We start from the raw sequence: 72,089 nt of genomic DNA, 5'->3' as shown, positions 1-72,089 counted from the left end.
GTTTCGGCCTGGATGATTCTGTTTTCCAAAGGGAGAGAATAAATTCACACAGTTTTTGACCTTATGTGTATGGTGGGAGGGGAGAGTGAGCCTGTTGCTGGCTGGCTCCCAGCATCTAAATAGAAAGAAAAATTACAAAACCCCCAGCTCTACCAAGAGAAAAGAACATGGATCCCATTGTTCTTCTCAGCATGTTTTTACAGCAGGTAGAACACAGTAATGCCTCATGATTTAAATCTGTGGCACAGAATGACTGCTTATTTTGTTGTTTGTATTTAGCTAACTCTAATGGAAACCCAAGGTTTTGCACCAAAGTGTAATGTTTCTTTTCTTTTTTTTTTTAATAGAACTGTTTTTTCAGAATAATAATATACTTTTTTTGGTTTTCATTTCATTTTCTGAGTAGTGATTTGGACACATTTTTCATGTACCAATGAAATCACTGACGTCTTTACTGAGATCAGCCAAACAATAGAAAAATTTCATAATTCATAAATTTTAGCAAGGAGGCTGACTAGACAGTGGCAGGACATTATTGAAGACTAATTTGCCCAGAGCTGTCTGCAGATGTTTATTTAGCTAACTACTCCATCACTAAGATGTCTTGCTTACTTTATGATGCCAGTGTTGACTTCAAGGCAAATATAGTGAACAACAAAGCTTTTTGTCATCATTACTTCTTCTGCAGGACCATCCAAGCATTCATATTCTAGTGTTTCTTCTGCCAAAGCCTTTTTGTACTATCTCCTTTTTCTGTGGCTGAGGCCTTTGTGGAAAACCTTAAATTAAATGTTCCATTCACATTCTCAGTGCCAGCAAGTGCTCATGTTTTCTGCATCTCAATAGGTTTCCTCAGTGTGTGCTCTGTTCACTGCCATGTTGTTTCTCTGTTAAACCAACTGTTTGGACATCTGTAACAGAAGGAATATGGGTGAACTCGTGTGCTAATTTGGTCAGTAATTTAACCTAAATGGATAGAGACTTCCACTCAGAGGCATAATTGTAATGGCTTAATAAGGAGAATGTAAATGGATAACTGTTTAACATTAGCAGATGTAGTGGCTCATTAGTTCATTGATCCCAGAATTTCTAAAAATAGAATTTATGTCAGTTGGGCTTTTGCTTTCTAAGACTGGCTCTTAAACATAAGGTTTTTACTTTTATCCGTGTGAGTTTCTCTGTAGCTAGATAAACACAGTCATAAGTCGCTGTCAGGAAGTAGCTTTTGAGGCAAACAGGTTCAACTTTGTAAAATTGTCCATGTGGCTGAGAGCTTGCTATTTTAGAAAACCACTTTTGTGTTGCATCCAACCCCCAAAGCACTTCTGGATTCTGATATAACTCCTCAGAATGAAACTGCATATTAATATATTATACATTATAATGCAATATTACTATGCATTTCCATTCTAATCAAAATTGACACTATGCAAGTAACATTTTAGACATTATTTCAAAAGGCTGTGAGAGCACCATAAAACAGATGGCACAGGCTAAATAAAATGAAAAGCAATCAAAATTGTATTAAGTACTTTGCAAATAGGACAATAGTTTGATTAACATCAGCAAGAATAACAGAGATAATAGGAAAGTCTACAGAGCTCTGAAATAGTTTTTGGTACTCCAGTCTGAAATAATCTATTATGACAGAAACAGATCTCACACCATTTAGTCAGATCAGCTTCTATGCTGACTTCTGCTACTGTGTTTTCCTCTATAGAGAGTGCAGGTCATAGTAAAAAAACAGAACATGGAAATTCAAAGCTTATTGAAAATTACTTCTTGCTATTTCCTCTTTATTGGTTATGGGAGTGGTAGGTAATGACAACAGAGCGATACAGGAGACTTGTACTTGCTTAGCAACCAGTAAGTATCTTTGAGAAGAGATAGAAGGATTTTGCAGGCTATTGCAAAGAAAACTAAAGGTTGAAACAGGGCTAATTTGGTGACAATGCTCTAAACATTACCAAGTATATAAATGCTGCTGCAGTATATAAATTTCATTTCACAAAATGGAGTTTTCCTCATACAGTCCTGCATCTGTCTATTAAAACTAATCAAATTCAATTTTTAATGGACCTTTTAAAGTTCCTCCAGCATCAGAACAGCCTTTATATACCAGCATGGATCTCAGCTGTGCCTGGGTATGAAGTGGAACAATTACATACTGGGAACATACTGTGCAGGTAGATTCACTAATTCAGTCATCAAAACTATGAGCAAAATATTTACAGTTAAATGAAGGTCAGAAGCGTGAAACAAATGAACTCCTGCTGAATTAATTTTCAAAAGTACAGAACAGGATTGACAGCATTTGAATTCTCAGGGTAAAAATATGAGTCTTATATCTGAAATGCTATGCCTTTCTCTTGTTTTCTTCATGATAAAAACTGAATTATAACATCTCCCTTTTACACTTTTTCCTCCTTACCTTTACACAAGGGCAATGGGAATTAAACCCCAACAAAGCTATATAAATAGCATAGGGTAAACTTTATCCTTTAGCTATAGAATTCATTAGGTCCATGAGAGTAGTGAGATCTGAACAGATCAGAACAAACACTTTGTCTCAGGGGATTTAATTGAAGGGGCTACCAAAGTCTAATATAGCTCTCAGAAAAAAAATCATTGTGAACCTTTCCAACGATTCCAGAGAAAACTGTTTAAGAGTTAACAGCCAGAGAATTCTGAGTTAAAGCTGAAATTTATCCTATTTAGTCACAGTTGTTTATTATAAATACAAGCAAGTTCCTAGAAATGTATCTGTGGTTTAAGACTGGTTTTAATATGCAAATAATTTTATTGACAATTATTATTGCAAATCAAACCCAAAATCGTTAAAAGCATTGCTGAAACGTTTCCTAACATTTATGGATGGTGATTTTAGTGGAACTAGTTGGAAATCAGTGTTTTCTAAAAACAAACACTGTAAGCAGCCTTTAGTTCCCTAATTTCAGTTACTTCAAATGAAGAAAGCTGATAGTGTATAAAAGCTATACCAATAAACTTCACAAACATTGCAGCGAATGTATTGGTTCTATAGTGTGGGTACGCAATTCCTCTCTCTCAATGCTATGGATGTTTTCATCCATATTTTCTGTTCTAACAGTACATACAGCTCATCCTTCAAAGATCTTTTAAAAGAAATATTAGCACTGGCAGCCAGTACATTGTAGATGGACCTTGGCAGAACAGAACTATCTAGCTTCAAAGGTACCTACCCTGGAGAACTTCATAAGAATGTCAAACTCTAAAGTAGGTTGGCATTGAGAGCAGCCTTCTTATGACAAGAGCAATGTAAAGAATGGGTTAAGTTTCTTTCTGTGGTTATCACTCCCATGTTTGCTCTATGTCTCTTGGACTGTTTTTGTAATTTCTTTCTATTATTTAGTACCAAAAGCTTTTACTCATAGTCACTGAAAAGTTAAAAAGAACTAAGGACTGGCAAATATGTCCATTCTGGCCACAAGACAGAGGTGATTCAGGAGGGTAATTCTCTGGATCACAGCTAGCAAAGTTAATCTTTGTTGAAAAAGCCATGTCACTTGCATTCATAGAAGAACTTCACTCCAAACCTCAGTATTTCTTACAGATTTTTTTTCCCCTTTGCAGTAACTGGTATTTAGCTTAAAAATCCCTAGAGAAACATCAGTGCTTTAAGAGGCTCAGCACACTCTCTGGTGGCAGAAGTGGCTGTTGGGCAGCTGGGAGCCTTGCAAATGGCTGAGCCCAGGGCAAGAAGCAAAATGTTGGGATCACAAAAGGGCCAGAGGTGACATGTTTCCTTCCCTTTCCCTCCACAGCTCATCCTGGAAAATGGAATATGTCTATTTTCTTGGGACAAGTCACTAGAGAATAATTACAATTGTTCTGATCTTATTAGAACACATATGGCAGTCTCAGGCAGATGTTTAAGCAGGACTCAGATGCCACGTTGCAGTGGCAAGGGCAAGCAACTTTGCTGAATGGAAATGAAAAGCAACAAAATTAGAAAGAGGAAGAATGCTTTGTTTTAAGGAAGACAGTAAGAAAATTTTTATTCAGGTAGCAAGGTCGTTTTTTAAAGTGGTTACATCCCAAATAAACAGTGTATTCTTCAAAAGGGCTCTTATGATCCAGTGTACTGCATTACAAGACATATTGGGTGATATTTATTTGTGGCTTTTTGTATCTATAAAAATTATATTTATTAAAAATTGATATATAGGACAACTAATACAAAGAAGATTCCTGCCATCTAGTCAAGTATAGTTGTACTAAAAACACTTTAGAGAGAAAAACATTACTTTGCTTTGATTACAGCTGATTTCAACAAATGTCAACTGAATTAATTTAAGAATGTAAAGGAATGTCTAAATGTAACCAACTTTTGATTTGCCATTGCTCTGCACTCTTTGATATCAGGACACCCTAAGGGATGATGAAATTGAGAGCAGCCCTGCAGAACACAACTTGGAAGTACTGGTGGACAAGAAGCTAGATATACATCAACAATGTGCACTTGCAGCCCAGAAAGCAAATCACATCCTGGGCTGCATGAAAAGCATGGCCAGCAGGGTTGAGAAAGGTGATTGTTCCAACTGTATTCTGCTCTGGTGAGGCCTTATCTAGACTACTGTATTCATCTCTGGAAGAGCAGGTCCAGAGAAGGGCCAAAAAGATGATCAGAGGCCTGGAGCACCTCTCCTGTGATGACAGGCTGAAAGAATTGAGGCTTTTCAAGCCTGGAGAAAAGTAGGCTCTGGCAGATCTTATAGCTGTTTCAGTATCTGAAGGGGACCTACAGGAAGGGTGGGAAAGGACCGTTTAGAAGGGCTTGTAGTATTGCTACAACAAAGGGCAACGTTTTGAAACTGGAACAGAGTAGATTTAGGTTAGACATAAAAAGGAAATTCTTTACAACAAAAGTAGCAAAATACTAGAACAGGTTGCCCAGGGATATGATTGAGGCTCTACCTCTGGAGACATTCAAGATCAGACTCAATGTGGCCCTGGCCAGCCTGATCTAGTTGGATGTGTCCCTGCTCACTGCAGGGGAGTTGGACAAGATGACCTTTGAGCATCCCTTCCAACCCAATGCAGTCTGTAAATCTGTGCAATTCTGCTGTCCTGAGTGTATGTTCATTTGCTATCAACGACTGATATTGTCTATGAAAGAGAATACACCATCACAGCACACCTATTAATAACATCAACAACAAAAATTAACTGCCAATAAGCTTGGAAGTAAACACAGTTTGTATTTAATGAGCAACCTCCAATTACTCCCATTACTAACCTCCTTAGTTTAATTATGTCACTGGAATGCATGCTTAACTACCTATAATAGTTAATGAGCTGATTCTTCCAAAGTCACCTGCTCTTATTAACCACTAATCTAATCAGGCTAACCCCTACATTTCAGGGAATAAGCAAGAAAGGCAGCAGCAGGTAGTTGTGAACTTTGCAGCCCTACTTCAGAATTCACTAATACTAGAATTGTGAATTAGCAGACCACATACCAGTACAAATTTAATCTAGGTGTAAATGCATAATCACATGTCTGTGTTTTGCTACCTTTTTGTTGGCCATGCAGGGATAAATAGTACTAATCAGGCATAAGGTCAGATAGAATGAAATTAAGCTTTTACTTTGTGTGTGTAATTATTTTAATTCACACTTAAACCCAGGAGAATGAACTTATTCCTGTGGCCATGCCACTTTTGTCTTTAAAGTTTTGTCTTTAACTGCTGCCCCAGGAGGTAAGAGATTAAATTGCCCAGGTTTAGTTAATAAGGAAAGAGAAACAACTGGGAGGTATATTTTGTGCTTCACTCAATTTGTGCTGCTGCATGTGACAAAAAAAAAAAAAAAAAAATCAGATGTCAAAATAATTTAAGTGGAAACCCAAAACCAGTGCAAATCCTTCACAGCAAGCCTAGCCAATACATTTCTCCAACATGTGGGTGGTAGCAAGGCAACAAAATGGTGTGTATAACAGCTCAGTCTGTGTGATTTTAATTTCTGTGATTGTTAATTGCCACTGCACCAGTTACAAATGAAGGACTCCATCAGTAAATAGAAATCATGGTCAGGAAAGGACACCCAAAATATGGTGTGGAGAAGTTGGCTGCCCTCTCATGTATTACAGAAACATCAAAGACCTCTAAGATCCAGTCCAACTGTTAACCTAACACCACCATGTCCCACGTCCCAAAGTACCTTGTCTACAATAGCTTTTGAACAGGTATTCTTCAACCCAAAAGAGTATCACTTGAAGGATGTCTTATTTCCATGGGGACTCCACTGTTTTAAAGGTAGGCAGGACATACAATTTCATATTGAAAAACTGCAGACGTATTTCAGTGGTGGATTGCAGATTTCCACTTAACAGGCAGAGAACATCCAAAAACCTGCAAGCTGTGTTTTGCCAGAATTTCTTATAAGTCACTGGAAGCAGAGGCAAAGTTTACGAGACAAAAGCAGTCAAAGCTGATCCTAGAAAAACCCAGTGGTTCCTCATTTTTGCTTTCTTTGTGCAGTTTCCTAGAAAGTTGTTTGTAAATGGAGGTACGATGTGGTTCAAATATCCACTCAACTTTCAGAAGGCACTTCTCTGAGGCTCTTTACATTAGCTATTGTTCAAATTATAGTTTAGTCCTGACAACATAGTGCAGTTGGCACTGGTTTGCTCCCCGATGTGACATTCTTGTGACTCAACGATTGTCCAGGAGAAGCAAAATATACTGAAGCAGAAACAGATTTGAAATGAAGCTGAGTGCCAAAGAAAAGCACAGATAAGGAGAGTAATTTTCAATGGAATCTTCCACCAAGCTGTGTAATTTTCAGAGATTTTGGGGGGTTATTTTTAAATGTGAGGAGCATGGAAGAGTCTCCATTTAAAATAAAAGGAACACCATGTTTTCTTTATTGTAAGGTTGCTTTAATACCAAAAGAAAGATCTCATTACTATTACAAGACCTGCCACCACCTATTTTCTCTTTGTATAAGTGGAGATACACGGATTTAGATCATCTGCTAATAGAACACAAGGCTTGTGACCCTGTGCTTTAGATAAATCTAATCTCAAAAGTATTTGAGCATGTGAAGCAGAGCTGGTGTCTCAAGACACCATAAAAAGGAATAAGAAATAATCTAAAAAGTCAAATAATTGGAGTTTACCTCATTAAAAAGGATATATTACAGAGACTGCAAGAACAGGTACAAAAATGGGCTTATAGATAAAAATCTGACCAATCTTGTAATTTGATGTCTCAGATTCTGAACAAGAACTTCCTTAGCATTTCAGAGTTAGAGAGAGAATTAGCTTCTCTACCTATGCAGCTAAGGTAAATTCTGGAGATGGCAATGACATGCTATGATGTGTTATAAGTAGTATAATCATGACAAAATATTCATAATGAATTTCTAGTTTTCAAAACCACTGATTAAACTGGAAATATGTTCTATGTGCTACCTATCTGTGCTGGTTAAATAACCAATCCCTTCCCTGACCACATAATTACTGATTGAGAAAAATGCAGGGTCAGAAGCCTATGCTTATCTCATGTTAGGGACAATTGATCATCAAACTGCTGCCTGCCTCATTAAATTGTTTGTTCACTCCCATGCTCCCTTTGCATTGTGTTAATTAGTTCTCCTCAAGATATATTTACTAGAGAAGGGGCTAGTCTGAAGAAGTTAAACATCATTTCTTGGTGTTCTTGGGAGCAAGAAGTTGGCCCCTGTCCTCAAGATCTTGAACATGGCTGTACTCCTGAGATGCCAGGTCAAATAGACTTAAATTATCTGAGACAGGTAATTATCTTGGCTTTCATTTAAAGCTTCTTTTTCTGGGATTCCAGTTCAGGACTTCAAAATTCTCATATTTAATAATTCAGAATATAGAACAAAAAACCCAAATATCTGCTGGAAAGGAGATTGCATTCATTTCTTCCTCAGCCAACGTCCAGATATCATTAGCATTTAAAAAAAACCAACATTATCTGGTTAATTCAGAGGCTCACTACATAGTAGTCATGCAAGGTCCATCACAAGGAGTGTAAGCACCATGTAAAGAAAGAGAGAAGTAGGGAATTAGGTAATTAAAAACTGCAATCATCTTACTATATGCCTGTAAAGTAAATTAAGTAGGGGACACACACAGTCCTAGGCACTCGATTTTGCATATTCTTCTTGGCATGTTTCAGCCTGTCTAGATCAAAGTCTCTCAGAGTACTTCTGATGATAGTTCAGGGATTAACACAAGCCAAGAGCATTCCTAGTTGTCAGTTGGTATGGAGCTACCTTGCTTGTTGGCTAAGAGTATGGCTGTAGATATTTGATGCTAGCACTAAAGAACAATCAAATGTTACTTTACAGATGTACCTATGTCATACCAAGAAGTAGATTCAAACTTCTCCAAAGTCCTGTTTAGATAAGGGGAGGACACACCGTCCAACTGGTTAAATTCACATCAAAGAACCACTGATCCTCCAAAGTTTGTGTACATATGTAGAGTGCAAATACGAACAGAGAGACATACACAGACAAAGTACAAATACAACTTGTTTAATGCAAAACATTTGGGGTGTGTTTTTTGGAGATCATACTGTGTGTATCTGGCAATATTTTTCACTAAGAATGACTTTTGCTCAGCAAAATTGCTGTAAACTTGGCTAGGAAAGGAAACTTTGACAGCATCTGGACCAATATAGCAACAGACAATCCTTCATGATTTTGATATTAGGTAGGAAAGAACAAGGACACTGAAACCCCTAGTAAATTTGACAGATTTGTATTCCGTTGTGGGTTTTTTTAGCACAGACCCACACTAAATATTGAGGGAAAGTGCAAGCAAAAGCACCATGATCAAGTTCAGTTCTAAAATAATTAGAACTATAAAAAAATATCTGTAAATTATACATTTACTATCTGAAGACAAAGTCCTCAGCTTGTCAAAAATGTCACTGTTCTCAGATAGGGAATTCTCTCTGACATAAGGTTGCAGGTTAAGGAGGTTATGTCCCTGTGGTCCCATTATTCCTATTAAAGAAGACTATTATTTGTAAGAGGAATTACAGAGAGAGAACACCTAAGTCTCCATTTTGAGATTTGAAGTGCACTTAAACCGCAGAGCATCAAATAACCTTTTCCTCACATACAATAAAACCTGTCATAGACTATTCTGCATGTGCTTGGGTAAACAGAGGACTCTGGCAGATAGATTTGAAGGGAAATGCAGCTGACCTCTGTTGGAAGAAGTATATGCAAGATGTCAAAAGAATGAAGACCTCTGAAATAGTAAGATACCAACTATTTCAGTGTTTCATCAATCAGATCAGGAAATCTCAGGTTCCCATTACAAACCATGACAGACTGGGAATAAGATAAGGTGATGGATTTGTGATTACTTTCATAGACAGAATACCTGTAAATTGAAGATTATGACTATCAAAACATAAGCACAAGGTCAAAATACTGGAATCTGGTGATGGGTTATAAATCCATTCTCAGACTCAAAACAGTGAAAATTAAACAATGAAACAACTAAACAGATTCACAGATTGCATTGGGCTGAAAAGGACACTCGAAGGTCATCTTGCCCAACTCCCCAGCAGTGAGCAGGAACACCTCCAACTAGATCAGGCTGCCCAGGGCCACATAGAGCCTGTTCTTGAATGACTCCAGGGATGGAGCCCCAGCCACACCCCTGGGCAATCTGTTGCAGTATTTTACCACTCTCATTGTAAAGAACTTCTTTCTTATGTTCAAATACAAAGAACACAATGGTTCTTCAACTGTGCCTTTTTGAAACCTGACAGAAGAGATTTTAAAAGATATGCTCTGGCCTGGCTTAAACAAGAATTAGCTTGAGGAATCCCTGTGCCTACAAGGTCAGACAGAAGAACATAAAAGTTATTTTGATTCTAATAGTACTTGAATCCATAGGGGTTGGACTAGATAACCTTTGTTACCTCCCTTCCAACACAAACCATTCTATGAGTCTACTTAATTCATCTCATCTAACTTAATCATCTACAAAAGAAGCATCTAGTCCTAACTGGACATTGAGAATACTTCTATCATCTCTGGAAAGACAGGAGTCCATAGAACTTTGGGAGAATGCTATCTTTTGTGCTGGTATTTTTTTGAAGTAAATGTTAGGAATCAACATTTTCATCCAGAAATAGACAATTTGTTCCACTTGAAAAACAAAAGGCTCTTTGATGCAGCAGACATATTATAAGCAAACTCATTACGGAGTTTGTAAACCTTCTTCCAAAAGTCAGCCTTTCAAGTTTCACAGTTCCTTAACTTTCTTTTTACAGGCAACTACTTGCTATATTCTGTTAGTAAAAATTATTTAGAAAAGCACCAAATCTCTGAGATGGCAACATTTGCAGCACTTTCTATGTCAGAATGTTCCAGAAGAATTTGCAACACATGAATTTCTCATTCAAAAGCTTATCAACATTATTTCAATAGGCTTCTTAAGTATCTGAGTGACTACACACTGTTTCAAACCATGGGAGTATGGTTAAAGGATGATTTCTATCAGAATAGTAGGAGGGCAGATTTCGGCTAGATAGTAGGAAGAAATTCTTTACAGTGGGGGTGGTGAGATACTGCAACAGGTTATCCAGGAAGGTCACCTCCCTGGAGGTGTTCAAGGCCAGGTTGGATGAGGCCTTGAGCAACCTGGTCCAGCGGAAGGTGTCCCAGCCAATGGCAGGGTGGTTGGAACTAGATGATCCTTAAGGTCCCTTCCAACCTAAACCATTCTATGAATGATATTTTTTGCTGTATTTTAAACCTTCACCAGTTTGCCATCATCATAACCATCAGAAGTATTTTTGAGCATCATTGGTGCCCTAGGGTTCTGTGCACTGTGTATAACTCTAGTGAACATTCACTTAGAGTTACAGGCATCAACTTCATGGCTAGTAGGCAAGGAGACAGGAATCCTCTATACACAGAAACTCACTGAGCACCGAGACAGCCAGGAGGCCACAAAAACTTGATCTCAAACAATCTGAGGAAAACAGTAGCTGGAAACAGAGGATTAGGCTTACTGAATTAAAGGATAGCATTTCTAGTGAGATACAATTCCAACTTCACATTGATTAGATGTTATTGCTGTTTCAAAACAGACTACATTCAGAATTTAATTAAAGTATATGTGGCTCCACATTGCTTTAAGAGTCAGCCCTTATTGATCTGATTGCAGGATCAGTTGTATAGTTTTGCATGAGTCTCTGAAATTCAAGCAAAATTTACAGTAAGTTATTGAATCAGGAAAGAGTCTGTGTCAAACAAAAACCTGCAAGGACTAGACAAAGTTTTCTAAGCAGCTGGAATGTTTGAACAATTCCTTATCTGCACTTTCTCTTTGTTCCAACTTGCCTAATGTAAGCTTTGATGTAGAACAGTACTGAAAGAACTGATCTTTTTAGATTTTACAACCTAAGAGGTTTGTTTTGGGCCTGTAGGTATCTTACTTCAGTTATGACTGGGGAGTATCCGTAATTCCCCTTGAATCTAAAGTAGAAAGGGAAGTCAAGTCTGAGGAATTTCTAATAAAACATCCTTAAAAAGCATTTACCACAATATACTTCAGAGTATCTGAAATCTTCAGACAAAAAATAACCGATATTCCATGAGATTCTCATGAATAGTCCCACAGATCAAACTCAAAATCACCATGATCACAGGGAAATCTTACAATTGCACTTGCAGGGAAACAATGCAATGGCAGAAAGTTTGTTTCCTTGCATATTTTCTACATTTTAGCAGTAAAACTAACAGAAAATACATCAGAAGGTGTAAAACACAGGTGGCTGCTATTCAGAATGGAAAATTATGCATAGTAATTTGATGACTTGTGTTTCCTACAAGTGAAGAGCTACTGAACTCTACTAAAATCACCTCAAATAGGAAATTCATAGGTGGGCTAAATCCTAAGTATTCACAAGGGGAAGGCTTTAAAATTAAAAGCATTTTCAAGGTCTTTAAAATTAGGTGCCAATATACTCTGACAATATAATAACTATTCTGAAAGGAGGTTGGAAAAGTTAAATGTAATGTGTCTACCAAAAGGAGAAGAAAGACCTACTAGGCTGCAATAATAAGTGAACGGTTGTGTTAATCTGTCAAAAAGTTCTCAGTAAATGCAATAGCAGAACTAGCATCTACTTTGTTTTAATCTTATGCTAATCTGTAATGAGTTATTAAAATCTAAGACATGATGTAATTAATAGCAACAATAACAGTAAGTGCTTATTTGCAATGTGGTAATATTTCCAGAACAGATTTCATGGTATATAATTGAAGTAACCATCACAGTATACAGGTTCAGTAGGACTAATCTTACAGTAAAATCTTATTCTGATATAGATTACTGTCAAATTAAATCATGGCCAGCAATCCTTAGAAAACTTTCTACTGAGTTTTAATTCTTCAAATGTGTGAGACAAGTCCAACCCTGAACCCAGCACTGTAGGTTCAACACTAAACCATGTCCCTAAGTGCCAGGTGCACATATTGCTTGAACGCCTCCAGGCACAGTGACTCCACCACTACCCTGAGCGGACCATTCCAATGTTTGAGAATCCTTTCAGTGAAGGAGTATTTTCTAATATCCAGCCTGAACTTCCCCTGCTGCAGCTTGCAACAATTTTCTTTAGTCCTGTCATTTGACACCAAGAAGAAGAGGCTTCCCCTTCCTCCCCGCAGGGACTTGTAGAGATTGATGAGGTCTCCCTTCAGCCTCCTCTTCTCTGAACTGAACAACCTCAGCTCCCTCAGACACTCCCCACAGGCCACATGCTCCAGGCCCTTCAGCCTCCTCTTCTCCGAACTGAACAACCTCAGCTCCCTCAGACACTCCCCACAGGCCACATGCTCCAGGCCCTTCAGCCTCCTCTTCTCCAGACTGAACAACCTCAGCTCCCTCAGACACTCCCCACAGGCCACATGCTCCAGGCCCTTCAGCCTCCTCTTCTCCAAACTGAACAACCTCAGCTCCCTCAGACACTCCCCACAGGCCACATGCTCCAGGCCCTTCAGCCTCCTCTTCTCCAAACTGAACCACCTCAGCTCCCTCAGACACTCCCCACAGGCCACATGCTCCAGGTCCTTCAGCCTCGTCTTCTCCAGACTGAACAACCTCAGCTCCCTCAGACACTCCCCACAGGCCACATGCTCCAGGCCCTTCACAAGCCTCATTACCCTTGTCTGAATATGCTCCAGCACCTCAATGTCCCTCTTGTAGCAAGGGGCCCAGGACTGAACATAGTACTCGAGATGTGGCCTCACCAGTGCTGAGTACAGGGGGATGATCACCTTCCTGTTCCTGCTGGCCACTGTTTCTAATTCCAACCAGGATGCCACTGACCCTCTTGGCCACCTGAGCACACTGCTGACTCTCATTTGGTCGACTCTCAACCAATACCCCCAGGTCCCTCTCCAAGTCACACTTCCCAACCACATGTCCCCAAGCCTGCAGCTTACCTTGGAGTTGTCATGACCCAGGTGGAGGACCAGGCACTTGGCTGTGTTGAACTTCATACAGTTAGTCTTGGCCCATAGAACTAACCTGTGCAGATCCTGTTGCAAAGCTTCCCTATCCTCCAGCAGATCAACACAGCCACCCAGCTTGATGTCATCAGCAAACTTACTGAGGGTGTGCTCAATCCCCTCATCCATTGATAAAGACATAAAAGAGGACAGGCCCCAGTGCTGAACCCTGGGGGACACCACTAGTGACTGGGAGCCAGCCAGATTTAACTCCATTCACCACCAGTCTTTGGGCCCAGATGTCCAGTCAGATTTTAATCCAATGCAGAGTGCACTTATGCCTTATGCCATGAATTTCTGAAGGAAAATGCTGTGGGAAACAGTGTTAAAGGCTTTACTGAAGTCAAGGCCGACAATGTCCATGGCACTTCCCTCAACCACTAGGTGGGTCACATTATTACAGAAGAAGATCAGATTACTCAGGCAGGATCTGTTTCATAAATCCATGCTGACTGGGTCTGATCACCTGGTTGCCTTGTAATTGCCATGTGATGGTGTACTCAAGATGACCTGTTTCATAACTTTTCCTGGCACCAAAGTTAGACTGACAGGTCTGTGGCTCCCTGGACCATCCTTCTGGCCCTTCTTGCCACCTTTGCTAGCCTCCAGTCAACTGGGACCTCCCTGGTTAGCCAAGGCTGCTGACAAATTCAATTTTTTCTTTTCCATGGATGCTCAGTTAGATCATATTCACGTGTGAACAATTTGGGAGCAGCTAACACTAGCAGAAGGTCCTACATATGTAATAGTAACCATGAGGACTGGCTATAATTACTCAGAGTACACAGAGGGGTTTATGTCTGGGAGGTTCTCAAACAAGTGCGTCAAATATGGGCTCTGAAGAAGTTAGCCAGTACATAAACCACAACATGGATTTTCAGCATGTTTGCTCTTGTATGAATGCTTTTACAATAGCTAAACCAAACCAGACCACACAGCACCTGTTCTCTACATAACTCAGAGACCAGCCTTGGAGACCTGCCATGCAATCAGACATCAGCCTAGAGGGAGCAGCACTCATGGGCCTGCAGCATTATTTGCTTGAGTCTGCTTGAACACCATGTGATGAAATACTAAAAAGCTGATCTAAGGGACATTGGAATTTACTGTATCCAAATACAAAAACCTGGGCACAAAGACAACAGCATGTGCTGCATTGTAAATTTGGGATTTTGTCCTTCTCTTAAGCCAACTAAAATGTAGTTCTCTACCTGCTGCATGAATTTGAGTAATTATCTTCAGATTTCACACTCTACTCAAAACTCTCAACACTTAAGGTTGTGCCACCCTCATACATTCATAGGAATGTTTTTGCACATGGATCACCTTCCTGCAGTAGAAATACATAGTACTGTCAATAAGGATACCAGTGGGCACAAATCAGTTGCCCAAAGATAGTCCTTTCATTAAAGATCCCTAGGGTCTCTCATATGGTCTTCAGCTGTTGTTCTAGAAAGGCATGTGCCCTCTGAAGACCTTATGTGACAATTATTGCTGCTGATATCTCAAATGCTGTAGCTAAAAAAAATCCATTATTGACCATCTGTTAATGTGAGACACCACTAATCAATATGTAGGTAATGTAGGTAAACAGCCTTTCATAAGTTACCTAAGAGCAAAGGATTTTATGAATAGCTTGTTTTCCTGTGAGGATTTTGCTGAACCTTGCTTTGCAGTCTTAACCTTCTGAGGCTTCTCAATTTTTTCTGCATTTGCCTAAAATAAACCTTGCTGTCTACTGCTTATTGCTAAAGACAGTTAACAGCAGTGCAAAGGTTCTGCATAGCTGCATTTCACTCCAAAACAAGTGACATATGTTGTGTGTATTACACCATGAGCCAGAAAATGGGATTTCTAGCTTGACCAAAAAAAAAAAACCACCATCAAACAAGTGGCCCCCCTGCCCCCCACCCCCCCCCCCCCAAAAGCCAACACACAAAAAACCCCACAGTAATACTTGCCTGTGGAGATTTTTCTTTCTTTTTTTTTGGGGGGGGGCTGACGTGGGGGGGGGTGTGTGGAAATAATATTTAAAGGCAACGAACAGTCTATCATTTCCATGTCATTGACTGAAACTTTCCAGAAATAAAAGAGGTATGGCACTTAAATACTACAGCAATCATATAGAGAAATGACAATTTAATAAAGAAATCAGTTTCCCAAAACAGTCAAAACCAAAGCATTCAGAAGGGATTTTAATTCCATCACATTTTCATAGCCACATTAAATCAATATATTTCTAATATAGAATCATAGAATTCACGGAAACAGAAGGGACCTCATCTAGTCCAAACCCCCTGTAGTCAGCAGGAATACCACCAACTAGACCAGATTTATCAGAGCCCCATCAAGCCTCACTTTGAATATTTCCAGGGATGGGGCTTTCACCATCTTCCTGAGCAACCTGTCCTGGTGTTCTACCACCCTCATGGCAAAGAACTTCTTCCTAATGCTCACTCTAGATCTACCCTTCTCTAGTTTAATACAGATCCTTATCTTCCTAGGAAGTCCCCAATTCTTGTTTTAACAGCAATTTTTTAGTAGTTAAATAAAATCTTAAGTATTTCACTGCCTGAAGTAGGCAGTAACATATGAATGCTGGAATGTAGGCTTTATCATCATTTACACTAATTTGTATCAGTTTCATTTACAAATGATCACATAGGAAAAGCCAATTTTACACTAAGAATGCATGCAACACATGATTTAGATGGGATGACAGGAACACTCAAAGAATATCCCAATAGCACCTAGAGTAGTACCTTTGTAATGAAAATGTGTACTGTCCTATCATGCACTTCTGCACTGGTAATTGCCACTGCAGCACTTTGTGTTCTCATTGAGCCCCATGGACTACCCAGTGCTTTGGGAGAGTGCGTTTGGTTACGGAGCAGGCAACCTCCTTAACATCCAGCCCAACACAACAGTGTTTATTTGCCTTACTGAACCTTGCTTTGCACTATCTCCTGCAATCATCAGTCCAGGGGCTGTGGAAAGCTCAGTTCTCTGTTAATCCATTTGTGCCATTTACAGTTTAAATCAATGAGCCAGCACTGAATTTCTTTCTGTGTTTTCCCATCCAATTGGTACACTCCTGGCTCAGTCCCTCCCCATGAGCAGCTCCAGGGTTTTGCTCTCAGAAACAAGTGACCACCACAGCTGACAGCAACATTCTTACTCAGCTTTTCTGTTTCTAGGCATTTGAGATCAGCACATTTCTAATCCAGCCTCTGAGCTCTCAGGAGACATGTCAGGCCTCACTGCCTATCCATGGCTTTCAGCTCTTTCTTCTGGATCTTCAAATGCTTTTCATGGGAGAGCACTCTTGGCATCTGTCAGCTCTATTCTTCTCACAGCCTGCTCTTGCATGATTTAGGACTATAATCCCATTCCATTAAATTAAAATTGACATTATTTACTGTTGCCACAATTGCAGCAGCTGCAGAGCAGAACAGTTCCTGATAGGAGTCACCAAGAACCTCACAGCTAAACATGACTACTTCTTTACCTACAGTACACTTGCTTTCTTGCCAGGAGTCTGAATCTACAAAAATGGGAGAATAAGAAAAGATTTCAGACAAGAATCCATAGTGATGCTATGAGCAGCAAATTGACAACTCTTCGACATGTTTTTCTCCATATTTTGTTTCATTGCAAGGCTATTTATTTGTGACAAAGAAGGATTTCCTATATGAGCTTGTAAAGAGTCATTCGCTGACACAACAATGTACTAGCCATTCAGTAAACAAAGTATTCTGAATAATAAGGAAAACAGAATCAAACCAAAAAATCACTTTTCTCTATATTACAGGGAGCTTGATTGTAATCACATCTTCGTGCTTGTGTTGGTGCCTGACCTGTCTAGGAAGGAGAAGAGTCTCCAGGAACAAAAGAGGCTGAAAAACTCTGCTGCAAACAAATCAATCTATCTATAGCTAGTACATCACTGCTTCCCTCAGAACTAGTCCAGACACACTTCTGAAGAACTGAAGACTCAATCTCTTTTCCCCATGATTTCTGCACTTCTTTCTCTGCTGTTCACAGCTATTTGAAGCTGTTTTCTCATTTAGAGTCCTCAATTTGGAGTGTTTGATCTCTACTGCTTTCAGATAAAGGCTTGAACTTTTCACTATGGAGAATGTCCTAGTTTGTTTAAGATCAGGAAATTTAACATGAAGGCATTCATTATCAGAAGCTGTTTGAAAAATTCAAAACGTACTTTCCATTTAATAACCAGGTTTAAATCAAGCTCCAGTCAGTAGGAGGAGAACAATAGTCCATCAATAAATGCAGCGCAGCGGGGTTTCCTGTTCTCCACTTTTTGCCTAATTTTCTCCTCTGAATTAAAGTTTTACTTAAATCTTGTAAAGTAAAAACCACTTGAAGGCTCTGAATTCCTGTTCTACTAAGCAGAAAAATCTCTGATGACTCATTCCAAAGCTTTCCCAAACTTATCTGAACGTGTTTGATGTGGGATTTGGGTTGGGGATGCACAGACACAAGCACACTCAGAGTGTATCCTGGAGTTTCTGCCTCTAGTCTAATTGGAAGGATCTTAAAGCAGCTCTCCTTGAGATTGCCTAGGGCTCCATCAGGCAGAAACAAGCACATAGAGTTGCAAGTATTAAAAAAAAAAAAAAAAAAAAAAAAAAGAAGCCAAGTCACTTCAAACACTCAGTGTTTTGGGGTTTGGCTCATTTATAGCTCTACTTAAGACCTATAATATTATCAGAGCATACAGCTTCCAGCTCACTTGCAAAACTTGCCCATGACACAGTGAGAAAGTCACTGGAGAACTTTGGCACTGTTTGTCTTCACCTTCACTGCTCTCCTCAGGAACAGTGATGCTTCAGAGCCTGCCTCATGGTTGTCACCTCCACAGACAGGGGTCCCTTCCAGCAAGATACAATACCACTGCTGCCTTGTGTTTGCCCTGTGACACTGAACTATCTTATTCTTTATAATATGAACACAGAGCTCTGGAAGTGAGTTTGTGATCAGAGAATTCTTAGATCTGTTGAATGGCTATGGCCATAGCCAATGCTGCAGCTCATTGCAATGTACCCAGTGCCCAGGAATGATGTTACAAAGCTGCCCCAGGGAAATCTGCTTCGAGACAGTGAGCAGGATAAGTATGAGCACATGTCCTCACCCTTCCCTTCTCTTGAGATACAGCACCCTCCCTTAGCCTGTCAGCAGGCACTCAGGATTGATCCTTCTGCTAAGGATAGGCCTCTGTAAGGGCTATAAGAAGAGGAAGAGGCACAGCCAGCCACCTCTTGCACTAAAATGTAGGATACCACCTTGTGCAATCATACTGAAGTGTTGCAACAAAGCCACGGTGCTAACAACATATGGAAACAGGCAGCCACAACAACCACCCCTCACTTACTCAAAATCATAGAGACCTACTTTCATTTAGAATCTGCTCACAAACCCTGTTAATCACCCATGCTTAGCTGAAACTGAAACAGCACAAGCACCTCACAGAGATGCTGCTAGCTTGGAATGGCCTAGGGTAGAAGATCTCTACCTTGAGGCACTCTGCTGGGAACGGTGAGAGGGACGCATGAGTGAAGCTTAAGCTTTGTGGGGAAACATGTTGAAATCAAGTCAAGGATCTGCCTCTGACCTCTAAAACTTTCCTTTCCCAAATTGGAACTGAATTAAGACTTCAGAGCATTTCAAACTGCATGAATTTTTGTCCTGTTTAGCTTCTAGTTCTATACAGAGCTAGGACAGGGCAACTCAAACTACCCAGACTCAGTACAAATCCAGGAAATATTGAACATTTTAGGAAAAAAACCCAAAAGGGTCAGACAATGTTACTTAGACTAAGGGGCATTTGCTAAAGAGGAACCAGAAAGGTGGTAGATGCCCCACCCCAGAAAGAAGCATCCTAAATTTTGAAACCTTTGTCTGTGGTGTCATTATGTGTGTATATGTATAAGATTATATACATTATGTGTATTACAACCTTATGTTTTAAAATGAACATTAAAAACTATCAGTCTTTGCCAGGGCCTGTTGGAAAGATGAGTTTGGTAATAGCTGCTGCCACCAGCATTTTTAGGGATTCAGTTGCTGCTCAGGTAGCAAATACAAAGTCTTGATTTAATTTCTTGTATTTTATCAAGGTTATAATTAGCTTCAGACTTGTGATTAAGATCTGCAAAGCTGAGGTAAGCAAGTTGTTTGTAGCTGGGACCACAGTTTTACTAGATATCCCAAATCCTCCCATGAACCTTGCTATACAGTGACTGTAATTTTCCCTGTAATAAAAATAAATTACAAAGATCCAGTCACTAAAACAACTCAGTTTTCCTTTCCTACTTGACACTTAGGAGTCATTCTAATATCCAGTGCAGAGCCAGATTGATTTTAAGCCTGAAGATGTTACAAACTGTCCTTCATCTCCTTTCCTAATCACCAGCATTTGTAACATGCCCCTCAGCCCCCAGGCTCCACACATACACTGGGTTTTGAAGCCTTTAATTTCTGTACAACTGATTTCCTGCAAGCTCAGTCAGATTCTAGGGCCTGAAACTTGCTTAAAGCTGAAGTGGATACGTTTCATGTCAATATGTTTGCACATCAAACAAAACTGAAATCCTACCTTACTTTGGAAAATATATTCCAACTCAATTTACCAGGCAAATGTCATAGGTGAATATCAAAGCACAACTTCTGCACAAATGTACTTTTCTCCTTCACTGACATGTGTGAGACTGAGCGTTCTTTTTGGAAATGGTATTTCTGGATATGCTTGGCAACTAGAAATTATGCTTCTTGTCAAATGGCAAATATTTGTGCTCTTCCTCTCTTAATTTCTCTTACATTAGGAGGCACAACAACAGAAGGATCTCTGTGGTACCATCACAAAAAAAAAAACAACCCAAATCAAACCCCAAACATTTGCAGAGTTTACCATGACTATTAAAAACCAGGTTAAGTATAACAACACATTACGTAATAATAGCAGCAACACAAAAAAAATTCAAAGAAATTAACAAGACACAACTTTTTTTTCTACTTTCTTTCTGGGTTTAGTACCATTTTGCTATTTAGTTACTTGCCATCAATTTCAAAGGCCACCTCCGCCAGAGATCTTTCTCTGGTTAATACTAAAGAACTCATTCTATTGCCCTAATCACAATAATCTGTATTCCTGTATGTGTCCTGAAAGACTGTGCTAGGATTATTCATGGAGTTCCAGACTGAAAAATAGGAATAAGAATATTGAAACTTCTGACTTGTCTTTGTGTTAACCCTGATGCTCTCAACTCTGAGCAAAGAATCTGGTTTTATATCCTGTCTCAGCACTATGAAAGTGAGGAGGCTGTGAAGAACATGATCTTGGGACTTACTTGCTTCTGCCAGTTTGTGTGTCACAACATTGCATTTATTTTAATGAGGGGGTGTTACATTTCATGTCTGCCTATGATAACTGGATTAAAACAAATGGAAAGAGACATGAAAGCCAGTAAATTCTAAAGCATTAGACATTTCTATTGCTAATGAGCACACTCTATTGAATTAGAAGAGATAATACATTATATTAGAAAAGGTAAACACAGTTCCTTTATTAAAAAAAAAAAAATCTTCTTTGAGCAAAGCATGTTGCTTAAAGGCAGACAGAAGTGGTTTTTCCTCCTCAGATTTTTCCTGAAGAATTTCCTCCAAAGTTTCTGGTGCTGGTTGCTGTCAGAGAAGCCACAAACTCAAACAGGCCAGTAAGGTGCTCTAGCCTAGTAGCTTCCATGTTGTTACCATTCCTTGTGTGAATGGCTTGAAGAAGTTTCAATACTTTAGCTGTATTGTTAAGGGAAAAGACACTTGATCTGCTGAACAATGAAGCCCTGCAGTTTACCCTCTCATCACAGCAGTGTGTATAGCTCTCCTCTGAACAAAGTACTGCGTGATGTCATGCAGTACATGTTGTATTCTTCTTGAGCCCCACAGCTCTAGCAATTCTTGACTAACAGTGTCTCCTCCTACCCTCCTGTATCAGAGACCAAGGGAGAAAGAGATGCATGCTACTAGCTTTTGACCCAAACTAAAAGGGGTTACACAGTAACCTTTACTTCCCTCTCACAAAAGTGGAAAAGGCATCTGTTTGCTTAGGACTGCACTTACCCCTGGGTAAGAGCTATCAAAGAAAAGCCCTAATTTTCTTCTTTTTAAAAAGCTTTGTTGTTAGACTACATAACAGAAAGACAGAATAATAGCACGAGAAACAGGATGTTGCTCCAGGTGAGCCTTTGTACTGAATTTAGAGGATAAAAGAATTAGCCCACAATTTTCCGTGGGAGAAACAAATGCTAAATAACATTTTAAAATTAAATACCACTCAGGCCATCATTCTAATGGGTTGATGTGACATCTTACAAACTACAGCTGGTTCAACCACTGGAAAAAAAAATACTGCTTTGAATAAAGGGTGCAGAAAAATAATTTCCACTAAATGCTCTTTCAGCTTTTGCTTTACTCTACATTTCATAATTTATTTCTCCATCAGTAATATTTTTCTTCCTAAGCAAGGAAATTTGCTGTTTACCTCAGCAAATAGTCACATGCATATGCATTTACTTGAGATGTTTATATTACTAAATGAAAAACATAGTTACCATACTTTATTAAAATTTATTTTTATATATTTGCTTTATAAATCTGCCATCTGTACACCAAACTGTGAGAGATGCTAACATAAACATGTGACTCTAATCTTTAATTTTCATATTCTTCTCTCTGATAATTTTCAAAGATGTTAATCTTTGTTCCTCACAAACTCAAATACCAGCTAATTCTCTTTCCATCTGATGACATTGTTCATTCTTTTTTAAAAAGTGTATTTACATTATGTGATGCCTTTTAATCTATCAAATTATTCTTCTGCTCTACTGCTAACTTCTAAAAACTGCCAGCTGTATTTCTAGAAGAGTAGGAACCATCATGTGAATGGTATCTTTTTCGTATCTGCCTGAAGAGAACTAAATACAGAGGTATATAATGGGTACAGCTATACATGCTACCCAGCTCTATTAACCTAGCTTCATTAAGATTGTTAGCACTGTTGCCTAAATTTGTCCTCTGGTTAATCTCCCCAAATCTCCTTCCTATTCTCAAACCAGACCCAAAGACTTTAGATTAAGGTGTGAAAAAAAAAAACAACCAAAAACCAATCTTTCCTTACAGGCACAGAATTTCCTCAACTCTGCCCACACGGTCTGAGCATAAGGTCTGGAATAGATACAATTCACTCACTGTGAAAAATTTCCTGCATGAGAAAAGGCAAGGCTATAGACTGAGATTTTCTATTCCTGGAAATATAGAAAGAAGGCAATGGCCTGAAGTTCACTCCAGTTAATTTAAACTCATTTTCACAGCAAGTCTTGCATCATGATTTCATGAATTCTTCTATTTCCTAACAAAAGGCAGCAAGGTTCTTGGCACAAATAGTCATGGTATAGCTGAAGGAGACAGGGAGGATATCCTGCTCTTAGCCACTTGTTCAGAAATAAAACTGAGCAGTATGAGGAGACCATAGTTCACATGGCCACAGCGCACACTCTGCTCTTCACTGACTACCAAGACCCTTGTTTTCTCTAGAAGTAAAACTGGGGACAGAGTCAACATTTGTTTCAGTGGGAAAAAGCTATCAAGCACTCACACCCAAGTACTGCACTGAGTGGAATTTTTACCTGCATGCTGCTCTGCAGTACAGCAGGGTCAACAGCTCACCCTCCTTCAACATATTTCATTGATTTTGGCTGCACACACTCCATTTTGGTAGGTGCACCACAGCTTGAGAGACAGATCTCCATAGCACTGGATGCTGCAAGACATGAAACAGAGGCTGGTGCTGTCAAGAAAAGAACACTTCATTTTTCTTTTGGAATAGCTAATGCACTCTCTCAAGGAAAATTCCAGCTGCTCCACTCATGCTGGTTTACCCTTAGGAAGGATTCAGCTGCAGCCTGAACTTTAAAACGGCACAGACCCATTTAAGTTTAACTCATTGACAGTTTTCATTGATATCTACATTTGAGTTTCCAGTAACTGAAATTTATGTTCCACTCTGTCAAGATACACATTTTGGTTAAAAAACCCAAGCTAGTAAGTGTGTCATGTTCCATACTTGCTATATGACCTCTATGGCTCTCACAGGCACATTAGTTTATCTTGAAAAAAAAAAAGAAAAGAAAAGAAAAATAGATCCAGTCTCTCATAAAACTTCCTAGGCATGCATCAGTGCTGGGGCCTCCTTCAAAGTCTAGTCAGGATGACATGTAAGATCCACAGTGTATGTCACTTCAGTCCACAGAGACACAGAAATAACAGCTTTGGCAGGAAGCCAAAACACTATACACCAGGCAAAACCTGCCAATTTTGTCATCTCGTTATTTTCTTTCTCACTTATACTCAAGCCCCACCTTTCACTGTCTTGTGATTCCCAAACCTATTCACTGCTTAAATTTTATATCACTACTTTACTACATTTGTCCAATGGATTCCTCTGCAAAAAAAGAAAAAGAAAAAAAGGCATTTGGAGTGGCTTAGTCTTTTCTAACAACGAAGATGTGGTGGTTTGACCCTGGTTGGGGGCCAGACACCCACCAAAGTCACTCTGTTGCTTCCTTTCTCAGAAGGACAGGGGAGAGGGAAGAATGTAACCAAAGGCCTGTGAGTCAAGACAGAAGCAATTTAGCAGGATGAAAAGCAAAAGCAAAGGCCACATGCAGAAGCAAGAGCAAAGAAAGATGATTATTCTCTACTTCCCATCAGCAGAAAATGTTCAGTCACCCCCTAGGAAGGGGAGTTCCAATATGCATAGTGGATGCTCTGGAAGACAGACACCATCAACAAATGTCCCCAACACTTCCTTCTTTTACTTAGCTTTTCTATGTCAGCTGACACCATCTGGCATGGAATACCCCTTTGGTCAGTTTGGGTCCAGCTGTGTTCTCTCCCAAGATCTTTCCCTCCCTTCAACAAACTCTTGATAGACAGGGGCAATGCTGGAAAAGCAGTCTTGGTGCTTGGCTCAGCAGTAGCCGAAACACCGGTGTGTTATCAACACCCAGCTACAGCACTGAAAAACAGCACTAGAAAGATGCTCTGGGGAGAATTCTGTTATCAACACCCAGCTACAGCACTGGAAAACAGCACTAGAAAGATGCTCTGGGGAGAATTGACTCCAGTTCAGCCAAACCCAATACAGAAGCACAGGAACAAGATGTGCAATAATTTCTTTTCCTACAGTTTATAATCTTTTCACTGTTTTGTTTCATCACATGACAATCACTCAGCACAAGTCTGAAGTTAGGCTCTTTAAATAAAACAACTAATCCAATACAGGATAAATTTTACAACATCTATGTTGCAAATATCTGCACCAGCCTCTGCAGTTTCCTTCTGCTTCTTATCCTCATTTTCATATATTTGCTTTGCTTAGGTTTTCAGGGCCTCAGTCCCGAACTGAAAAACACATAGTCTGAGTCAAATGAGGGAGATCTCCTTAGCGTTAATTATGCATACAGATATCAGTGGATTTTGTACATTAAAGACCAGATTGTGCTCACTTGTGCATTTAATCTTTCAAACAGGTAAGAAAATGTGGCCACAGCAGCAGATAGAGATGAGTATCTCCTAGTTACTCAGGTGACTTCTCACATCATAAACAGATAACACTATTTGTCACAGATTAACCTACACTGCATTTTATTTAATAGTTGAATTGTGAATCAGCAAAACACATTTCTAGGAAGTGTTTGAGCCTTTAAGTATTTGCCAGTTAATTAGAACCTGCATGTACCATATTGTGCTCTGAATTCAAACATCTGCTCTGTTCTTAGGATGTTCTGGAAATCGTGTATTTTTAGTTTGCATTTTCACTCACTTAAGCAAAACTAGTGCCATGGAAGGACACATATGCTTCCCAGACTTGGGCATTCAGCTTTATCAGGACAAACATACCTCCACCCTCAATATCTGTGTATGGGAGTTGAACCTTTCACTGGACACATGCTTTTCTTTAACGAGGCTGTGTACCAGCTGACTTGACAAAGCTAACTGTTAAGTTGCCTCTCCAACAATAAAATTTTGCGTTTTGCCTTAGCTACATTATTGTCCAGTGACAAGATGTGAGCAGTTGTTATAACAAGCCATTATTTCTGCAGAGACTATTTGAAGTTTATCTTGTGCAGAGGATGTGAAGAGAGGGCTGCATGTGCTTTGTTTTACTGAAGCTTTTAAAAGTTGCTCAGTCAACTGTGTTCTTTAAAGAAGCTTAACTTTGATAGCCTTATGTCCTATTAGATTTGGATCAAGACCAGTGCTAAGCAAGGATCCTGTTAGTGTTCAAATATCTGTGTTAATGAGTTATATGCAATACGAGATTGACATGGCTATGTCCCAACATTTTTTCCTTCTCTTCTTCAAAGCTCAGTCTTCTTGACTTCTCCTGAAGCCCATCTGCAACTCTAAAGCCTATGGTTAGAGAATTGAATTGTGAAAGGATTCCACAATGTCATGATTCCTCAGGTTCACACCCACATCATTAGAGGACTCAGTTTCTAGCCAACACTGATACAAGTTTGTACTTGAATTCACAAAAATTCATGTTGGAATTCTGCAATCTGACTTCCTTAAATGCAACTAGACTTTCAATGAGCTACATTTGCTAGAAAGCATCAGGATGAGATGGATTGTGGACCTTCCTTGGTGTCTGACACAGCTTGTAATGGCCTTTCAATATAAAAAAAGCTATAAAGGTTGGAAATCAGTACCATAAAATGTGAGTGGCAGATGTGTGTCTACAAAGGAGGGAGAAGGATGCATATTTGAAATGCAGGGTTAAGAACAAAACTGAAAAGAATTATGAAGACCACTAAAAAAATAAGGCAGCACAAAAAAATGTAACATTCTTTTTGGTCTTATGCAAGTCATTTAGGGCATAGAAAGCAACTTGCAAAGATTGTAACACATCACAGCAAGCTCTGACAAGCAGCTGCAGTTTTGTCAAATAGAGATGATGAAAACCTGCTGCTCTGATTCATTAAAGGGGATGGACCCATCTACATAATACAGTTACTGTCAAAAGTACAGTCCTTTAATGGAGTTCTGGTACTGCAGGGTCCAGGCCTGACTTTCCACTGTTCCAAATTGCTAAAGGGAACAGGAAACCAGATGTTGGGATATGGATTCTCTAGTGTTCAACAAAAGGGAAATTGGCACATTTAGCAAAAATTAAGGAGCTTTGTCATTTCAGAAGATAACTGCATTTTTAGCTCTGAGTTTGGTGATCTCCACTATCAGCGAAGACTTCCAAGAGATCCTCTCAAAGCAGCCTGTTCTCAAAGAGCAAAACAATACTGAAAGAACATTTTCAAAATACTGAGCCCAGATGATTCTTTCTAGAAAAATCCAGTAGTCATTTCAACAGTCATACCCTTGCTGTCCAGTTCAGCTGCAAATTCCCATCAGAGAATTGTTTCAGTTGGAAAAGACCTCTAAGATCAATATGCCATAGAGTTACAGTACGTTAAGTTATCCGTTAACCTACGCCTTTCTTGCTCTATCACTCTTTTCACCAAATTGAGTTTACTTTGGATACATTTACTAAACAAAATGATCTCAGGTGCAAGCATTCCAGCCTTAGTGAGCAATGACACACCAGTGCTAGCCAGGGAAGAGGAAAAGGTTTAGATGTGATAAAGAGGGGAAAGTTAGTCAGAACAAGGGTCTGGACTGAAACAAGCCCAAAGACAAATGACAAGTTCAGCAGAATAAAAATAACCAGTTCAGGTACTGTAAGCCCAGGTCACCTTCTAATTTTTCTGTCACTTGGCTACGATGTGTAACTTTCTCTCTAATGCAATATTAATCTGGCCGAGGTGTAATTAACAAAACGTTCCCACTTAAACAGCAAACATTGAAGATGAGTCTCAAAAAGGCCTGCATTTGGTCTTCTAATTACCACAATGAACTTGCACAGCTCTCCTTAATGGCAGCTATAACTATTATTCAACAGAATATTAAATTAAACATTAGCAGGCAAAATGTGCATGCCATCAAATGTGTGAACTCTTGCAGGTACAGCCTGAAGGTCACTCAAACCATCAGGTGTGTGAGTTTTTTAATCCATATTTCAAAGGGATGGTAATTTGTTAGCTGCCCTAGCAGCAGAGCTAGCTGGGGGTGTGCTTTGTTCCCACATTCTCCAATGTGCCTCAAGGTGAAAGCAGGCAACGTTGCCCAGCCAAACCTGGTGAGTGCTGGAAGTGAAATACATACTTAAATCACTTTTCAAATTGAAACAGTCCAGCACAGTCTCATTTTCCTAGTGAGACAATACCAAATGCTGTCTTAATGATGAGATTATGGCTTAAAATAATTATGCACTAGCCACTGGTGTTTAATACATACTATTTAATAGTATCTTGCTCCTTGCCTTCTGGCCACGGTATGTCCACAGGGATCCCTTCATGGCAGAATGGCATAGACTGTAATTTTAACAGCTTGACCCTTATACATTACATCACTTACATTATTCTAAGCACTGTCCAATGAAATTAACTGCCTAGGTAATTGCAATATAGCATAGAGTTTGATTTAACCATTTCAACCAATACATAATTTCACTAGAAGAGGAAAATTAGTTCTAAGACCTGAAGTCTGACAAAATTGTCAACCACTGGCATATATGTCAGCCAGTAAAAATTGTTACTTCAAACACAAATGCTGGTTAATAACTTCATAAGATTAAAATCCAAATTGCCTACTGTGCTTCAGATAGATTCCTACAGACGCTCTTCAGTACTGCAGTCTACAAGGTACTTGACAGCATCTTACCATACTTTCTGTACTTGGATACCAGAGAGATATAAGCAACAGTGAAAATCTAATTCATGTCCAGAGATCAAATCCCACTGATTTTTTTGTTACTTGTATTAAAAATTCAGCAGAAATCATAGCTCACTGCCAGGTTTCTGCTGCTTAAAAATAAAAGTCAATGGCAACAATTATTGAGAGGAAGAGAGAGAGGAAGGACTGTACAATGGATTAGAATAGAGAATTTCTGTGTCTAGTCTTCCTGTTGGCAAGTAACTGCAGATGACTAGAAACCTTTCCACAAAAGAGAATTCAGTTTAAAATGTCCCCACATCAAGCATGAGAGACTTTGCTCAAATATATATATCAGCACATAGGATGGATTTCACTAATAGAAAAAAAGGAGCTAAACTCTTTCTGGCACATAGATCTTTTAATCACGTTTGAATCCACCACCTCAAATCATTGCTCATGGCACACAACCAATGTGTGCAGTGAAGGAGGCTCAGTTCTTGTTCCAAAGTCCATGGCTTAGGCCTATGCATGCTGAGGATGTAGGACAGAGGTATGAGCAAAAGAATAAACAAAATTCCCATAAAATAAAAGTTTATTATGTACCCTGTTTTGGCTACAGTGAACTTTGGTAAAGAGCGACAGTACAAGCCTGGTCCCTGAACAACGCTAGACATTTATGCTTATATTGACAGTTTTCCCTCCTCTCTGGAAATGCTCTGGTAAATACAAGGAAAGATGTTCAGCAATTAAGAGTAATGAGTTACTCTTATCTGATGTGAAGAATTAACCCACGATACTTTCTCAGGTATGAAGAATGAAAAGCTAAAAAGTAGGTGATGGTAAATACAAGATATTCATGCAGTGCTATAAATCACTTTCCAGAGAGATAATGCTACTGTAGTTTTGCAGTGAGATCAGAAGGGGCTGGGTAGACAGCAGCACAATGCAGCTTGGTCCTAGCACTGATGAGAGGAACTTCCTCTGTAAAACATTAGTACTTCTCACAAAGTGCAAAAGGCTGTTGAAACAGTCTCCAGTTTGCTTCCTGTAGCCCTCAAAGTCTCTGGTAGCAACAGGAAGAACTATAGCTAGAGACATATCGTTTTACTTAAGTCAAAATCCCACAAGACCTGAGATCCATACCAAGTTTTCTCAAAACTGAATTTAATCTAGACTTTTTACTAGGTTTAAGCAGGGAATGCTGGTGACATCTGACTCTAAGTAGGTAAAATACAGAGAAATTAACTCAGACAACTTACAGGCACAAGTCATTATTTCTGTTATAAATATGGCTGGGTCTAAGGAAGCAAAAGATCGGCTACTTAATCAACATGATGTCACAGTTTTACAGTTTTAACTGAAATTGTGTGGAAGTACCATGTCTCAAGAAATTTTTTTTCTTAAAACTGTAAATAACTTGTGGTAACACAACAGGCACCCTCAAAAAGTAGTGTTAATAGAGAACAGCATGCTAAGAATAATGTTCTCATTGTCATTAGCAGCTCTGTTATTCTGTTACAGGAGAAGAGATTGTTACCACATTAGCAAAGCATGATTTGAAGGGTGATATCTTTAAGCCATTAAGAAAATAAAAAGCAAACAAATAAAAAAATATAAAAAACCCACAAAACTCCCACAAACAACAAACTAACAGAAACACTTCAGGCAAAACTGTGTCTTTCAGTTTAGCACAGATTGTGAAAAAAAAATGTGCTGAATTTAACTGGGTTATGGTAATGAGCTAGACAAACTGAAAAAGATGGGGATGTGTGTAAAGACCAGGGGAATTTAAGAGGAAATCAAAGAGGAGAAAGAAAAATAATGATCTTCAGTGGAACCTTGAAGTGCTTGTGGGCAGGCAAGGGATGGGGAGGCTAAGATGTAACAGGATGGCATAGCTCTACTTAGTGACATTCACTCCTACCAAAACAATTACTTTTCCTTCCTAGATTCATCTATGGAATGTGCTTACTATTGCTTTTTTTTTTTTTTTGTCACAGTATTTATAAAACTTCAGTTATTTCAACTTTTTCTACTGTACAAAAGCCTGGTCAAATAAAATTTCACCAATAAACACTATTTGTTAAAATATACTGAACTAAGTCAAATACCAAAGGCAACTTGAAACTGGGTGATACTGGGAACTCAAGTATCAATGCAAGCAATCTACTGTGTTAAAAATGGAAAGTAATTACACAATCTCTCACTGATGTGATATCTTAGTATAGATGATATTGGGCAAATATTAGCACAGAATTCATGATAAAGTACCCAACATTGCTGGTTAAAGAATAGCCTTGGCATAACAGTGCCAGGCTTAAGTCACCACTGTTATCTTACTCTTACACTTCAGTAAAATCCTTGAAATATTGCTCTGTTAGGTGTTTCGGTGAAGGATTTTCTTTCCCCCTCTCAAAGCACTACAGAACATGATTTCCAAAAGTAGCTTGTGAGAGACAGTCCTCTGTGACCCTAAGACAAAAGGATATGAGCCATATTTAGCTGCTGGTTCTTGAGTCACAGGGAAGTCACAGCAGAATTGTTACAGTGATAACAATTTATCTGTGTGGGGAAGGATGGAGTGGTACCTCTCCCAACAGTCTTGCATGTTCCATTCAGGAAATCCCCACTCTCCAAGATGAGACACTACCACTCACTGAACTACAAAATTAGTTCCCACTAGTGCCGGATATCCTTTAAGAAGATATCCTGTGGAAGCAGGATGAGCTTGGAAGAAATGGAGTGAACATTCAGTCTGTTTGACTTCACCTTGGAGTCACCCTTTACCAAGCACTGTAGTTCAAAGAATGTTCCTAATTTTTGTCACAGTATTTATAAAACTTCCTAATCCCACTACATGGGAACAACCAGTACTCAACAGCACAGCATTTAGAGAACAGAGACTATTTCTTCCAGAACAACAGTGAGGATCTAGAAACCAATGCTACTTACAATTAACTTCACAAGGTTCATATCTTTAACAAGCACTTAAACCTGCACTCATATACAAAATAGAACACATATAGATACAAGCTACTCACTTCCAACAATTGATTTAATCTGAAAAAATTGTATTCCTGACTTGGCAGAAGTTAAAACTGACATTTAACTCCTCCCCAGGAGATTGTTAAAGAGTGAAAACCTCCACACTGGTAATTTGAATCAGGAGCAAAACACACCTTTTTTTCCTCTGACAAAATGCATCACATTAAATGATTTTCAAACAGGTAATAGCATGTCACTATTGCTCTTTACATTGCATAAATACTTGCTCTGCTATTCCATATTTTAAAGTGAATTTCCAGTTGAGAGCATTGGTAGCAAGCAAACCTCAGCAGGTTTCCTGTACGGAATCACTGTTGTACTCAGAAGAAAACTGGTGAGGATTAAATAAATGCAAATTTGCTGAAGGAAAGCAGATGAATTAGATTTGTGTTCTGAGGGATGTTTTTGGCTTTCGCTTTTCTAAATATCTCATGAGGAAAAAAACCCTAACCTCCTGGGAACAAGCTTTTGTCTTCTCTCATGACCTCAGTCTCTTACAATGGTACTTAGGACAATTACTTCAAAAGTAAAGTACAGAACAATTATTTTCCTTTTAAACCCTGTCTGTCAAGTATTTTCACTGATTACACGAGCACTTGTTTTCTATAAGCAACATGTTTCTCTTAGACCAGTTTCTGCATGGAGAAGAGGTCAAGTAAAGTGGCTGAAAAGTGCCATCTACTGCCTCCGGGAGAAATAGGTGAAGCTGAGCAGTCATACCATGACTGGAAGAGCAAAAGTTCTGACACGGTCCTTCTCAGGCCACTACAGTAAAGATTAGAAACACGGGAGAGGATAATTACACTTTCTCCCTTCGTTTTTGTGCTATAACAAACAGGGGTTTGTTCGTAGCAGCACTACAATAAGGTGTTTTGCATTTGAAGAAATGCACTTCAGCAGCACTGACCTTTTCCACAGAGCTCATCATCTGGTACATTATGACTGACTTGGAAAACCAATAATACAAGTAGTTAGCTCTGTTTTGTAAGTACATACCTACTTATGTGTATATCATCCATTATGTTGCTTTTTTCACCTTCGCATACTGGAATTAGTTTCATATGCACTTCCTTAGCAGCAAAGCTGGATTTAAGTCATTGTCAGACATTAAAATTACAGACATAAAGCTGGTTGCTACACCCATTCCATTATTCTTTTTGCTCTAAAACTCACTTATTAATTACTCTCAGACCCCATTTCTATGCAGCGGACAAAACCCATTAACTTCTAACTGCCTGAACATCAGGAGTTATCCTGGTATGGTCATCCCAGTTCATTCTGAGACCACCTCTGCCTGTAGCTAGTTTTGTCACTGTATATTGTAGATACTGTAGTGCTAAATCTGAAAAAAGGCCAAAAAGAAAAAAAACCCAACCATAAGTACACTTATTCTGAAAAGAACTGGAAGGACTGGTATCTCTTAAAATAAATGTACTGCGTGCAGATTTTGTGAAGGCTGGGGTGGCAGCACACTAAACAACTGTAGTCAGAAGTCTTTCCCAGCTCCTTGAAAGCTGGAAGGCTTTCCAATTCCTAAAGATAAGAAAAGAAAGCGGACAGGTTGCTGGGTGCATATTGCTGCAGAACCTTATGAAGAAGATGTAAGCCTCCAAATTCAATACCAAAGTGTGGAAACAGACCTAAATCCTCCATATTTGTGTACTTGTGTTCTATCAATGGTTTATTTTTAGCCACTTCGAGCATTGTCTCAAAGAGGCATGGTTGGCACTTTATTGTTAACAGAAACATCTGTCATGGGACTAACCATATAGAACAACATGAGAAATTTTGGCTCTTAATACGCAGAGAACAATCAACTACTATTGATGATATTCCAAAGTAGTGAATTACTTCCCTTACAGGAGGATATGTATATTTTAGTGGGCCACCTCATGCACCTTCCAACATAAAACTTTGAAGTCTTGAGTACATTGGGCAGGGAGATCCAAAAAATACTTAATTTTTTTCACTTTATGCCAACACTGGCTATTTTATAGACTTCATACACTGCACACTTCCCTGAAAACATGCCAAATGCAGAAACTAAAATAACAATGTTATCCAAACCAAGTCTGTTGCATTTGTACATCCCAGTTGAATTCAAGCTAGAGTTCACATCCTGTAAAAGATAAAGCAACTGATATTGTGTATGATGTGACAAATACTTCTTGCCATGGTAGAGGGGCTTGAGACACTGTTGGTCAGTTCAGCTTATTTTTCCCACAGTAGCTGAACTGAATTCAGTCTACCTCATTTTGGAACGATGTGCTCAGTCACTACCACCTTGTAGCTGAGTTTCAGTATTCCCTCACTGAAGGTGCAATAGCTTCCCTCTGAGAATAGAGCATGTCACTATCCAGTTTAACCTATAATCCCACTTTAAACTAAATATAATAGAGAAGGCCTGTGGGGGAAAAGGGATGCATGCAAATGAGTTATAGCATTGTCTGATACCCATTACTGAAGGACATCTTATATAATATAAAAGCATAAGATTGCCTGTGTGCTCATCAGAAGCTGAACTGTGTTTATTTCCTACCAGTTGCACCATCCTGTGTTCTTATGTTTTTGTGATCAATATTTCTTCAATAGCCTAGCCAGAAAAGTATCTTCAATGTGATTTAAATTTGCAGTGGGAGAAAAGCAAAAAAGACCACCGCTAACATTTCTACATATACAGTTTAATCTGAAAATAAGCTGGAGATATTTTTTCTAGGTTCAAGGAACTAAATCAAGAACAAACTCAACTGACAGATTGTTTCCTCTGGTGAATCAGCAGAAGAAAAAAATGTTTAGTGGATGAAAAAAAAAATTTAGAAGTCCCTAAAGTCACAACATTACTTTTCACTGATGTTTGTAGTTCCAGCTGTTTTGTTCTCCTCTGCAGGGCATTTGTTACAACCATAAAACACTTTGCAGCTCTTGACACAGGAAGAGCTTTCCTCTGTTACCTGATAAGCCAAATTACTTATCTTCACAGTTCCTAGAACATTGATGGGTATTGGAAATGGTTCATTACTTTACTGGTGAACATAGAAAAAAAAAACCAACAATTTTGTAAACATTAGAAGGGCTACAAATATAACAAGTCAGAGATAGTTATACCTGTATACTATTCACATGGAAAAAACCAAAAAATTGCAAATATACTAATATCCTATGGTTTGCATTTGAGAACGAGATCACTGAAGATGCTGAATGGGAGTTCCTTGAAACATGAAGGAAAATTAGACTTAAACTCTGTTGTGGTTTTTTTTTTTTTTTCCCAAATTCCCCCCCACAGGTTCTATTTTTCACCAGTGAGGGAAAGACTATTCAGTTTGCTTTCTACAATGTGTTGTTCCGCAGTTACACAGCTCCATAGAGGGGAAAAACTGTGTCACAGCAGCCAAAGAACAAACTCATTGTTACACCTTGGAGAGCAGTATACTTAATAGCTGGCTGTCTTCTGATTTCCAGGCCTAGCTTGTATAGATCAAAATTAATCTGTGAATCCTATATATTCCCTTTATTCATGGGGGAAAATAGCAGAAAAAAGCTCACTTAATAAAAATATCTGGTCTACTTCTCCAATATGCACCTCCAAATCCTGCCTGCCAATAAAAATATGTACAACAGAGCCCACAGAAGTTAGTTTTCAAAACTTGGGACAATAATAAATAAGTTTCTAAAGAGACATCCTTTGCAGATGAACTGTAGCAACCAATGTCACTGTCATTCCATTTACATGGTCAAAAGCATACCAGCCTTCCTTGGGTCTTTCCTCTCACTATCCTCTAAGCCTTCACAGGGTGCTTGAAACCTGCAGCTTTTCAGAAGGATTACAGAGGTAATTAGAAGCTCTATGTTAATTTCATTTTAGATACATGCTTCTCATGCATGTGTCTAACTTCTTCAGTAAAATGATTACTAAAGAAGCTAACATCCAAAAAACCCACCTTCTGTGTTCCCCACATCCAGATCCTCACTGCTTTTGAATAGCAAACAGAACATAAGAAATAAAAAACATATGGAAGTCCCTAGTCCCTGTTAAAAGCCAGGATGAAATTACTATAACTGAAAGCTAGATCCCAAATCAGAAGTTTATCTGCTTGGAGACTGGTTATTTCTGCTGCCTACAACTGACATTAGAGCAGTTCTTTAGAAAAGTTTTCATGACAGTCTACATTCAATCAACTCTGAAGACCAACATTAATAGATTCCTACTTTCTGTCTCATAGACAACATAGTTGTGCCTCCAAATAAGGTTTTTGCATTGTTCTCCTCTTAGCATCCCCCAAGAATCAGCTAAAACAGTTAGTGAAAGAGCATCAATGGTTGGGGAAAGTTACTGTAGAAGTTGTTGCATAGAAAATGATACATTCTTCCAGCAGCTCTGAGGAGGAAAAAAAAAAAGAAAAAAAGAAAAATATCTTCATTGTGTTTCTAAAAATCTGCTTAAGTTTTGCACCACACATTCCTCTTTAGTGGAGCAAAGACTGTCTTCTAAACTCTAACACATAACACTACCACTAGAGAAACCTGTTTCTGTTTTCCAAAATCTGTAGGTACTGAATTAAAATGTCACATTGAAAAGCTACTAAGAACTATTTTAAACATCGCAGCCTGAGCAGTATACCATGAGTCCATATTCAATATAAAACAAAATCTGTTGAAAGTATCTCAGTTGACACACAAAAAGCTCCAGTCCTTCCTCTCAAGAAGGCAGAAACAACTGGAAACTTTCTAAGCACTTGTCAGGTAGTTTTTACTTATACAAGAATTCTACCATTGGTTCTCATGGCCCCAAGACTGGAATAGCAATAGGACCATATAGAAGTCCACTCCAGAATTCTGGCAACCAAAAGGGTTATGCAACACTGGGGGGATATGAAGAGAGTAGCTGTTAAGCTTAAAACAGACTTGTTTCAGTTGCCAAAAAAATGTAGATATGCAACATCCTAAGAGACTGAACAATAGAACACTTAAAGCAGCAAAGCCTCAGGTAGCTTTAAGTCTGCAAGGAAGAAGGTACCAATACCAGAAGCTGAAGAGAATGGCAGGAAACAAATACGAGTAGGAAAAAACCCCCAAAGCCCAAACCAACCCCTCCCCCCCCAAAAAAAAGAAAATGAACCAACCAACCAGGCCAAAACTAGCAATTTGATTAGCTCTACCCTTTCCTAACTGCATCTGATACCTAACATCACACTTTCATTCCTATTTCCATTTATAAACGCAATGTTGATTACATCTGATAGCAGGCAATACACCACATCTATCCCATTTCTATCAGACTTCAGCTCTGAGACACTTTCTCCCCTGGCTTTGGTGATGCGTCATAGTAACCTTGGCTACAGGGCAGCTATTGATTCAAAATACAAATACAGTGTGAGAGAATTTCACTGCACAACAGGGTTATTGTGACTGCTCTGAGCAGCCCCTGTTTGCACAGCAACTGCAGAACCCAAGAATCTAAGCACTTAGATGTGCTGAAGTCTGATTTCTTCTTGTATTTGTCTATGAACTTAGAACTTGCATGAAGTAGAACGTGTATGCAATATACTGTGCTATTTGTGTGGCACAAAACAGCATCTGACAAGGCCAGTAACCTGAAAGGGAAGATCCCAAGGAGTCTCCACTCCATTGGAAGTGTATCCTACATGACAGAGCACAGAGAGGTAAAGTCTTAAATTTAACTCAACACAAATTGGCAGAGCTCTTAAACAGTCAGGTCCTCCCAAACAGGAGCAACTCAGGCTTTAAGAACAGTGAACCTCAGTCAGGTATTTCAAATCCATCAAAAAGCCACCAATATTTCTGAGCAAGTCCTGGTCCTAAGTGAATATTTTTTAATATTGCAATAATTACGTCATTAAAATTTCCTTTGAGTGCTTGCATCAGTAGAACCTGATTAAAGTACAGCAAGGACAAACGTAGTATCTTGCACCTAGGAAAACATAATCTAAGAATGGAAACAGAGTTGGAAGCAGTTCTGTGGAAAGAAATTTGAAGGTCCTGGTGGACAGGTAGCTCAATATGAGCAAACAGTGTGTTGCTGTGGCAAAGAGTCAACAGGATGCCAGACTCCATCCACAAGGATGTCATCAGAGATACAGGAAGTCATTATCCCACTCAGTGTTTATCAGGCCACAACTGGAATATTGTATTCAGTTTTGGTCCCCACTATAGAAAAAAAAATGCGGACAGGCTGGAAATGGTCCAGAGAAGGGTCACAAAGATGCTCACAGAACTAGGAAGCTTCTATGAGGAAAGGCTTATAGAACTTGGTTTGTTCAACCTTAAGGAGAACTTTTCACCATGGTCCAGTATTTAAAGGGTTGTTACATTGAAGACTGAGACTCCCTTTCTTATGAGGGGTTACACAGAAAAGATGAGCCACAGGTACAAGCTATTCATGGGAAGATAGATTTAACAGAAGAGGAAGACTATTCCTATGACTTCCCCAGGGAAGTGGCGGACCCCAGCATTGGACACTTTAAGGATTCAACTGGACAGGGTGCTGGGCCATCTTATCCAGACTGTGCTTTTGCCAAGAAAGTTTGGACCAGATGATCTTTGATGTCTCTTCCAAACTTTTGTTCTATGATTCTGTTTAAGAGCTTGTATCTCACTGTTGATGGAAAAGCAAACAATGCTTTTATACAATTTAGTTTGTACACCTGTAACTGGAATCAGAGTAGAATGAATCCTAAAGAGTTTAGCAATTCACTAGTTGGACTAGAGATTGTAATTATGTCTGCTTTCTTTCCATGTCTTCATAATGACTATTAATGTTAGCTATTAATATTCTTAAATAAGAGTGTATATGCTCATATTCCTAAACCCATGCATTGTACTCATAAAAAGAACCCCACTGAACTGTCATAACCTTCCGAATTCACATGCAAGGAATTGATTTTGAAGGCTGCTCAAAAGATCTACTATCACTGTGTCCTTTGTGTCACAATGAAAACCATATACTGTATAGCTGCATGCATCTACAGCAGATTATGGAAAGTGGCTTATAGTAAGGAAAACTAAATTAATACTTAGCAAAGATGATTGAAAGCCCCTGATTAAATTTTGCAAACCTCTATGTCCACTAATGAGGCCCCAAGCTGACTTGGTAGAATTACTCTTTTGTATTCAGCAGAGTAATATATTCCTCTTTGTACAGCAGAGACAAAAGAGATGTGTCATCAGGGAGCTGTCTGCCTGCACAAACACACTCTATAGAAATTGCCATATTATTGGAAGCATGGAGGAATACCACTAGGAAAACACAGGAAACCCAAGCCAAGATTTGAGACAGCTAAACTCAATTATCAGACATTTTCATTCAGATTTGAGAGTGCCACTGTTTTGTTACTGCTGTTAAAAGTGCCTACGGCATTCTTTATGATTATTAGTGAAACAGAAATTAAATGACAACTGACCCGTACAGTGTTCACTGGAGTCACATGTTTCAGAGACCTAGATACTGCATCTGCATCACTGTGTGATGAACAGCACGTACATCCCCACTTATGATCTGCTTTGGAGTACCAATATAGAGGAATGAAGGAAATTTGATGAAAATTCTTAAACTGATGCCATGCCAGGAATGAATGTTCTTGGTTTCTGCTTTAAACTCCTATTGGTCTGTAAGCTTTTGGTCATTAATACAAAATTATATCTCCATAATGTTTAAGAGAAATTAATACAGAAGCCTGAAAGAGTCAAAATACTTCTAAAAAGATGATATAAGAAAGATAACATTGCTGTTAAGTATGGGTATATCATCTCAAACATTGAAAAACCGTAGCCATATGCCAGAGGAACAGTGACACCTAAACACCAGACAACATAAAACTAACAGCACTATGCAGGAAGAAGTCTCTTCATGGGCAGAATATTCCAAATTAATTTCCCAAAAAAAACCCCACAAACCAAAAACCCCAAACGCCACCACCAAAACAAAACACAAACACTTGCATCATCCATAGCTTTTAATATAAAGTCCAACTGATGGTGAATTGCCAATGATAACTACTTCCTGTGTTACCACCAGCAACATATTCACTGCTAGTCCTAATTTCCTACTGTTCTCAGAAATCTGCCCTTTTGAAAGAATCTAAAACACCTGGAAAGAAGTCTGCTATTTGTAGATGCCCAGAAATTGAACCCTGTTATAGTCCTTTCTAGTATGTTTTACTGGTTGGGTATGCTTAATAGGTTGTGTTAGACAAGCAAGAGTTATTGTGATTCTACATTACTTGTCTAAATACATGCTGCCACAATGTACATCTTAATTTCATCCAAGCTTTCCAAATTATCTCGTTGTATAGGACATGAAAAGTAGGTTATAATTTTCACATTGTTCAGCACTCTAACAAATCACATTTGAAAAATGTTCTATGACAAGCATTTGAAGAGCACTCAGTATCTTTTCTCCTCTTCTGGCAGAAAAAGTGGCATTGAACTACACACAGACCAAGCAGACACAATGGATCTGGTGAGAATTAGTCTCCAGCTACTTGTTTCTAACTAATAGTAGCTCAAACTTTTTATAGGCATTTTAGACCACAAAAAAGTATAAAAAGTCACATTTCCTAATAAGCTGCCATGCAGCTTGCAGAACTGGTGCTTGCACAGCTCCAGACAACTATTTTCCCAGTTCTGTCCCTTTAGAGAGCTACACTTTTCACCAGCAGACATTTACTACTGCTTCTTCACAACCTAGTCACCTCTTTGAAAGCACCTTCTCTGCTTCCAGTGGTGTCCTTTTCCTGCAAAGCTGAGGTCTGCACTTGTGACTGCAGAACCAGCCACAGGTAAGCCTTTGCTTAAGGCTTCTTTTCACAGTAATAAAGGAACATGCAGGAACCAAAATCGGATAAACGTTAGTGAAGGGCAGGTGAGCACCTTGAAAGCAGTTCAACAACAGTCAGGCATAAGGCATTTCCATTAAAACTTTGTGAAGACCCTATTTAAAGTCTCTCTGACATGTAGCCCAGTATTGCCATTGTTCAGCAAAATTTACCATTTTGCTCTGTTTTTCTAGATGAGGGAGATGGAAGTCAGACCTCCCCACACAGGACAAGCTCCAGCAAAGACTGTCCCACTTTGTTACTATTAAACTTTCCAAAATGAAGTGAACCAAAAATATAATAGCATCTTTAGGCAGACAAATGAGAGTCTGGCCACTACATTTTAATTCAGAGGCTGGTCAAATAATAATCCTCTGTCTGTAGTAATTTTCTTACAAAAAAACATGATTTAAGATGATTTTAGGAGCAGAAAATCAAATCATTTACAGTGGATAACTCTTTTAATAACAAGACACTTTTATCTGTCAGCCAGCAGCATTGTCAGTACTTGGGCATAATTAGGACTAGAATTTGGTAATTTTGCTATAAAGCAGCTGACTGAATAATAGACACTATTTTAAAAAAGACTTCAGTTGAAATATCCAATTTGGACTCAGGTCACACAGCCACATGACAATTTACTAAAATCTGTGCACATTAGTATTTAAAGTAATTCTAGGCCTCTTGCTTTCTAACAAGCCACTTTACCGTTGGTTTTAGTATCCATAATTATCCATATCCCTTTAGCTGACTGGTAAAGAAAACCATTTATCCTCCAAGATTCTGGAGAACATTAACTAATGGAATCTTTAATGCAAAACATAATCATATCTTAATCTAAAATTTTAGGGTAGCATACTGTGGGAAACTAACATTTTTCATAAAAATAAGTGAGTTCCATAAATAACCTACAGGAATGTGAACATGACAAGCAAAATATATTAAGTGATAGGAAGGCCAAAGAGTCAAATTTCAGAAACTTCAAAGCAACACTAAGCATTTCCCCTCTAAATTGCAAGCCTCTTTCTTTTAAAGATGAAGGAAACAATATCTTTATATGTAGATATGTATACATATCCATACCAAACATAGTGTTTGGTGTGAAAGTAAAATTTCTGTTGCTAGTCATCATATTTTATCATTCCACAAGCCTTATACTTTGTTTCATAAAAACTTCATTCTTATCAAGGCTTATTAGGTGTAAAACTTCAATTTCCTTTAATCCTTTCCTTCAATCATAGTTCTGTTAAGGGCATTACATAGTGTCCCACATGCTATCTTGTAAGTGATTCATAGGCTATTTAGAAATATTCTTACATCAGACACTGGTACATGACTTTTTCTAATGTCACTTCAAGAGATGCAATGTGGCAAATAGTTATTAGAAAAGAAATCCCAGGCCACTCAGCCTCTTGGGACTGAGGAAACTAAAATACTAAAACAACACAGGGTAACTGTTGACTTGTACTTCGGTCTGCACAGATAATCTTTCACAATTTTTCACTGTCATTCACGAAAGCAGAGTTTCCTGATGTCAGACAGATTGGGGTAACAATAAAATGACACCATCCATATTATTCCTATTTGCTAGTTTTTGTAATGTTTTATCTTCCAGTCAGCTATAGCAGAAGTACAGTTATCGCTTATTTTTCCTTTCCAAGTTTTTTCTTTGCAAAATAGTTACTGTCTTTTAATTCATTTTACATAAATGAAACAGAGGACCTCTTACGTTCTGAAGCTAAGTGTGGAGCATAGCGGCAACTTTAGGTGAAGTAAAAACAAACAAACAACTGAGAGTGTTGCATTTCACCAAAGCTTTAGAGCTCCTTTCACTGGTGAAGTTACTCTAGGTGATACACCAAGTCAAAATTGGTCTAAAAGCAACCAGAAGGGTTCATTAGTACAAAACACCAAAATCTATGTTAGAGATGCACAGACCTTCATCCAAGCTCCGTGTCAAAATTCAGCAAAATTCATGAACTCTTGGAAGTTCAGTGTATTCTGAGGCTTGCCTGAAGCAAAGCAAGCCCTGACACCGAGTTGCTCTACCCGAGTTTTTAAAATTCCCAGAGACTTTGGTAGAGGGGAACTGGGTGGGGTAACCACAAAACCAGAGCCATACATCTCTAACATAAAAGTTAACTTTATTAAGAAGATAGATGTATCAGCTGAGCCATCATTTCCGTCCATGATTTCTGTTCTGCCACACGCACTCATACCACGCTCACAAATAGAGCTCCAGCTCCTCTGGGCCAGTCAGCATTGACCTGCATCATCAACGAGTGCAAACAGGCACTCTGACCACTCCGTTTGTGGGGTCCTGGCTGACAGCTTGGTTCTATCACACTTACTGTTCCTCTATAGGCTTTGCCTTTTATAAGTTCAGACATCCTTTCATGGCATTTCCATCTCTCTCCAGCCACTAGGGACTGCTGTCTTAATTATTTATTACTTTCTAAATTAGACCACAAACAAGCTGTCAACAACCTTGCTAATCACACAGCCCCAGGCCAATCTCTGACTTTCTCCTTATCTAAGGCAAATTGCTGATTCTCCCTAGAGATTGTTACCCTCGGGTCTCCTGCCCCCAAAACATAAGGGTGAGGCTAGCAGCAGTTGCAAAACAAAGTTTCTCTGTACTTCTTGGTTCTCCAGCTCCTACTGGATTAATCTGGTCAGATACATTCAAGATGTCATTAGCAGTGCTTTTTATTTATACTTGGAAATTGTTCTTTGGGGTTTATTTTCCTCCTTAAATCCTGTCAAAATTTTTCTTGTTGTAATTTGTAGCATTGTCTCTTGTCTTATTGTGCACCCCTGGGAAGTCTGATTTTGTTTTCTCTATAAATTTCCAGGACAGCAAATATTCCCCTTACTATGTTGGCATTCTCTGCTGACTCATGAAAACTAAGCACAGTGATTTCTCACACAGCATCTTGAAAATGCCAGTGACTATTAAACAAGTCATTGAGAACTATCATCTTGTAAATACCACTTAGAATTTTTCTGTGAAGTTAAATTCCTTAAATCAGAAATCTGCTAGCAAAATTAACACATCCAATATATCACTTGAGAAACCATGCTTTGGAATTTTATATTAGCAGCACTTTTGGTTAATTTTTTTTTCCTCATGTGTGAATCATTGGGAATTAACCTGAAATTGCAGTAGCAAAAGATGCAGTTTTTACTGTGAGAAGGTCATCCTGGGTTTTTGGTTTTGGTTTTGGTTTTCTCCAGGCAAATTGCTTCCTCTTTAATTGGAATCCTTTCAGTATCTAATGTTTTGTTCACCTAAGTACTAATCAAAGTGACACGACTGTGTACAGTACCATCTTAAACCTTCACTGTATTTTGCTTTTTTCATAATATCAAAGGCATGGAGCTGTAGGCATGCTCAAGATAATATATAGAGCACGTTGAGGTTAGGGAATTAATCAGGCATTTCACAGGATTCTTTTTAAACAAGTTCCTTATTTGTCTTCTGTGACTCCTCACATAAAACCACATTGTTATAAGCTTAAAGTCCAAGTTGGAGAATGTGCTTTTATATATGTAGGCAGGAATGTGCTGACTATTCATATTGTGGAGCTGCTCCTTTCAGTATTTAAAGATTTTAATACATATTACAAATTATTATTGTGCCAAGAGTGATAACATTATCTACTTCACTAAGTTGGAAAATGATAGGTATAAAAAAAAGAGAAATAACATTATGTTTCATACTTTCATGCTCCACTTGGAGTCAGACAAAACATTTCTCCTGCCATTCATCCTGTCCATAAGACTGTGAGAAGTTTGATAACTCATTATACCTCATTTTCTGACTCAGTGAGTCTGGGATCAAAAGGGTCAGAGACAAAACTGCTGGATGTCTCATTCAATATTCCTGGCCCTGCAACCATAAAAATCCCAGTTTGTGCTTTTTACTACTAAATCAGACCCTAATTCCCCAAGTAACAGGTGAAAAAAAAAATTGTAGTCTCTCCCATATATCCTTTATTGACAGTAACATCCCAGAAGTACAGAAAGTTTAGCATCTATTTTCAGTAAATTAGGCAGCACCAGAACATTTACTGCACTCATATTACTATCAGATATTTTATATAATTTTTTTTTTTAGCTGAAGCTTACAAATCTTCTGGAAAATATAAAAATGAAGTTTACTGCCCTGAAAAAATCCTCTCTTCTATGATTCCTGTGTTCATTTGGGTTTGTAGGAAAATGTGGTATTAAGAACTTTTCTTTTGAGTAGTACTCGCATTTATCCTAGCGTTTAAGTTCTTACAACAGTGTGCTCTGGCAGCTCAGTCACCCATGGTACTGCAGAGTGCTGACATACAATTTTGTTTATCCAAATAAAAGGGCTCAGAGAACTCTACATCCAAAAAAATACACTGTAAGTGTTTAAAACAAACACTGCCATTTTATTGGCGACAGATTAATTTATGAATGAGATTCCAGCAAGAGCCTACACAGCTAGTAAGGCATTTGTTAAAATGCAACAGAATATAATTTCTATGCTTTCTTTCCAAATTCCAAGTTTATCAGCCTTTCCATCAGCAGTCTTAAGCTGTCTATTGTATCTAATTTTTTTATTTTCTAATCCTTATATAATTAATCAAACATTTTAATTGTTACATGTGAAGGAAATTATGTAAATAAATACATTAGACTAAATTCCTTCCTCTGTGTGAATCAATATGCAATTCATTGATTTAATTGCCTAAGTTAATTCTGGCCATTAACATAACCAATTACTCTATCAAAAAAACCCCCAGACACCAAATACAGGATTTGAAAAATAAGTCTTTCCATGTATCACTAGAACAACACATATTCTGGTATTACTTTCTGGGTCTGAAGTCAAAGAATTGGGATAACACAATAAAATGAAATAAATCTGTAAACTGTAACACATTCAAATGTAAAATAAATACCACTGACCACTACATTAAAAAGCCATCACTTAGACATTCCCTTGCAATATAATATTGTCATCTTTCTTCTAAAAACAGTCATAAAAGGAAAAATTAATCAATCTTTTGGGAAGGCATCGTTATTCATGCAGGTACTAAGAGAAGAAACTCTTTAGTATAAATGCCATATCTAGAAAAATTTAAATCCCTCTCACCAGTACTTCTTGAATTAAAAGCCTTGAGAAGACAGACTGATTAAAAATCTCCTAGATTTATTTCTTAATGTAAGTATCACTACCTTTTAAATAGCCTACCTGGAAGAGATATTTTAACAAAATATAAATAAGCTTTTGCAAAAAAAAAAAAAAAAGAAAAGAAAAAGAAAAAAAAGCATTTATGTAAAATGATATTTATGTAATAAATTCACCAGAATTTGTTTTGCTTATCAGATGTATTAAACAAACAGAAGTGGTATATGTACTAAATTACGTGGACTGTTTTCTGAGACTTGAAATCAGTTACATAATATCCACAAAGACGAAAAACTAAAATGAGCAACATTTTAATAACAAAGAGATACCGAAATACAGAAAATATTTAAAACTGAATAAAAACACATTTCCAACTTTAGATACCCCATTTACAAATATACTGATTTAGCTCAGAATATCCTTGCTTACAGCCCCTGGCACAGCAGTTCGGTGAAAGCTCGCATTTTAGGAGAGATGCTATTGCTCCATCTAGTGAAAAATTCGTAACACCTCAGGCTTCAACTCTGAAGCTGAACGAAATACCATATATTAATCTAGAAAAAATATCCCTCCTCAAGGTAGATTGTATTCATCCCTCTGTCAAAATAAACCTGTCATCATGTACTGCAAAATCAGAACTAAGACTATTCATAACCTTTTGAGATAAGTCATAAATGGGAAATTGAACTCTAATAAAGATCACAAGAAATAAAGTGCAGGAAAAATTCTCCATCCCTAATGATTGGAATAAAAAAAAAAAAAAATGAGGGTCGATCACATCACTGATTGTTTCCTCTTGCAATAAAGTCTTTTATAAATCCTCTTGCTCATCTAGCTTTCTACCCTATTCTTTGAATTGGTTTTGAGAATATTTAACGATCTTCCCATTCTTTGGTATCCTATCTTCCTTTTCAAACCCTATTCAAGTTATCCTGACAATTCTCAGCAACCATCCAGACCTTTCAATGGCCTCTTCCTCATAATTTTGCTTGAACTGTGCTTTTTGTTTTCAGCAATAGGCATCCATGACATCCTTACTGAAGAGGTGGGGAAGTGAGAGCTAAAATACTGTAAAGCCATCCCCTCCAGAATGTCTGTCTTTCCTTCCAACGTGAATTTGGATATGTGCTGGTGGCAGCTAGCAAATTGAAAAAATAAGTCATAACATTCTGTATTTATTAAAATCCTTAATAGCAATGCCTACAATTGAAGGAGTTCAGAAACACCAAAGGATATTATTTCTCTAAAAGTAATTATACACAGACTCAATGTTTAATCCTGAATTTTGATGATCCCTCTTACTATTTTATATAAATTTTTAAAATTTTGCTTAATGGAGTAAATGTTACTCTGCAACACTACCTTTCAAAGTACTCTGAAAAGCGATTTTTAACAATCCCATTTTGCTTTCCTATGAAGTCTGCAATTCTCTATCATAAACACAGCTAGCAGATGTCTGGTATGATAGACAGGGTAACACTGATACACTCACCATCCACAGTCATTGCTTCAGAGTGCTTAACTGTTATGCTTATAGAGCAAGGAAAAGGAATCCTTCTGTAATCTATAATCAACTTAATGTCATGTTAACAGATGGCTACATTGTGTCATGTACAGCTTCTGGATGATTTTTAAAACTTACAGTCAAAAAATATGGACAGTCAGTTGGTCTACCAACCAAAAGACCCAATGGTCTGCATTTGAATCTGTGTTAGAAATTAATATGATGAAAAAAAAAATCAAGATATGGACCTCAGAGTAAAGAATTACAAACAGCAGAAAAGTAAGTAAGGAACCACTTACAATTCATATTGAGTTGCCTGTGAGATTTTATCATCCTTATTTTGCTTTCAGAATGTCAAGGAAAAAACCTTCATGATACCTGAAGATACCTAGAGATACTACCTGTTGATTGTTAGTTTTGTGACAGTTAATGAATAACTGATCCATGAAGAAGAAAAAGGACGCTCATATGCATAGAAATGTCTCAAGATGAGACTAAAGCTTAAAATAACAGAGGCAGAGAAAGGCTTAAGGGCTGTAAAAAGACAAAGCGCAGGACCCGAATTCTTGCCATCCTCATTAGAATTAACTAGAGCTCAGAGGTTGCTGGGTTCATGTCAGTGCCCAAAAGCACAAAATATTCACAAAGTAGCCCAATTGTGAGAGCGAGTGTGTAAATTTTGCAAAATTCCAGCTTCTCTTCCAGAGCATTCCAGAGCTTGGTTAATTCTCTCAAATCTGCTTTTCTCTAGGTTTACATCTACTGATAATGATTTTCTCCTGGCTTCTCTCCACAGACTTACCACTTTAGGTCTCTGATAAAATCCTTATTACACTGGCATGTAATTCCTTGATCAGAGATCAAAAGACCAAAAGGCTTTCTGACCTACAGAGTTGCTAGATTATCTTTTGAAGGCAAGGGAGGGGGAAAAGGAAGCTCTTTGATATTTTGTAACATCAGTGAGTGATGTTTGTGAATCCAATATTAAAATAACACTTCTAACAAGGAACAGAGTAAAAGACATACTGTATGCAAATTAAATCAAAAGCTAATCAAGTGATAGGAAAGTTGGGGGTGCATAATTACTGTGAAAATTATCCATAAAGACAATGTAAATTGGCTGGGGTGCGAGCACTATGTGTCATCTCGGTACAAAATTTTTGTTGGCACAACAAGGCTTAGCTGTCAATAAGATCATCATGGGAATACATATTTATCATGCTTTAGAAAGAGCTAGAAAGCACAGTAGCTGGATTGTGTCCATGCAGGTGCAGTCTATCACCATTCTCAATTCTCACCTATTTTTTGAAAACAAGATATATTTTATTCCATATATTTTATTAAGTGATCACAGATACAACTGCATTTGGACTGTCTCTTTGGGGCTGAGTTGATCAGCAATGCTCAGAAACTAGGACTTCTAGGCAGAGTGCTAGAGTCCTTGGGGTAGCTAATTGTGTTTGATATTCATCGTACAAGAGCTGCAGGTACTCAACACCTCAGAAAGGCTGAATCTCACTTTACATATTGCAACTGGAATCACCCTACTGTTATTTCAGCAAATGAAGGATTTCAATAAATGATATTTTAGAAGGATTTTTAGTAATGTGCCACATCCATCAGAGACATACAGTAGAACATTCCAGAATTTTCAAAGTTTAAGAAACTTTGCTGTAATGGCCTTTCAGTCAGTGCAAAGATATGTAGTGAAAAACCCACTGGAAACACCGCATTCTAAAAGTCTCACAGTCAGCTCAGGTACCATCTATGTCTCCACAGTACCTGGGGCTAAATTCCAGCAGTTGCTTCATCACTCAGTGACCCTACCCCAGCCGAAAAGTGAGATCAGGAAAAGAAGACCCACAAGTTGAAATGCAAACAGATTTAACAAAATAACCAAACTAGGACTAATGTCAATATAAATTTACACTTCCCCCAACAGAGGTACAGCAAACACACCAAGCAAGGAGAAAATCCTCAAGAGATGGACAAAACAGCAGAAGAAAAGTCAGGAAGGTCTCACTTTATAGCTAGTCTGATTATGGTATAAGGTACACCTGTAAGCCATCTGGAGTCAGGTGTGCTGGCTAATGGCCTGCAGCCCACAGCTGGCCTGGGATACTGTCCCAGTATTGAGTTGTGTTATAAAATTAGTTTTAATCTGAATAGTGCACAGCTCAGAATGTTGTCCTAGCTGATTTTTTTTTAATTTTTTTTAAGCAGGAAACAGCTGAAAGAACATGTTATGGTTTTAAAAACACCTCTGATTTTTAAGGGAAGTGCAATTTCCACTGATAGGATAGGAAGTATAGATGTTAGATCAAAAATTTCCCACATTCAAACAAAAAGTGTGAATATATAGAAAAATGAAGAAATCTGTTTCACCCACATGGTGAAGCAGCACCATTTATTGATAACAGTGAATCTGGCACACATAACACTAGTTATCTGTATAATCAATTGCACAGTGAAGGTCTGAGTGAATTTTGTTCCTGGACAAGCAAAACCACAATTTAAGCAGAGATCTGCCTGGCAAAAGCTGTTACAAATAGACTTCTAAATGAGATTCCAAGAGGAAAAAAACCAGCTCTTTAAGTGTTTGTAATGAAAAAACAGTGACTTTGAATTCATGTGATTTAGTCAACATTCCACTGATTCAACACCCCTTACTCACCCTTCTGCTGATTCTTTGTCACTTGCTCTTCACTATTAACCTCGTGGCTAGGAACTGTCAGCATTGTTTAAAATAAAGAAAAAAAATAAAAAGAGGAAGATCAGAGAAAAATCTGTGGAATTCAGCAAATACACAGGTTAAACTGAAATATTTTGTCACTTCTGAGTAAATAATCAGTGTTTGCAGTTTTCATTGTTAATTTTAAATTAGCGGAAAACAAATTTTAAAACCCAGAACTTGTTTCACGTTTCTTTTCAAGCTTATTATTTATTTATTTCTTCATGTGGAGGTGGTGGGGGAAAAAAAAAAAAACCCGGAGAAAGGTTGTTTACAGCAGTGTTATGGTGACCTCTTGTGGTCAAGTCACACCCTTCGTTTCACCGTCTCTCAACCTCTCAGTATCAAAGGTTCAATTCTGTTCGTAAATCAGAGCAGGTTTGTGCTGCTAATTATGCTTAACGTGAATTAACTTTTTCCGCCAAATAGCTCACTGACAAAAAAACATTCTGTAAAAAAATACTCAGCGTTTGCACTCCACAAACTTAGCAGGTGACAGTACAGTGTTTTCAAGTCAATTCATAGCTCTATGTAAATAAATTCATTATTGTAAAGAACTATATATTTGTAATAAAAACTTACCACCACGAAGTGTTAAAGAAATAGTATGGTACTAGCCATTTATTTTTAAGAAATTAGAACAGTAGATATTGATAGATTACAACAATACATAGAACATATATGTTTTGATATAAAAAAATAGTGTTAGCTAATTACATGTCTCATTTGCTGTTTAAAGTTGTCTCATCAAATTTTCTTGCAACAAAAATCAGAGAACTGAGCACAGATTTGATGTTGGATACAGCCTATTAACGTGGATCATATCATCTGACACATTATCCCTTAATAGACAAAACCACTCAAGACTTTAGTCTGATTTTACTGTTCCCTGGAAGTGTTCAAAAATTCATGATTTCATGAAACAACTTTTCTGAGTGATTATATTTCAAGTGACGGCCCAACAGTATTTGTGTATCTTGTGGTAGCACTGGAGGATCACCGGTGGTGGTATTTGCACCTGCCAGGTGGTATTCATATGACCTTGCACCTTACTAAATTTAGGATATATTGCAAAGCCATTTTTGCACTGGCTTTGCTGTCTGAAGTTTTGGAAGCTCATCAGCATCATAACCTTGGACTCTCACCAGGTGGCTGTGTGCCACATGCTGATATGCTATGATTGCAGCTGGAGGAGGCCTGAATTCAGCTGCTTGTTTATGTAACACACACTTTAGAGATATGTGGGTGAAAACCAAACATTGCTCGTAGTGTACACACTAAATAGTCCCTTGCATTATTACCTCCCCTCATTCCTTTTCCTTGAAGAAAAAAAAAAAAAAAAAGAGGCTGCTGAGTGAAGTACACCAGAACAATGACAATGATCACAACAGCAACAAAAAAAGCAGATTTAAGTCAAAATGTGCTTATCTTTATGTGTCAATAAGGAGACACTGAGAGTGGTCACCTGTTGAAACAAATCTCCCTGACTTTGAATCATCATTAGTAAACTTCTGACAGCTTCTTGCTCCAGGAGGCTCTGCACACCAGTGGCATGAAGATTTGAGAGACAAAATCAAATTGCGTGGGAGGGAGCTGGTTTATTTCTGTTGTCTAGGAGGCCTAATTTTCCTCACTTTTCTTTAGATGGGTTAACTTTGCAATGCTCAGAACTGACCGATTTAGAACTGCAAGCCTAATTTGCAAGGAGCAGACGTCAATACTCTAGGCACCAGTTAAGCTCCCAGCTAATTATAGTTTGCATATCTGAACACGTGATTGTTTTAGAAGTCTAAAGTCTGTCAGTATTTCCCCTGCACTCAGTGACAGGTATGGTGATAACCAGCCTGAGAAACTTCTAATGACCTCCAAAGTACAGTAGTATTACTGGCCTGGGGCTCAGCCTGGCCTGACAGGTGGCTCGTGGCCACTTCTTGCCCATTGCAGGCTCCTGGCCACCCATCCAAGAAGCCATCTAGCTAGTGACCTTGCTAGAGGAGGTAGTGGGTGACTGCTTGTCTGTCAAAAACCCAGGCATCTCCTGCTTTATTGTATGGCCTGCATTGCCTCGCTGTGCCAGGAGCAAAGCGGTGTAGGCAGGAATCACCTGGTGAGTACCAAGCTGTCATTAGTCTCTCAGCTCCCAGCACACAGGAGAAAGTCTAACAGCCACAGTCTTGTTCCTGTGGCTGCCAACTCACAGCTTTCTCTGCAGCCACATTTCAGCACAAGGGATCAATGGAAAAGCCAGGCCACATGTCTTCAAGACAACACAATACACCAGACGTGCCCAAAGACCTGAAAAATGAGTCTAAGTGTTGAGATGCAGATGGCAGGCAGCTTTTGTAGATTCTGTGGCTGGTGTTAACCCACCGAACACAAAACAGCCTTCAGACACTTCACTGCAACGTTCCTGAGCTCTGGTTAACTCCATATCTCTATATCACCTAAAGTGCAATGAGACTTTCCCTTCCAGCAAAGCCTGCTGATGTGTTGCCTATGATAATGAACGTAGGCAAAAAAAGGACTTCTTGTGTTGGTTCCAGAAGCATAGCCACTTTGAACTGTCAGCTTTGGGGGCACCTAAATCTGAAACAAAGCAGACTTAACAATTCAGTATAAAAGTCACTAATAGATTTAGCAGTTTTGAGTTTAAATTGAATGGTAATCAGGAAACCTAAAAAAGGCTCTAAATTTGCATTACTGAAAGCAAGATTCCTATTTTTATAATCTTTATTTTGTAAGAGGAAAAATATGAGTCATTTCCACATCTCAATGTACATAACCACAGTATTTTGATTGGAACTTGGACAAACTACAGTTTTGAAATAGGTTCTGCATACTTCCTTTAAAAGCTAATGAAAATCAAACTTCTCAAGGATCTTTCACCTATGGACATGATATAACATTAGCTGTAATTACTAGAAGGATCTTCTTGTTCATATTTACTGTGAGAGATGAGCGGCAGAAAATTTCTAGCTATCAAGTATGTTAAGAAACAAAAGGTATACAGAGACACCAAAAATTATTTAAGTTCCTTGACTAGGCTATGATCTACTACAGACTACCATTTTAGTGCATAAATATTTTTTCAATGGGTATTGAAAAATAATTTCCTGTTTATGAAATATTTAAGAAATGTGAAAATGCTATCAAGCTTTGTAATATGCTTTCTCGTTCTCCAATCAGTACAGGGAATTCTTGCAAGCAATGTTTAAATCTTATACTTCCTTTTTGGCTTCTCTTTCTACAATAACAGGTTCATTTTCTGGCTCTGACAGGAGTGAGGTGGATTTGCTGGCTGGCTATTGTGTAAGCATCAACTATACCAGAGCTACCCTAGGAGCAAGAAACAGGAAGAAACCAGTTGATAAAACACAATCATAGGCTGGCAGGAAATCAGTGACTATTTGTCACTCCTTCCAAAGAGGAGGAAAACAGTTGGTGGCAGATATTCAGTACCATCAAGTATCCTGCAGAAAGATTAGATCTCTTTTTCTCCATGCCAGGCTACTCAGAGTTTTACTTCAATGTGGACCATGGCTACCTGGAGGGTCTGGTCCGAGGTTTCAAAGCTGGGATCTTGACAAGCTCGGACTATGTCAATTTAGCACAGTGTGAGACACTAGAAGGTAAGTCTGCTGGTTTATTTTATTTAGGAAGAAATAGTGATGCTTAGACCTTTGAAGGATGGAAGGTAGAAGACTGAACTGTTGAGAGCTTATCTTAAACAACAGAGATAGTTCTGATGCCCATTGAAGAACTGTTCTTATATTTAAGTTAATAGCTTTCCACAGAAATTACCTGAGGGTTGTACAGACTGTCATTTGCAAAGCAATACAGATGATAGGATTTTCTAGTTTACTGATAAGATTTGGAAATCTCATCCATAGCGTTCCTATGGAAATTGGCAACCTTCTCACAGATTTTAACCAAGTTATAGGACTGTTCAAGTACAGATGAAATGTTTCATCATCATTTCAGCTGGACAAAACAGTTGCCAAAGACTTATTTAAAGCTTACCATTTAGCTCCAGGTTTGTCTATAAAACATATCATTTTAGTGCTCTATTACTTCATGAGCTTTACAGCAGTGGAGGACATTCTAGGTACAAGGAAGAGAAAACTAGACCTCACAGAGATAAAACTGAACAAGTCTGAAGCCTAAGGGGGAAAAAAAGAAAGAAAGAAAAAAAGCAAAACCCTACCATCACCAATGAAGTAATCCACAAGCTTTGTTCAAGGTGACTTTGCCACAGTAATAAACAGAAAACACACTCATTTCCAAAACAGCTTTCTGTGGCCAAGACTGGTCACAGCCTGATGAAGACAGACTTGTACAAAGAATCATATGACATGCCTCTAGACACTTGGCAGGAAAAAATGAAGCAGAAAAAAAATAATCATCTTTCTAAGGGAACATAAAGTTTCTTCCTCTGACTCTAAAATAAAAGTTATGATTATACACTGAAATAATTTGGAAAATGAACAAGGGAAATAATAAGGTCACTCTGTTTTAAGTATTGGTTGCTTTGTGTGTGCAGTAATGGATTTGGGGAAATGAGAAGTGCAGAACCTAATGACTCCCATATACAATGGACTTCTGAGGCTGTCTAAACTGTTAATATAATAACAACATATATCTGAGAAGGATGCTTGCCTTTCATCTTGCAGATTAAAACAACTACATTTAAACAGATACATGTAAGCATTCACTTGTTAGAAGGTTAAAGATCTTCTCACAGTTAAAGAAGTGATTGCCAGTACAGTCAGTGGGATCTAGGGACTGTTCAACCGGACCAAATACATATACCCAATTCAGCTGATAAGATGGAAAGCTGTATCAGCTCTCCATTTCATACAGTGGCAATTCAGACACACAGCATACATGTATACACGTACTCTGAGAACTAAAATATATTCCTTATGTCAGCTGAACAAAAATCAACAGTTTTGTAGCCTATTTGTACCAGCAGTTGTGATCTGTGAAACTTAGACTCTGCAGACAGTCTCTTTATATTTTATTTTATATTATCAAAAAGTCCTACTCTGTGAATATGCAGACCTTAGAAAAAGCTGTTAGAGCCTCAAACATCTATGAAAGACACAGAGGGCAGAATGGTGAAATTATTAAACCTTGCACTTACACCACTCTTCTTCGTGGAGGAGATAAATAAATGATGTCATCATAGGCTCCATGAGAAAAAACAAACAAACAAACAAACAAAGTGACAAAAAACCCACCAACAAACCACAACAATAAAATCCTGGTTACTTATGAATAGGACAAAAAAAAAAAAAAAAAAAAAAAAAAAAGTTTAAATATTTTTAGAAACATACAAGAAAAAAGGATTTCCCTCATTCTTCCCAGAAAAATACTTGCTCATGTCAGGAATAGTTAAGAAAAACCATCTAAACTTTGAGTCATGCTACAAGAAATTTATTTTCAAGCAGGAAGTAGTCTGCAAACATTTCTGAGATGTATAAACCTTCAACATGATTAACAGCATGCAACAGACAGATGACAATAGACAGATAAAATACTTTTCTAAGTAAGATTTGCAGAAGAAAGAGCAATGACTTTCCCTTTTATTTTCGAACTTTCTTTCTAATGTTCATTCAATTTTAGCAAAGAAATTATCTCAGCAACAGAAGCGGCAGCCTCCATCAACCCATCCACATGAACATCTCTGCTACCCACTATGACTTCCCTTTTTTTCTCTATTTAGCTCCATCTTTCTCCATTGTAACCTTTTCTACTTCTTTCAGACAGCTAACAGATTTCCACCAGTTATCAACCACATACATTATTTATAATAAAAATATGAGAAGTACTGGATTTGTACAGAAGGCTAGATACACTTATTTCTCTGCATATACAGGATTCTGTAATACTAACCTTGCATCATGAATGTACAGTGCACTAAAAAGACAGACCCTTATCTCAAAACAAAAAAATGGAGTTTTATGCATACATTGTATTTTGTTTCCAACTAAAGATCCAAATTTGTGTTGTAGTACTACTGTGCTTGTCCAATAGTGCCTTCAGCTCATGTCTTCCTATTAAAAGGTAATAAATTTACCCCATTCTACACTCTGTGGCAGAGCACCACACCACAAAAACTAGCCTAAGTTAAAAATATTATAAATATGCTAAAACAAACAAGCAGAAACAGAATCAAAACCATTACGAGTAACCCATAAATAGAATCAAAAAGGCCTTTTAATTTCGAAGTGGTTTTGCTATCTCTAGAGGGGAAACCGTAATGCCAGTACAGAAGAACCACAAGAAAAAATGCAGGTTAATGCTTTACATCTGCTTGATAATTACAGAGTGAGCATAAGAGCGAGAGGGAAAGGAAAAAGCAAGGCTGCTAATTGATTTATGATACCACTGTGTAGGGTCACACAGAGAGAACAGACTTTCAGCCTTACCCAGCCATCCATTTGAGCTTGTTTGAGATATGATTTCTGTAGAGCTATCTTGTGGGCTCCAACACTGTCTGAAAACTGCCACATGGCCTGCTGCTAGTTTGGCCCTAAGTCATCAACTATTTCAGGGGAATGGGATCCCCAGAGGAACTCTGCTGACAGTGTTTGAAGTAGAATATGGGGCAGGCAGTGTTATATTTGTTGTTTTATTTGTTCCTTGCTTCCTTGTATGATGGACAGACAACTGGTCTCAAGAAGGCAGACTAGGTCACAGAAGGACAAGCACCTCAGGTCTGCTCCCACTAACATCACTGAAATAAGTTTGCTTAACGTGCCAGATCGCAGACATGCCAGCACGCAGTGGCTGAAGTAAGAGTCTAAATGAATATGGGGTAGCTGGCTATCGAAGTGAGCAGCTAATCAGGATGCCATGTGTTCAGGTTCTTGCAGTACTGTATCCTCAGCTGCAACAAAAGAAGCATGGCCAGTAGGTTAATGTAGGGGGTTATGCCCCTCTGCTCTGGTGAGACCCCAGCTGCAGTGCTGTGTCCAGCTCTGGAGACCTCTGTACAAGAAAGATATGAAGCTGTTGGAGCAAGTCCAAACTAGCACCTATCCTATGAGGAGAGGCTGAGAGAGTTGGGGTTGTTCAGCCTGGAGAAAGATCCAGGGAGACCTTATTGTGGCCTTTAAATGCTTAAAGGAGGGGCTTATAAGAAAGATGGGGACAAACTTTTTATCAGGGCCTTTTCCAATAGGACAAGAGGTAATGATTTTAAATTAAAAGAAGGTGGATTTAATCTAGTTATAGGGAAGAAAATTTTTACAACGAGGGTGGTGAAACACCGGCACAGGTCACTCAGAAAGGCTGGAAGCATTCAAGGTCAGGTTGGACCCGGCTCTGAGCAATCTGATCTAGCTGAAGATGCCCCTGCTCACTGAAGAGGGGTTGGATGACCAGATGACCTTTAAAGGTCCCTTCCAACCCAACCCATTCTATGATTCTGCAATTGCTAAAATGAACTCAAGCAGCAGCCAAACTGCACAGAAAACTGGGAATCAGCTATGTCAGAAAGAGTGCTAGATGCAGGTGTTTGAATTTGCAGTGCTTTAAGTCTCACTGTAGGCATCATGGTTAGATTCTAAGTACAGACATGAGGAAAGAGTAGCTACTGTGCTTGGAAATACACACCTTGCTAACTGCGTGTTAACTTCCCTTACAGGTACACTCTTGTTTCAGTCAGATTTTATCTGGAAATCTAATCAAATGGTCAAACCACATCACATTACTCCAATCTATAATTTACTGTAATTTAAATTACAGCTTTTGAACACAATTATGCAGCATAGCAGGGGCTTTTCTAAAAGGAAATGTTAAACTGCTTTGAATGCTAAGAACTGATTTGGATTCTTACTTTTGCCTCCTGGTGGAGAATGGTTAGCAGAGGAAATCTGTCAAATTGATTCTCTGATGTTATGAAAGCTTCTTTCAACTTTGTTGTCTAATCAACTCATTTTCCTCAGCTACCATGGCTGGGATCTCAGACAGAATATGTCACGATAACCCAAGTTCCTGGAACAGCTTCTTAGATTCTGGTAGTTGCAGACATAAATCAAAGCCAAACCAGAAATGCTAAGATTGTAACTCTACCCTTTCAAGTGCTCCACTGCAGAAGACATGTGGAGCCCAGAATCTGAGCCAGGGAAGATGTGTTGTCTCCTCTTTTTCAGGCAGCCCGATGACATAAGATTATAGTCCTACCTGAGATTTAAATGTTTAACATGAATATTTAAGATTTTAACAAAGATGGTTTGTAGACAATATGACAGTTCTCATAATCTTCCCTGAATCTAATTCCAGATCTGAAGCTACATCTACAGACTACAGACTATGGCAACTTCTTGGCTAATGAAACTGGCCCTCTCACTATTTCCACCATTGATGATAAACTGAAAGCAAAACTACTGACAGAATTTCACTACTTTAGAAACCACGCTTTTGAACCGCTCACCACTTTTCTGAATTTTATCACGTAAGTAATGTCAGCACAGTTAGAAGTTAAAGCAGTGGAACTGTATTGTACTCAAATTTCTATTATGTTTCCAAAATAGCAAAATTATTTGGATACTGCAACGTTTGCATACCCTATTTACTAATATAATTTCTGGAGAAAAAATGAGTATGCATATGTATGAAGCAGTTGTCTTTGCAACCACTTATTTTAAAGAACAAAAGCCAGAGTTTTTCTGTGTATTGTGGTAGGAGGAGTGGTAGAATTTGAGAAAAAATGTTTATCATATTCAAATATCATTTCAGTCAGAGAACTTACATACCTTAAGTTTGTGGAGGCGACTCATGCAAGTTTAGCAATTTCATGATGTACAGAGCAGTATTTCAATTCCTAGGCATGTGGCAAGTTCTAGACTTAAAGGGGGAAAGACAACACACAATACACCTACCATACTTTTTATACCAGTGAACACTGAAAACAGACAGACTTTATGTTGCATGTTGCAAAAAACTTAGATCCAAGTAGCTTATTTTAAAAGTCAAGTACTATTTGATACCAGATGAGGAGACAGTTCTGATACAGTAAGAGAATCATAAAGAGGTAAAATTTGCAAATTAATGGCTTAAATTTAAAAACAGGGATTTTTCTCACAGTAGTGTAACAACATGGACTAGTGAAATGCCAGCAGGATATTTTACCTAATTGTTTATTCCTCTTGATGTCATCTTTTTAGTATGCTATTACAGGAACACTGGCTGTTCAGCTTACTTTCGAGAAGTATTTTCTTTATAACAACACAATAAAGTATCATTATTCTTTCTTTTATTTATTTAAATTTTGTTTTTCTTGATCAATATAGCTGACCAGTAGTTTAGGCTACTACATCAAAAGGATCTTAAAGACTGCCCTAAGACAGCTGTGAGCTGTAGGCATGCAGTGTTTACATTTTGATTCTGGGAAATAAAAATGAAAATATTAAAATGATGGCAGCTTTTTTTCTCACACTGATTGATAAGCATGTATGCATGTGTATGCACAAACTCTGCACACACAGGGGTTTTTTAATAGTGGAAATGCTAGATTAAGATACAGAACTCAAAAAATTATCGAAATACATTTTACCAGATCCTCAAGCTCCCTCACAAATTTTGTGAGTTGATATTAATCCCTATATGTCTCCAGCTGTGCTCTGAATCAACAGTGTAAGCTGAAGACTGTCATAAGCACTCTGAGCTATTCTAAGGGAGTGGCTTTCCCAAGTCACTGATAAAACTCTTATTGGCCTCTCTGGCAGTAATAGTAAGATGCCAATAGAAAACTTCAACTGAAAACTTTGAGCAACAAAGAAGAAATTGGTAAGAACATGTTCTCAGTTTCCTTTTGGGAGAATGTTTACAGATAAGTGAGATGAAAATCTTAAGACTGATCCATCTGCATGAACTCTGCAGTTTTAGCGCTGAGTTCCCATGCATTTCTTCTCTGTCCAGGTGGTCTGTAGGAAATAACAAAATCCCAAAGTAGAGAAGCTGCTAGCACAAGTGATTTACTTTTTGATACCACTCATAGTCTCCTACTATAGTGAATCTATATTTAACAGCTGTTAGGCTCATTATATTCAAGTTTCAGCTTCCCCTTCTTCAACTGTATCTTTTTCCAAACGAGTCATGTGGTTTAAAACTGGTACTATGTTGCCTACCTGTTATTTAAAACCTTCTGTTTGGTTTTGATGAGAGATTGATACAGAGTGAATGCACAAACCCACAAGTATTGTGGCCTGTTTTGACTTTAATATTATCACCAAATTTCAAAAATCTTGGGCTAGTATTTTTTTTAAAGGAAAATCCATTACTTTGTTTTACTTTTTTCTTTCATATACAGATACAGCTATATGATTGACAATGTAATTCTTTTAATAACTGGCACATTACATCAGCGCCCCATAGCTGAACTTGTTCCCAAGTGCCATCCACTGGGGAGCTTTGAGCAAATGGAAGCAGTCAGCATTGCCTCAAACCCCACCGAACTCTTCAATGCAATTTTGGTCGACACACCATTAGGTAGGAACACTACATGATTTCTTTTTTTTTTTTTTTTTTTTGCTTCTTGAAACAATGAATCCTGTATCATTAAGAATACCTATGTTTTCATAACAAAAAACATGAAGTGTGGATCATAAGCTTTTGAAATGGTGTACAGGCCATTTTCTAACAGCTTCTGTATTAACCTTAGGTAGCAGACATAAGGAAAACATGCTACTCAAGAAGTGTAATGGGTATCTTTTATACTGAAAGTAGACACTGATTTAGAGCATCTTAATTGCTATCTATAATTAAAAAGTCTAAGATGAAGTCTTGCTGATCCCTCCCTAAGGATCAAGCTTCCCTCTTGGTATTTAGGCATGATTTGAACACAATGGAAATCGCTATTTTGAAGAATTAAATTTAAAAGCAAACTAGATTGAGGCTTGGGAAGGTCTCATTCTAAAATTGGGATGAACCTCTGCTCAGTGTGCTACAGCATGCAACATGAACAAAAACTAACAAGCCGTGGGAGACTTCTGGGAGTAGTACAGAAAAAAGATGGAACTGGATTGATTTGAATATATATGAAACTGCTGCATGTCTTCATCTTGAGTACTGTGAGTTGTTTTGGGCTCTGCTTCTCATGAACGTGGCCCTAGACAGGAACCAAACTACCAACCAACCACTCATTGACTCCGCACCCCCAGTGCATTGTGTGGAGAAAACAGGAGAATAAAGGGTCTTGTGGGTTGAGGTCACAGATGAAGTACTGTTGCAGCCAAACCAGACCCAACTTGGGGAAAATTAACTTGATTTGTTGTTGATGAATAAACATATAATTAATTACTGATCCAGGCATTATGAAACAAAAAGAAAAGAAAGAAACATTTACACACTCAGGGAAAACAACTTTCCTTCCTGCTTTGTCACTCCTTCATTCCAGACTCTTCTCCTGTATCCCCTTGTTATCACTATGCTTACACTCAATCCTGTTGGAGAGCCAATGGGCAGCACAAGCAGTGAGGGAAGTTTACAGTCAGTTCATGTTGGGTTTTCTCTGCTGCTCCTCACTCCTCACACTGATTCTCTGCTCCAGAGTGGGCTCTCCACTGGCTGCACCTCTTGTCGGGAGTATCTGCTCCAGCATACATCCTCCACAGGCAGCAGGAAGTAGTTGCTCCAGAGCCATGCTGTAATATCTCCTTCTCCAAGCTTGGTGTTCCCTTTGCTGTTTATCAACATTTTTTTTCCCTCCTCCTTTCTGCATGCTGCATTTTCCCCCCTTTCTTAAATATATTTTCCCTGAGGTGACACCATCTTGGCTGAGGGGCTCAGCTGTGCCCTGTGGTGAGTCTGTTGGAGCCAGGTAGAATTGGCTGTCTGGCACAGCCTCCCCTCACAGAGCCCATCCTGCAGCCTTCTGTTGGCAGTACCAGGGCACTGGCACCCCATGCAGTGAAATCAGAGAAGGTAGAGGGCAGGACAGCTAAAAGGAACAAGTGGTCACCGCTGCCATGTGCAGACAGACACAGGCAGAACTCCAGTTTGGAAGGGACAAGGATGAAGGACGATGTTTACAAACTCCTGAAGACAATCATTTGTCCACAGTGACTTACAAAATGCTGCTTACCAAATCCTTTAGAAGACCAAATTCCAGCACCAAATTCCAGCAGAATCCCAAATACTCACAAAACCAGATAAAGTTAAACAATCTTTTCACACAGCTGGTAGTAAATTTCTGGAAATTTTTTTGCTAAAGAAGTTTGTAAAAGCAGAGAGTAGCATCAGATCTTTTAAAAGACAAATTCATGTGCAACAGATCTACAAAGAGTTAATAAGGGGAACGTTGCTCATCCAAAATCTGAATGCTGGAAGAGTCAGAAGGGAGAAGACCACAAAACGTGGCCAGGGTCACATCTTCCATTGCCAGCATTTGAGACCACACTACATCATGCAGCACTAACCTGCCCCACCAGCATATCTTAGGAACAGTGAGGGACTGGCTTACCTTTGGTGGTTATGAACACAGTATTTTTAAGCAGTTCAGATGCACAAAGAAAATTCATCTTTTGCCTCCCTGTTCAAAAGCTTGCTCTTTAGCCAGTTCTGCAGGGGACCTGGAATCATAGATGGAATCAGGAATTATGGTCAAAGCTTGTGCTCATTACCAGTCGAGACTTCTTGTCCTCCCTACAGACAAAGCCAAAGAGGAAGAGGGAAAATAGGAAAGAGGATTCTCTCTAACAATTGCCAAATACCTGCATGATTTACGACAAAAATTATCTTTCATGTTCCTTACTAGAAAAACCTCCCTAGTGCCCAGACCATATACTTCAGGGAAGATTAAGGCTTTCATTAGCATTTCTCATGTGATTTTCTCTGGAGATGTGGACTCTGGCCAGAGCACTGATTGATTTGCCCCACAGCATATTCTCATTAAAGAGGAGGTAGTAGGAGGATAAGGGGAAAATCAAGAGGATTTCTCTTCTCTGTTATATCACTCACTCTTGTACAACAGAAACCTAAGATCCTTGCTTGCACACTGGTGAATGGCAATAGACAAGAGATGCATATTATCAGCATGTAGATTTATACTTCAGTATAATAAACTCTGCTTTCAGCTGCTTTCTTTCAAGACTGCTTGTCTGAAAATGACCTGGATGAAATGAACGTAGAAATAATGCGCAACAAACTGTACAAGGCAAGTTCTTGCAACAGAATGGTAATGTTCGGGGGTTTTCAAAGTGTCTCAGAAGAGGAGGTCAGTATCATTAACCCTATTTTAAGGATAAGGAAACAGAAGTATGGTGAGATAAAGCAAGCTGTCTAGGTCACCTGGTTGATGACAAGTCCAGGAATCAAATCCAGCTCCTTTCATTTCTGCTCCACTGTTTGGAGAGTTTTTAGGTCTGCATCCAAATTCTAATTTAATATCTCATTAATGAAAATGCTATACACATCAGGCTAATAGGCAGATCCATTTGTTTATGAATAACTCAGTTATGCACCAAATGTCACAGAACTGTTAGCTCCTAAATGAGCCTAGACAGGCTTTTGGCTAACATTTATTTTTATATTTAAAAGGCAGATGTGATTTGGAAAGGCCTAATTCCTTTGAGTCTAACACTTGTATTTTCCTTAAGGCTTCTGTACAATTTTCTTTCTTTTTAAACTGTCCTTATCATTGCTACAGCACACTGCTGTAAAGATATGCATCTAAGATGTGCCTTGAATTTTAAAAGCACTTCACAAACATTAGCACACAGGTCAGTGCTCTGAGGATGGTCTCTTTAAAGGGTATACATATTTCATTCCATTAATGGTTCCTCCTGGCACATCCTCTCCAAATTCTTTTTTTATCTTTCTTTGACAGTGGGTGCCCTGGACTGTGCAAATTATTCCTACTAGGGTGAAAGAAAAAAATTCTTCAGTTTGTCTTATGAAGGATATTTATAAATTTTAAAGGCAATATTTAATTCTTAAAGATTCTGCTACTTCCTCTCATTCAAAACTACACTAGTGTGCTGGTTTGAGGCCAGCCAGAACATCTCTTGCCCCGAAAGGGACAAAAGAATGACACATGCAAACGGATTGGAGAGTGGTGGAAAAAGTTAAAATGGAAAAAACGAATTGGTGAAGCTACAGAGAACTACAAGCTACAAAGCATAGTGACAAAGAGTATCCCAAAGCATACAGAACCCCTCACAGAATTCCCAAAAGCTTCCCAGTCCTCCCTTCCTCCCACCTGAGGGTCTACCCAACCCCTCAGGGCTCTTCCTTCCCCCCCCCGCCGACTGCTAGGCAAGTCGCAGGCTGGCCCGGTCTGAGACTGCCTCCCCCGCCCTTCTCCTCCTGGCATTAGGCCTAGTCAGGCCTAAGAGGCCTTGAGGATACTCCCCCGGCATTACCCGATAAGAGAGGACATCTCCCATGGGAGCAGAGGGAAGAAAGAGGAAGAGAATGACTCTGCAGATGGCCTTATAGGGCACAGGATTTATGGGTAGAAATACGGCATTTCCTGTGTCCACCCCTCTGGGTGGGCACCCAGGACACCAGAGGTGTATCTCATGTAGCAGTGGCAGGGGGCACCCAGCCTAAACTGCCACAACTAGTTATGCCAAGTATTTTAATTCTTTCATAGTTATATTCTAAATTAGACACTTTTTCCCCATTTGATAACATGCGGATTTGACTCTTGTATCCTGTGTGGATGACCATGTATTTACACTTATTAAATATACTTTTGGGGGGTCATTTGATTTTTTTCTTTGTGGTGGTTGTTTTTTTAGTTTTTTGTTTGGTTTGGGGCTTTTTTGTTGTTGCTATTTGTTTGTTTGTTTTGGTGTTTGTTTTTTTCTTCTCACTCTTACAAGTATGGGGGGTTATTCTGCAAAAACATCTAAATTATTAATATAACATCTCTCTTACGCTTCAGCTGTCTATGTGATCAATTATGTCTAATATTTACTATCAGACAGCATTATACAGAGCCTGATACATAATCCCATGTAGCAGATCTCCCTTGAGATGCCTTTACTGAAAATTCACTTAATTGCATGGCTAGTGACAGATTCTTTTGACAAGATTGTGTGAAGTTGTAGCAAATGCATTTTGATAATGTGAATGTTCCCTAAGACAGTACTTTGGGGCACAGAGAGGTAGAGGGAACAGTATCTCTGAGATATTTAGGGGCCTTCCTGCACAAGTATTTTTCAAATGAGTGCAGAGGCCAGTACCCTTAATAGACCAGAGGGCTCTGCAGACCAGTATTACAGAAGCTTTGTCTGCTGTTGTATTCTAATCCAGGGTTTAGGGTAGAGCAGCAGGGATTATCTTGTGTATCTTCATAGTGCTGGCCCAATAGCCCTGGCATATTCCCAAATTCCCTCCTCCACACTATAAACACAGAATTTTCTCCAGCCATCTGCTTATTACGCAGTAGAAGTTCAATGGAGCTCAAGAAGTTCCTTCTTCTAAGAGCAAAGAAAACATTATTTGTCCTCTAACAATTTTTGAAAACATTTGAAACCATATTGTAATCACAAGATATTTGCATTCTACTATTTCAACTTTTAATCCAGAACAAAATTAAGCACATACTTGAATTTAAATTCATAGGTAGAATTATCAAAATTGATGGAAATATTTAAAAATTAGGTTCAAGACTATATGGTGCGGGTCCAGGTCTTATGCAGCATTTAAAATACTTCTCTTCTTCTTTCATGTAGTCTTATCTTGAGGCATTTTATAAGTTTTGTGAAAAACAAGGTGGTACTACAGCAGAAATAATGAGACCTATTCTTGAGGTAAGAAAAATTTAGTCTTTGTATATGAAAGTACTCCACCATGTTTTCATAATTAGCTTGCTTCAATTTTTTTCCTTTTCCTTCTCTCTCCATTTGCAAAGTTCTCTGTCACATGTTTGCTTCTTCTCTGATTAAAAACCGGTTTTCTAAGATGTAATGAAGACTTTATTCTAGGATGACTTTTACCTCTTGACTAGAGAAGCAGCTAGTCCATTACCAGGCAGGAGTTAGCCTCAGATAATATTTTTTATAACAGAGAGCAGAACACTAATCTGAAATTTTTGCCCGTTAACATTTTCAGTACCACGTAGCGGAGCTAAAAAGGGATTATTCTTACATGTTCTAGCTCAAAGCTAAATTTGGGATAGCTAAGATCTGGCATTACTGTGTATTTACTAATCAATAACTTTCAAGCTTTGTAGCACCATTATGTTTGTCTTCTTGTCTATGAAAATGAATGGTTGAAGACAGAGTTGAGTGACTTTCAGAACTAGCATCCCACAGAAAATTCCAAGTCTATGTTTTATTTTAATCTCTACTCAGAAAAGTTTATTATTTATTTTTCCATGACATACAAAACTTCTAACATCCTCCCTCCCAAAGCATACCTGCAGCATAATGAATGATATTTTTGGTATCAGTTATTGTAATAAAAGATGCAGAAATTCCTAAAATTGAATTCTCAGCATCCAGATGGGGTTTTTTGTTTATTTTGGTTTTGTTTCCCCCCCCCCCCCACACACACATGTACTATCACAATTCCTTGCAGAATTTGGTAACCAGATCACCCATTTGTTTCCAGGAGTCTTTTCTTGCTGGACAAGCAGCATTTACACCCTGGAAACTGAACAAAATTCACTGAGCTTCTATAACATCACACTAAAAGTTTGTGTTATAGGAGAGAGATAACTCTGGGAGCTCACTCCTGAAGGAAGAATGAACCTAAATTACATCTTGCAAAATAATGTCCTACAAGAGAATAAAATTTCATATTTTGTTTAACTAGGACACAGTATTTCAGTTTATGTTCTAAATAAAATATTCTTAATCAACTTAAATTGACTAGTAATTAAGTATTTTGACTATTCTTTTCTGAAAAAAAAAATTAAGAGATTGGTTGGGAGAAGTAAAGACATTTTCCACAGCTGATTCAGATTGTTTTAGAAAGTTCATTTTTAGCTAGAAATTCACGCTGAGAACAGATTACTTACCGACGTTAGTTTAAGCGTGTTGGAAAACTCTCTTTATATCAGTGGTAACAGTTTGGTCTATGATAAGCTTCTTTAAAATCCCTATCTAGTGTCAATCAGCAAGGAGGATAAACTTTTTCTGTAGAAGATTTGCTATTCTATGACATTTTAATAATCTGAAGACACACAGAGAGCAGATTGCTAATGGCTGAATTCACAAAAAGGCAAAGTTTAATTATTCAGAGAATACTTGCTATTTATTCTGTAATCTTATATGTAAGACTACCAACCTGACCCTGCCAGAATGAGGCTGAGGTATTTAGCTACTCAGCTCCTTGACCACCAGTCGCAGTGCCAACATTCCACATTAAAAGTACTGATGATGTCTCTTCCACCATGGACAGCAAACAATGCATGTTTAACTCTGACTCTGGCCAGAAAATGCAAGACTGCACTGCAGCTATAAGGGCCCCACGCTCATTCTCAAGCAGCAGACATTCCACTTCAGTTTCCTATATGGAAACTAAAGCACTTAGGAAATGGCCATCCTGTGACTTCACCTCTACCTGCAGCAATTAAATGGCCCAAGTCATCAAGTAACTCTGGAGAATCTCAAGTGCCAATGATGTGAAGAACTAAGTGGTCTGTATGAATGGGGCTAATACTGTAAATTTCCTGCTAGCATTAGCTGCAGTTGCATCTGAGCATGCTTTTTACCCAACAAATTATTAAAAATCTAACAGCAAAGTCTATGTGACTTTAACAAGTTAAAACCCCGAAACAGTTTCACTAGGGCTGATAGGCCTGTTTGTTTTAATAAGGCTAATGAAATTTGGCCCAGTTACTCATTAGCTAGAATTTTTTTCAAGCACACTTATTTTCTTGTTATTTCTCTATTGTTTACTCATTTCTCTTACTCTGAAGTCACTGCCAGAGGGCAGCTGGGTCCTTGTTACATTGCGTTCCAGTACATAGGAGGAGGATCTATGAATATGCACTTGACTGCTAAAGTTGTAGAACTGTGTTGCAACTGCAGAATTACTATCCAACACCAAAGTGCACCTTTCTGCATAAAGAAGTTCAAAAATACACAGCATCAGAAATGTTGCAATCTGCCTGAAATGTGTGTACTGTATAGGCTTCACCTGAAAGATTTTCCTGCACAATCCCTGCAATTAGCAAGGGCCCTGCTGTTCTTGCAACATAAAAGTAAGTCACGAATGAAAAACCAAAACCAAAACCAAAACCAAACCCAGAAACAACCAGCCATAGTCAATTTAGGTCTCCAAAGAGAAGAACAGATTTAAATTAGACACAACTGAGTAAGATTATATTTATTTAGCATTAAATTTTTAATTCACACTGTAAGAATGTCATATGAAATTTTGCCTTGTACAGAAGAACAACCTCAGATCTACACAGGATGACTTTCAGTCTACTGCTGCAGGGGAAATGCAGATCCTACAGGCACCTAAACCTGGAGGGAAAATTATAGCCTGTGGTTCTATGCATTAAAATCAACTGTTATTTGAAACACTGAACTTTAACTTGCCAAGTAAACAGCCCTTTCCACATTATTAAATTACTGTTTTAAATATGTGCACTCAGAAACAATTTTTATTTTTTTTGTCCAGAATTTCCATTCAAACTTTACTCTCAACAGCACTCTGAATTAGCCCTGAACAGTACTGTTGATTCTGAGTCCTGTATAATATTAATATTAATATTAATATTAATATATTATATATAATATATTAATTATTTAATATATTTATATATTTTTATATATTTATATATTATATAATATATATATAATTATATATTATATTTATATATATATTATAATTATATATATAATATATAATATATAATATATTTATATATATTATATTAATAATTAATTAATTAAATAATATATATAATATATAATATATAATATAATAATAATAACAACAAATATTAATATTAATATTAATATTAATATTTGTTGTTATTATTATTATTCATAACTTTAGAATGGTGCATGAGGAGATTTTTTTGTTATCAACACCTGGGTAACTAAATAGGGAAATGAGGATGTAGCAGAGATGATATTTTCAGTACAGAAAGTCACAGAATAAAAGCTGTGCTTGCAAAACCCTGTTTGATTTTCCAGTTAAAATTTAACAACTATTGCAAATAAGGAGTTACAATGTTTAATATAAGGTATGTTTCCAATGCTCTGAAGGCCACTTGTTTTAGCTTACTGAAAATAAGTTGTATCTCCACCTCAATTTGGAGCAAGATCTCTGCTAACATGTCTTTATTCTTTGTTTTGCATATTAAGTTTGAGGCAGACAGACGTGCCTTTATCATCACCATTAACTCATTTGGCACTGAGCTGAGTAAAGACGACCGGGAGAAGCTGTATCCAACCTGTGGAAAACTGTATCCAGAAGGCTTACATCTGCTGGCCAATGCAGATGACTACGAGCAAGTGAAGTGTGTTGCAGATTATTATGCAGTACGTGATCTCATTTCTTAAACCAAAAAGGCAAAACATAAACACCCAACATCTCTTGATGTCAGCAATTTTTAAAACATATTCACGTGAGAAAAATTTTGAGAGAGAAAAAATCAGCAAAGACACAAAAGATTCCGCAAAGATGTATATGGAATCAAAGGCCTTTCATATGAAGACATATTACTGTGATACAAAGTTCCTCTTATAGTGATGTTTAAATAAGACCAAATCACATTCTAGTAAACAAAACCCTTCCTCCTTCATTAACCCTCCCCAAACTGAGTTTCACTTCTTAGCTGCTGCCTCAAAGATTTTGGAGCAAAGGTGTAAGTCATTTTAAAATGTGCTGACCAAACAATTCATGTCAAGGATGAGTGCAGTCCTGGTTTATTGCTAGTGTACCATGTAAATGCCCTTCTGAAAAGTTTTGTCTAAATAATTGACTGAATTAGAGTAGATGAAGTTGTTAATATCGATGCGACTAGTGCTGCTATTAAAGATGAATCAAGCTGCAGAACTTGCTCTCTGAATTAACTGTGTTACTCTACCCATAATAGTTAAGCTACCTCCAAGCAGATACCCAAAACCAAAAATGAGGTCTAGTTTTCTCCTTTTTCCACAGAAGAAACAAAGCTGGAGACGCAAATCTGTTCCTCTGCATAAGCAGAATGCTAGAAGTGGGTGTCACCATGCCAGAGAATGTCTATTCATGTGATGGTGGGATATTTAGATGAGTGTGGGAACCACTCTATACTGCATTGCTACTTCATAGGAAAAACCAAACAAATACACAGAGAAGCAAATTACACAGAAATGTGAGACATAAGAAATTAACTCAGATATATTTGTGCAGAGTATTCCAGGATGACTAACGGATTTAGATACAATATTAATGCAGACAAAGCAAATCCAGCTGACTACTGGAAATAAAATGACTAGCCATGTGAGGATTGGAGTGCAGGGGTTTGGCTCCATTTACAATTCTGTGTCTGACAGATATTATTTGTACAAGAATTTCAGTGCTCTCTGTTCAAAGGAGTACAAGGTCATGTTCATCCTACAATTAAGTCTCTCTTAATGCCTTCGGTAAAATACTCTAAGTTGTAGGAAATGATGCTAAGAAGCACAAGAATAAATGTGATTTTTCTTTCTTTTGCTGACTATATGCTTTTAAGTTTTGATTTATGTGGAATTGTAATCTATACATGAGGTCTTCTGTACAGAAAAATTACTTAACATAGATACATTAACAAAGTAATGTAAAGTAACTGTGCTGCACAGAATACAAAAGTACCTTACTTCCATTGGGTGGTTGTCTATGCTTTTAGGAGTACAAGGCTGTGTTTGAAGGTGTAGGGAGTGGCACTGGAGAAAAGACACTGGAAGATGCATTTTTTGAACATGAGGTAAGAGCTTCTAACCTTAAAATATGAAAATGAAAGTTCTCCACCTGGAATAACGGGAACAAGATACTAGGCTTTTGATTGTACTATACTGCATGATTCAGCTTTGTATTCAAGAACACTGTATTTATGGCTGTCAGCATCTGTCTGAAGCAAAATAGAGGGATTCACCTTTTTAAATAAAATAAATCCCAGGATATTCTTCTGAAAACTGGTTGTGGAACTGCCAACCCTGACAGCCTATACAAAAGCCATCTCATGTAAACTGCTTAATGAAATGTCTTTTGAAGAGTCTCCTGAAGAAGGTATTTCACCACTGTCCTTTCCTTACCTGTAGTTTTGCTGTAGTCTATTACCAGAATTAATCCACAGATGACATTTCAATTATATTTATACCCAAGAGACTCTTTTCTTGATCATGAAAGCTACCATATAAAACCCACATTTGCCTTCTTTAATACTTTGTCAGAAGACTCATTTTATTTTTTTCAACAGGTAAAACTGAATGTGCTTGCATTCAACAATCAGTTTCATTTTGGAGTATTCTACGCCTATGTAAAGTTAAAGGAACAAGAATGCAGGAATATTGTATGGATTGCTGAATGCATTTCTCAGAGACACAGAACCAAAATTAACAACTACATTCCGATTTTCTAGAGCTAAGAATGTATAATCCTACAATGCCTGAACAGATGCATTGTGGCACAGAAGAGAAGAAAAATCTTATTTCAAAAGTAAATTCTTATTAGTTGACTTGAACTTTATTAATAATCTTCCTAATATATAGCAGTGTAAGAAAAAGTAATGCAATTAGAGATACAAAAATCTTATAAGGAAATATTAATCATCTTCTTCATAAATTTTATTGGTAGATTTGTTTTCCATTGTGCCTATTTTAATTTAATTGATCAATAAAACTCCCTGCAAGGTCTTACATACATAGTCTTTCTCTTTTGTGGAAGTAAGCTTTATATAAATGGTGTTTGAAAAGCAATTTACTTACTTAATTCTGAATTAATGCTTTCCTCAAAGGGTGAACTCAATCACCACTTCCGTCTTACAGTTCACACCTTCTTCATGGCATACAAGATTGTGTGAAGGATTTAATACACAAAGAAGAGAGAAACTTTAGGATTACTCTGAGATTCCCCTTGAGGAATCTCAAGAGAGCTTCCTGAACCTTTCTAACTGTGACAGCTCTCTGCAGCTAATTGTAAACAAGTAACTTAATCTTAATGAAACTGGCTTCACTTATAACTTTATGGTCACATGAGGAGCACTGTGTCAAAGAGAGGGTGTCTAATCTAATCCACAGCAATACAAATACCTCCTCCCAGCACACCACAGACGCTGTCTTCATGTATGCACTAGGGAAGATTATGAAACATGAATGAAAATACCAGCCAAGTCTGTATCAGTTTTACGTCAGACACAAACAACACCAGCTCTGAGCTATTTGAGGACCTGGCTAAGATTGCTAACTAAAAATAGAGTGAACAGTTGAAGCCAGATTGTAGCAAGACAAGATTAATTCTGCTGAAGAA

At 38.1% G+C, this 72,089-nt stretch overlaps 1 protein-coding gene across 1 annotated transcript; it reads left to right on the top strand.

Moving 5' to 3' along the window:
- Positions 1 to 53,181: 53,181 nt before the first annotated feature.
- ATP6V0D2 (ATPase H+ transporting V0 subunit d2) lies at positions 53,182 to 71,202 on the top strand. The gene is made up of 8 exons (XM_054385504.1): positions 53,182 to 53,311; positions 57,972 to 58,143; positions 60,001 to 60,179; positions 62,765 to 62,844; positions 65,372 to 65,449; positions 68,966 to 69,142; positions 70,471 to 70,548; positions 71,041 to 71,202. Exons 1-8 carry the CDS (start codon positions 53,182 to 53,184, stop codon positions 71,200 to 71,202), a joined length of 1,056 nt encoding a protein of 351 aa, XP_054241479.1.
- Positions 71,203 to 72,089: the final 887 nt, after the last annotated feature.

This window comes from Indicator indicator, chromosome 12 (genome assembly GCF_027791375.1).
Source record: "Indicator indicator isolate 239-I01 chromosome 12, UM_Iind_1.1, whole genome shotgun sequence".
NCBI lineage: Eukaryota > Metazoa > Chordata > Aves > Piciformes > Indicatoridae > Indicator > Indicator indicator.
Note: the sequence above shows the minus strand (reverse complement) of the source record. Positions and strands in the feature narration are given on the sequence as shown.

What these genes read in the sequence shown, in the direction of transcription:
- ATP6V0D2 (XM_054385504.1), top strand. Translation starts at nt 53,182, where the DNA reads ATGCCAGGCTACTCAGAGTTTTACTTCAATGTGGACCATGGCTACCTG. An exon ending in TGCGCAACAAACTGTACAAG is followed by an intron (nt 62,845 to 65,371) that starts GCAAGTTCTTGC and finishes TCTTTCATGTAG; the next exon opens with TCTTATCTTGAGGCATTTTA. An exon ending in GTGTTGCAGATTATTATGCA is followed by an intron (nt 69,143 to 70,470) that starts GTACGTGATCTC and finishes CTATGCTTTTAG; the next exon opens with GAGTACAAGGCTGTGTTTGA.